Source organism: Alosa sapidissima, chromosome 19 (genome assembly GCF_018492685.1).
Source record: "Alosa sapidissima isolate fAloSap1 chromosome 19, fAloSap1.pri, whole genome shotgun sequence".
Lineage (NCBI taxonomy): Eukaryota > Metazoa > Chordata > Actinopteri > Clupeiformes > Clupeidae > Alosa > Alosa sapidissima.
The window spans coordinates 13,436,909-13,508,997 of NC_055975.1; the positions used below are offsets into that span (position 1 = coordinate 13,436,909).

A 72,089-nucleotide genomic window follows, 5' to 3' on the forward strand; every position below is an offset into this window, starting at 1 on the left:
CTCATCACGTACTGATTCATGAGCATACTGTATGCAGGTTGTTGGACACATACACATGGGGCACACACACACAAACACACACACACACACACACACACACACACACAAACAAACAAGAACTAAATATTATATATTTGCATGCATACAAAAACGCAAATGACATTTTGCATATTTGTATGCATGCATGCCCAAAGACTCACTCAAGAACTGTTCTAGTGTCACACAAATACACTAAGACTCTCACATTCATACTCACACACAGACACAGACTAAATGCAGACACACACACACTCTCAAAGTGAGAGAGACAGAGAGAGCTGCAGGCTGTGTTTGCTGCTTTATACCCATAGTCTCTGTGTGCAGAGCGGAGGGCTCTGAGGTTAAACTCAATCTTTGAGATGTTTTTAAAACATACACGTTGGGAAAATCTCACTGAGCCCCCACCAAAAACTCCCATATCCCATCAGCTCTGAGGGGAAAAGCTCTCCTTACACACACACACACACACACAAACACACACACACACACAAACACACACACACACACACACACACACACACACACACACACATAAACCCATATAGACTGAAATACACAACACATACAGCAAAAAATATGGAAATATCAGCAGCACAAACATAAATCACATATATGAGATTCATACACCATGATGATTTACATACAAGAAAAAGAAGGAAACACACAAGGATATTCAAGACCACAAGCACACACACACACACTCACCAGATATCAGAGCAATGCAACAGCATAACAACACCAGCACACACTCACCCACACACACACACCTCACGCACACAGAAGGCCCAGCAGCAGCCGGATCTTGAGCTCCGGACCTGAGGAGCCTCTGGAGCAGGAGTGTGTGTGTGCTGGAGAAGGGGCTCTTTGTGCGCCGTTGTTGGCTGCTTTCAAAGCAACATTCCCTGGATTCTTGGGGGGTGAGCCGCCCCCTGTTTCCGCTGCTAATGTAATTGTGTTGCAGTGATTTCTTGGTGAATAAGGCACCGGGGGCACTTGGAGGCCCAGCGAAAGGCCTCCCTCCCTGGGCACCCAGGGGGTGGGGGTGGTGGTGGATCTCATGAAGGGTATTGGGGGGTTGGGGTTAGGGCTAGGGATGGAGAGTGGGTGGCCGAGTGATCTGGGGAAAGTATTCAGAAGGTCATGCCATGGAGGCAGTGCACTTAACCTAGATTTAACCCGTATAAGTCAGTGTGAATGCCTTTGAAAGGGAAGTGGTATGAATCGTTCCGAACACATAAAGCGTTGAAAAGAAACACGTTGTCCTCCTTTGTTGGCGGGTGTTTTCTGCTCCGGTTGCCCTGTGTAGGTCGATGGAAACATTGGTGCTTAGCGTGTCTCAGAGCACACAGAATCACACAGCATCTCTCTCCTACAAGGCTGCTTGTAGTTGTAGGAGATGGATGATGCTGGTATCTTCTTACAGTGAAAAAGACAACCTCTGACTGTGTCTCACTGGCTTGACCTCAGACTGACCCCTTGCCCCCTCTTTAAGGACATGGTCATACACCATGAAGATGCATAAACACGACCACTACTTGACCAATGTGCAATACAGAACAGGAGAGGACTTGGAAGCGTCTGACTTACCCAGTGATTCAGCAAACAGGTCATGCATATATGAGGACTGTCTGAGAGCCCAGCAGCTTATTGATAAACTGTCCAAATGAAGTTGAGGAGTTGTCTGGACAGCAGCCACAGCAGCTTGTAGTGTGAGTGACTACCGCATCAGATCCCTTCGAAACAAAAAGAACAAAATGTCTACTCACCCAGTTGCTTGACAACACAACACAATGTGTATCTGATAAAGTACATGTTTGGCAGCAGGGAATACTATTATGCATCAGCATGGAATGGTTATAACATCTTGGACAACTGATTATTTTAGCAGTTGTCCTGTCCATTCTTATTTATCTTTTGGCTTTCGCAAAGTAGGATAGATTTTAGCAGCTGTGGATTTGGGACAGAGAACTATATTTTATATTTAGAAATGTCAATTGGGTAGTGAGTATAGCTGAGTCACAGTAAAATGAGGAGGAACAAATACACCCTACTGTCCCACACTATTTTTATTTGGAACATGGTCATTTTCCTGAGCTCTTCTGAAACAAGGTGCCTCCGTGACAGTGAATAGGCCTTTATACTACAGGTTGCTATCACAGCTAGTGAGGTGAGCAATAGTGCTAAAAAAACATCTCTGAAGTGGGTCAAGTGCCCCTCCAGCATGCCGTGGATAAAAAAGGCTAAGCAGACGAGCTGTCTCACAATCAGTTCCTGGAACATCCCAACTTCACCTGTCCCACTTCACCTGAAGCTGGGCTAACCAATCGGTCACTATCAATTAACCATACAACAAATCAGTGATGTGTCACTATCAGCAGAACTCACCATTAAGCTAGCAGTCAGTCAAACAGCAACAGAGATTTTACTTGCATGAGGTCCATGTATAGTGGCCATGTATATTTATATGCAGTGGGAAGCTGCTTCACCTGGAACTTGTGTGGGTCTGAAGCAATGATGTGGATGAAAGTGGGGGATCGTGGTGTGGGTGGCTTGAGGTTCTACCCTGCAGCTTGAGAGGAGTCCCAGCACTGCGCTGGAAGTGTTGACAGTGTGGTCATCCTGTGGTCATCATTAGTGCCAGGCTGCAGAAACGCCTTAACGAAGCCGTTGGCCCTTTGAGACAGAGGTGTGGGTAGCGCAGCCATATGTCAACCAAGGTGGTAGTAAGCATTGCTCTCTCTGCCTATGTCTCTCTCTCTCTGTCTCTGTCTCTCTCTCTCGTCCAGATGGGACCCCTTCGCACTCGGCCACTACAGCTCAGCTAATTTAGCAGTCGTCAGGGGAACATGAGTGTTGCCCAACAAGAGAGAAGGGAGGGGGAAAAGGTGCTGTTTCTATGGTTACCAATTTCATCTGAAGTGCTTGCTCGTAGCACAGAGTTGTTTTTCTCTTTTCTCTCTCTCTCTCTCTGTCTCTCTCTCTCGCTTTGTCTCTCTCTCTTCTCTGCCTTTCCGACTGCGTGTTTTCTGGGGCTACTGCTCATTGACCACCTACAGACTCACCCGGTGGCAGTAGAAAGCATCTGACGGCAAAGTGGAAAGGGGTGTCAGACATCTTAATGAACAACTCATCTCCCTTTGCTATCACTGTCCTTTTATCTTTCTCTTTTTCTATTTCTTCAACACACATACACACACACACACACACAACATCAAAGGATGCATACAACAAAGGACTGCCTTTTTAGACAGAACTGGATTCTGAGACAAGACATGGAGGGGGGCTGGGGGTTAGGAAGCAAGAGATGGAAAAAGAGAAGAGCAAATGATGGGAGGGGGGGGGGGTTATGAGCATGCAGGTAGGTATGACATATATTCCAGCGCCTGCCCTATATTTGGAGCTTAATCTACTGTAGCGCTGGATTTTTTCCCCCATCCAGGAGTCTACCCGTAATCTCATCACGGGGGAGCAGATGTCCTTCAGGCAGCCAGTCCCACCCTCTCATCTGGGGCAGAGTGGAGCTCAGCAGCCCCCCGATCTCAGCGCTCTCCTCTGGTGAGTGTGCAGGTACAGGAGTCTCTCACTGAGCACTCATACAGTGAGTCTCATACAGTAATCACAAAGATACTTCACAAAGAGTACTTGGCTGAAGGCCTGTATTGGTGGACAAGGACAGCGGTTGAGTTGTTGCAGAGGTTGACCCAACAGACAAAACAATGATGTGGAGTGGAGATGTCCAGCAATGTAACTTGACCGCAAGGCACCTTTGTCCATATTAAAAATGGCATTTAATTTAGCGCTGCTCTAGTTCAACGCTGTCTGTGTGTGATGGTTATTTTTTATTAAAAACTGCAGATTCAGCCCTTGTGCATCATCAATTGCCTCAAGATGACGAATTCCAAAGCAAACAAAACAAATTGCAGCAAAAGGAATGCTCAATCTTTAACCTCACGAAAACCAAACCACAGGCATCTCCGACTCATCGCTTTCAGCAACACGGCCGATGCCAAGGTCAGTAACACAAATCCAAAAATGGAAAACTTAGCCTGGCCAGAACCCCCAGACGTGCCAGTCTCCTCGTGCCAACCGTGGAGCCATGCAAAACTCGGAGGGGGCTGCCAATATTCCGGCAAACGCCAACTGTTGTTCCCTGTATCAGTCTTGCAGAGGTTGTGCCAAACCCCTGCAAAAGTAACCCACAAGTGAGTTCTCTTGGGTGATTTTGCTGCATAGGCCCCTGGCAAGAATAGAAACCAAAAACACACATACCACTGACACATAATGTTCTGCTACACACACATAGTCACATGCAGGGTATGTGGTATGTGTGTGTTCACAGTAATGGGATCCTGCGTTAAAGCACTAATGAAATATGTCACTCACTCTCCGTCTCCACTGTTAAAACCAGCTAGGCGAAACGGATACTGCACTTACATTAATTTCTTTAGGCATCTATCAAATAGACTTATTCACAGGAGAAGTCATAATACATGCTGAACAATAAACGAAGTCCAGGCAACTAGCAATCTGGTGTCTTGCTCCCCCGTTGAACACAGGAGAACTTGGCAGAGCTTTGTCCACACAAGCATATTTAGAAACACACAAACAGGCTAAAAAAAAGGTAGCACTGTAAGACCAAATGGTAGGCTACTCTCCTCTGTGTGTGTGTGTGTGTGTGAATGTGTGAGTGTGTGTGTGTGTGTGTGTGTGTGTGTGTGTTTTGTGCTAAGCACGTCCCCTCTCTGCACCATGGCCCTCTTACAGACGTCTGCTGTGCTGCAGGTCCCACGGCTCGGGCTGACTGTGTGGGAACCCTCTTAACCAGGCCCCGACCACAGGCACTTCCTCTCATGCAGCATCACTTCACATGCACAATACCAGCGGCAGCTCCCCACGTCTGAACGGCATGCTGGGAAAGGTAAGGGGTTTTGTTGGAGGACAAGCCAGAGGAGCTTAGAGAAGGACCCCCACCCTCCAAAACACAGTGCTGTGTTGAATGGCTTAGACAGTGCACCACTGTTAAGGGATGAGACACAAGGACCCCCCCCCCCCCCCCCAATACCCCTACCTCCTGTTGGGATGTGAAGAGAAAACAACAGCCACTTATTATGAGGGGGTGTTGTATGGAGTCAGTGGAGGGTCTTTATTGGGGGTGACTTCATATACATTTAAAAAGGGAAACTACTTCAGAACATAAATAATTGACTTGAGGCTGGAGGCAGAGGCCCTGCATGCTCTCTGGAAGAGGAGCTCTTACCATCTTTTTCCCCTGCTTTCCATGTCTCTCTCTCATTCTTTCTTTCTCTGTTAGGGACCAATAACAGCCAATGAAGCAGACAGTGAATGTCACTCAACTGTCAGTCTTCTTCCCCCCACACAAACACACATCTACACCTGCAGATATTTAGTGCACCAAGCCCCTTTTTGTCTTTGCAGCTAGCTCCCCCACCCCTTGCCCCACCACCTCTGCACATTCCACCGAGCAGAGGTGCAGCTTGAGCCCTCCCCATAGGCTCTCTCAGTAGGCTTGGAGCTGCGCACGAGCGATTGGGTTTCCCTCTCTTGGGCGCTGAAGAATGAACAGTTACTCCCACCATAAAGGCCACATCATGGGAGCACATGATGGGAGGAACGAAGAAATGGATTTATGCCTCACACTCAAAATGAAATAATGATGTGCATAAGAAAAACAAGAAGTGGAGTAGGTTTAGAATTAGCAATAATGCCACCTCCCTTTCTGCAGGTCATGATACAACAAAGACAACATTTTCAGATCTACTTTTTAAGTAAGGTGACCAGTAAAACGTGGGGCTTTAGTTTTTAAAAAGCATGCTATCCAAAAGGGTTGTCTTGTAGCAGCTACAGATTACCCAAAATAACCAAGTAACAGGAAATGAGGTATGAATCAGTTGGGGGTGGGGGTTGGCAGAACTGTCATTACTGAACTGAAGACATAAGGCGTGTTCGACTTGAGGCAGATCTGTGCAGATCTGACTTGATGTGATGCATGCTGGGTTGAACACAATGCATACTGGGATGGACGCAATGCATACTGGTTAGAAATTCTGTCTGACTTCTGTCAGCCGGGGAGGGACTTACCACCGTGACACCATGTCACATGACCTTAAAATATCGCGGGAGTCTTAGCCTGCAGACAGATCTTGCAGTTGCCTTCCACGAGCTGCACGAGATAAAACACGCCCTCATGACGTCAGTTCAAAGACGTGATAGGGCCATTTGGGAGGAATGTCCTCATGACGATTTTGACGGGAGTCTCATGTTGCTTCCTTATGTTGGAATATGCAAAAATAAACAGAAATCAAAGGGATACCTTCTTATACGTGATTTCTGCAACAATGGTAGGCTAGCCTACTGAAAATGTTTGGATATTCTGTTATTTCCTGCTGTTGGTTAAATAGATAGACACACATATAGGGAAAACACTTGATATTGAATTTATGTGCTACAATGCAGGCCTGTTAACTGCATGACAACAGTGGTTTATTTAAACTACATCATAAGAATTAATTTTGTCAGTCATCATGCTCATTTTAATGAGTAAGAATGAAAGTTCTGCTGTGTTTATTGCAAACAAAATTCCGCGATATCTCCCGCGATGTCTCCCGCGAGTCACGTCAGGCAGACTGTAGCCTGTCTGTCCGGGATGAGCTGCCCTCTGTTGTAGCTCCTCCCGGCTAGCCTCTGAAGATCACGTTTACGTAGAAAGCCAGACCAAGTCAGATCTGCCTCAAGTCGAACACGCCTATAGACCTCTCCAGAATAAGTCCCGCCTCCGTAACTTCCGTATCCATCAAACTTCCGGGCGTCGATTGTCTATGGGAAATAACATGGCGTTTCGAAATATCATACCGGTAAAACATCTGTAGGTAGCGAAGTAGAAAAAGCTGGTGGGCAGATTGGCCTACACACTTCTGCCATCTAGTTTCCACTGAATTTTTTGATTGTCGGTATACTACTTAAACGGCACCGACAATCAAAAAATCCAGTGGAAACTAGATGGCAGAAGTGTGTAGGCCAATCTGCCCACCATCTTTTTCTACTTCGCTAGTCACTTAAAGTCACTTAATTGTTCTTAAAAGCCTTTCAAGCGTGTCAATGACGTCACTCATTAGCACAATGCTAGCGTGTTATGGGCAACAACGACCCAACCTGTAAGAAAACAAAAGGACATAAGCAATCGATCATTCAACTTTTGACCTAAAACCCATGTGGAAGTTATACAAACTACAATCAAATCTGAGATTTGTCAACGACAATCAGGTGAAAGAGACAAATTTAGCCGTCTAGCTCCATTGACTCCCATTCATTCTGCACTCATGGCGATCGCCCCCAGTGGAAATCGGGTGGAACTGCTACCAATTCGGTACAATGGGACTTAAGTATAGAGTGGTCAGGCTCTCCGTAGACGGGCTCTAACATAGGCTACACTTAGCTCATCATACTGATAAGTAGGCTCATCAAAATGACATGGCCTAGCACCTGCTTGTCATATGGTGGCACATGTTATTGTTAATTTTATGGGAGTGATGGTAGTTACGAGTTGAAGCTTATGATATAATTGTCGCAGTGTATTAGCATGTACAGAGTAGGGCCTAGCCGACGTAGCGTATGATATGTGACTCACTCCCTACAGCAGACAGTAGTGCTTTCATGTTGAGGGCATGATTAAAAAGGGGAAATGCCATGCTGTCTAAACCAGCAAGAGAGCGAGATCAAATGAACGAGGCCCTTAACAGTGACATGGTGACAGAAGAAAAAAAAAAAACGCATTGCATTGCAGGTGTTCTCGTGGCCTACATTACACACACACACGCACACTATACGAACAACCGCCAGACGGAGACCATACCTGTAGGCTACTTTCCCTGTGAAGGAAGGTAAAGGTGAAAAAAAAACTGTTTTCGTATCACCACTTTGTTACATTCAAGTACATGTATATGTATGTCTAGGGTGCGTGACTGCCTTGAGGTGAAGAAAAGGAAAAGCCTCTACCTTTCCATCCACCCACCCATTGCGCTACACTCGTGTTTCAGGAATGGCATTTATCACCATTTATGTGCTCACACCGCCACCTACTGGCCATTATGCTTACATTTGCATTTTCTTTTCTTTTTTATCCCGCGAGAGCCTATACTATAGCGTCACTCAAATATATTAAGAATCATGATCAAAGTCCAAGATTAATATTGGCACTTTATGTAATTTCTCTCGTACCATCATTTTTCTTTTAGCTTGAGAAAACATCCTTTGGAGATTAGCCAGATGAGTCTGTAGTGCCTACCTATAGCAGTTTTTTCTGACTGGACTGGATGGAGTGCAAGATGACTACTGTTCAATGGAAGCAAGTGCTGGAAAGCTTCTGGGCACAGAGTGGACCATATAGACACCTAGCCCGCCTGTTGCTGAATTGGAACAGGGAAGTGCCTTCTTCATACACAAGATTGTAAAAAGCAACAAAACCCATCTTTGTGATGTGAATCTTGAGACTTTGTGATGCACATATATGTGCCACCATTGATCATATCATAGGGTAACCATGGTGCTGTTCATTCCAGCTGGCCCGAGCCATTATTCAATACTTTAGCTGGACATCATTATATGAATCTGGCATTTTTCATCAAATAAGATCTGGGTGTAGAGTGTCTAGATTGGGCTTTTCGAAAATGAGATAGCCAAATCTCCATCTCTGATGGGGTTAAGATCTGGTACACACCTCTCATAAAAACCACCCTAGTATTATCTGACTCAACAATTCAAAGGGTAAAGGGGAAACTCCTTGACAATTATGAAACTATTACACGGTTAATCAAGCCATCACATGGTTAATCAAGCCATCACATGATTAATCAAACTATCGCATGGTTAATCAAACTATCGCATGGTTAATCTAACTATGCATGGTTAAGCCTTCACAGATGTCATGAGAAGAGGAGTGATATGAGAGGGCATGGGGACAGAGGGTCCCTCTTTAGACCTGGTGACTAATATCTACATTAATATTTGAACACAGACCAGCATATGTCATGAGATTTGTTTTAATGACACTAGTTTGAAAAATAGAACTGGAAATATAATCACTTAAAAAAATCAACAGCTTCCAACCGAGTATTGTTTAAAGTGCAAATATGTAAAAGAGAGAGAAGATAAATGTGTGTGTGTGGGTGTGTTTGTGTGTGTAGTTGATGCTAGAGAGAGAAAGCAAGAGAGAGAAAGAGAGACAGAGAATAAAGACATGCAACACATATTACATTATTAGAAATAAGTATTTCTAATTAAGTTAAATCTCCCAACACATGAGACAGTCAGTGGCCAAGCATGTTGACAGCAGCAGTACAACAGTCAGTAGAGGATGATGACTTCATCGGCATGCAATACCAAGCATGGAGTTGAGACAATCAACTTCTCAATTCACTTCAGATTAGTTTACCCATCCATATTGACTGCATTCCCTCAGTGGGAAGAGCCGTTGATTTTCTGTAAATTAAAACTGAATTGCTTTTTTTTTTGCAGTTTTAATTAATTTCTGTAATTAAAACTGAATTGCATTCACATTAGTGTCAAATCTGAAGAGAAATCCAAAACAATGGTGCATCTGGGACATAAAAGGACAAAAAAAGGAGCAAATAATATTTCCTTATCACTACATCCAGTGTAATCAGCTAGGGCTGAAGGAACCATTGTCACTTAAGCTCTGTGTCTAGGGGGTCTTGTGTGAATGGGACACAATTAGCAAAACCTTCGAACTTGCTTTCCAGAGCACAGCATATCCTCATCTGTGACTCTTTGTGGATCTGCTCCACATGATTTTCTTTTTCTTATTGCATCACAATAGATGTCAGAGAGAGAGAGAGAGAGAGAGAGAGAGAGAGAGAGAGAGAGAGAGAGAGAGAGCTGTAAGCCATCAGACAACAGCCATATCATCTGAGGAGAACATCGGACAACTGACAAGAGGGGGTGAAAAAAAAGACATCAGACAGTAGACCAGATCTTGCATCATGTTGCAATCAATATTACAAATGTTACGCAGTTGTCATTTCCTCACCCAGTGAACAGGAGAACTTAGACATGAAGACATAATGTGAATGATGCAACAAGTACTGGCTGTGTTTAGTCAACTCATAATTTTTTCTTTAGACAAAACACATTCTTTGTCTCCCAAGGCCGCCATGTTGCTGATTGGTGACTGTACTTTATAAACATTTCAGGACTTTCAATGTTCTGCCAGTCCATGAAGCCAAAGTCCTTTTTGCACTTTGACCTAGCATGAGACAGGAGGTTATTACCGGTAGTAATTAATATCATAGACAAAAGATAAACAGAGGAAAAACACTCCAGAACACCACTGGAAGAAAAGAAAAAAGAAAAGGTACATATATTCATATTTGAGCTTAAAGGAGCTTTTTTCTGCTATCTTCTGGAGGCAACAAGCAGCATTACAGTCAATGGCTATTAGAAAGCCTGAAGCCGGAACCCTTTCTTCTTGGGGTAGTGTTGGCATAACACACCTACTGTACATAAAATGGATTCTTTTTTATCATTATTATCATATTTATGCTTTGAAGGAGGACAGGAACTATGGCAACCACTCCGTTGTATGCCGGTATGACTCGCGCACTGGCTGATCCGTCTCTGCTCAAAAGTGTTAGTCAGATGTGGAAGCTACCAGCCCCAATGCTAAAGTAGGCTCTAAGGCTTACTACTACCCCATTACCCACAAACACACCCTTTAGAGAAGCAGTGGGCCACTAAAACACTGGCCGCACAAAATGGCCGCTGGGGCAATGCAAGATGGGAGCTGACCTTTATTGCGATGACAGGGCAGAGGAAGGGGGATGAAGGTGGCAAGTGATCCGTGTGAACGCACCTGTGTGTGTGTGTACACGCGCCCGTGTGTGTGTGTGTGTTTGTGTATATCTTTGTTTTGTGGAGTGGCACTGTCTTTGCTGATGACAGTGGGCTGAGAAGGTCAGTAAGCATGTAGTCTGCAGCTGCAACTCGTCTCGATGGGGCAGGGTGGGACAATAAATCCTTGGTTGGTCAGTCTTCCAGTTTAGTCCCAATTTTCCCAGTCCTCGTCCTCCAACTGCCACAGAGAGAGAGAGAGAGAGAGAGAGAGAGAGAGAGAGAGAGAGAGAGAGAGAGGGGAACAGCATTCAAGGAACTGGATGAGAGTGTGTGTGTGTGTGTGTGAGATGTGTACTTTTGGTTAAAATCATGCCTTTTGAAATATTTCCAAAAATATCACTCAGAAAAGATGAGACTTAAGTGTGAGTGTAGGGATAATGGTAAGCCAATGGGCTCTCACCTCTGCAGTGCCGTCCACCTTAGACAGGGCCATCTGCACCTCCTCCTCTGTCATGTCCAAGTCAAAGTCCTTTTCCCAGTCCTCACTGACATCTGTGCTGGAGCCTAAGACACACACACACACACACACACACACACACAAACGCACACACACTCTTCTGATCACAAACTAAACACTTCAACCTGTAGGTGAAATATGCAATTGTGACCCGATTCACTACCGATGTGTTGCTATGGTAACAGTGTCAGCGTCTCTGGAAAATCAACAACTCAAGTGTTGCGAGTAATGGGATACAGTGTGATGTCCAACATTGCAAAATGAAATATTCTACAAACTGAATTATTGCCACCGCATGTCTGTTAGCAAATACATAGGTAGGGTCAGTTTCAATTTTTGTAGGCTCAGTTTATCGATGCTTGAACTGGAGTATTCTCAGAGACTCAGGAATGTACAAATGTGCCACAGCCCACAGCAATAGAAAAGTGATCATCTCTCTCACCTTTTTTGCCATTGTTGGAGGGTGTGGACTTGCCGCTGTCCGAGTTCAGTTCAAACACTCTCAGGTCCTGTGGTCCGTCCTCTCTGGTGGTCTCCGTCCTGGCCGTGGGCGCTGCCGGGGGCTGCTCCTCTGAGGGTGGCCCATCCCTGACCACCTCCAGCTGGGGAGCACTCTGCCGCTCTCCTCCTGTCTGCTGCTGCTGCTGCTCCTCTGGGCTCTCCTCCACCTCCACCTCCACCTCCACCTCCTCCAGGCTGGCCTCGCTCAGCCTCAGACTCAGCTCCTGGGCCAGGGGCTGTGGAGGGGACGCGGTTGCGGGCATGGGCATGGACACGGGCACGGAGCTGGGCAGGGCCTCCAGCTGGGTGGGCAGGCTGACGCTGTCGCTGCTGAGCGAGGGCGTGACGTCCGAGGCGTGGCCTGGGGAGAAGGCACCCTGACTGGCTGAGGGCGACACGGAGATATGGGGGGCCGTCAGGGCCAGGGGGGTGGAGGAGACGGGGGACAGGGAGGTGCGGGTGGGGTCATCCAGGGGTGGGGTGAAGTCCAGACGAGATGTGGAGGTGGCCCCTAGAAAGTCATCTGAGGAGAAGGAGACAGGGGTAAGAGAGAGGGAGAGAGAGGGAGAGGGGGGGGGGGGCAGGTAAATGAAAAGAAATGAGTGAATGAGTGAGTGACAGAGGGTATGTAGAGAATGAGGGTAACAGAGCAGAGCACAAAAGAGCAAATCCCAGAAAAAAAAGATGAGGGCCAAAGAGAAAAAAGCAATTCACTTCCCCATATCCAGCAAGAATGTCTGCCTTTGTAACCTTTAGCTGTAACCTTTGTGGTGACTTGTTTAGTGCCACTGCAGTCCTTCCTCCCCCTTGACTTACCCTCTTCCTCCTCCTCCCAGCCCAGACTTTCTCGCTCAGAACGGTGAGCTGTCTGCTCCGCTCTCTGCTTCAGCGCCACTCTCCGGGCCTCCTCCTGCAACACACACACACACACACACGTTACTACAGAAAGCCAAAGCAAATGTGTAGAATGTCTATCTACTGTGGGGTTTTTTAAGCCATGATGAAGCATTCACAACTCATTCACTATTTGAAGAGCAGTGCTTTGAAGAGCTATTTGAAAAGCAGTGTTTTGTTGTAACACAGCCTAATCACCACTAGAGGGACTAAAGAGCACTTCATACTCACACTTGACACCAGGGGCTTATGACGCCGGGAGGACAGGAAAGTCACTTAACAATGGAGCACAGGAGAGAGGGCTCAAAACAAAAGTGTCTCTAAGACTGACATGGAGGGGGCACGAGGGGTCAAGCCCTCAGACAGACAGGGTTACCTCTGTAAGGGTTCGCTACACTGTACGACAAAGCAGACATCAGGAGCAGTTCAACTAATCAAACAAAGCTAATCGAACTATGGACAATGGTTTCTCTGTCCATCTTCTGCTATGTTTGGCTGAATGATATGAGACACCAGGTAACCTACAAAACCATTACCTCTAGCCATTTCCCTGTGGCCTGCATGGTGGAAAGAATAATAAGGACTTGTGACTTGGAGAGCAGCTAAAGAGTCTACACAATCTAACCTTTTCATCTCAGGGAAATGTTAAAAGCAACACTATGTAAAATGACAGAACTCAATCTGATGATACACTGACTTATAACAGGGAGAATGGCGGCAGTAATTGCCGCTGTGCACCCGGAAAACCATTTGTCAAGGTACCCCCTTAGCATCGTTTCCCAAAAATAATGACACTAAGGGCATACCCTGTACATTGAGTTTGGCAAGAGGCAAATACCACCTCTTCTGTTATTTTAAAGCTTTAGATGTCTGACCGGTAAGAGTGCAGTACACAATCACTGAAGGGAACTCTCATATTGGACGAGACCATACCTGCTCGAGCTGAAAGACCTTGTAGAAGTACCGCTGCCAGAACTCTGCGTGGGCCACAGCCGCAGGTACCTGGACATGGACAGGGATCACAGGTTATTTCAAAACAACGTCCTGTGCTTCATCACTGCAGAGTACTGCAACAGTTGCAGGCCCAAGTTTTGATACTAAGAGGGCAAGAGCAAAATGAAAAGCACAGCACCCAGGACGCTCTTCTTCACTCAAACCCAGGTTATGGGTGTTTGGTGGGATGACAAAAAGTCACAAACTGGAAACTGGTGCTAACAATGTAATAAAACCCTGCTTGGTTGACATAATATCAAAGCATGTTAGTGAAGATGTCATTCACTGTCATTTTTCATCAACATTTTCTAATGATTTGACAAATTTGTTCAAACGGACTATAGGCCACAGAATGCTCTTCAGGCAGCTCATATATTTCCAGTGGAGCGTCAGTGTACCGGTAACTTCTGTTATATTCTGCTCCTTTTGTGTTCACGGACACTGAATATCTTGTTTATGCCCAACAGGCATAAATCCTTCAGCATCTTAACATGCTCATTTACTAAGTGCAACACCCAAACGTGTCCGTGTAAACAGGGACGCTAAAACAACGCAAAAAACCGTCCAGGAAGTGCCTGGCATAGGGAACTGAAATTGTCCTAACAACTCTCAGAGTGCTATTAGTCAACCGTTACTAGGTCGTCATAATATCATACTGTCAACTGACAATTAAGCTTATCAATTATGATGGAATGACACTCTTATGCTATTGGACCCTGACTGCGTTAATCATTAAGAGAGATGTTTAAATAGCAAAAGATGACACATATTGGAGTGTCATATCTCGTAGTGAAATAAGAATATTCATCAGAGTTTGTATAGATTACCCTCTTACCTAGGCCCTCATGGCAGAGAGCAATTTCAAGCTCTTTAATCTCAAATCTGCAGCTAGGTGAGTGTCATGTCATGCAGCATATAGGTGCTCTACAACCAATTATTTTTGTGAAACTTCGCGAATCTGTAATCTGTAGTAGCGCCCCATATATTGGCCATGTGCTGTCAATATGAACTAACTGGCTTGAATATTCTTATTTGTCCACTACTCTTCATATCCTGAAGAAAATGGACAGATTCTAAGATGGTAAGTTTCTACCAGTGGGCATATCTAAAAGTTGCTATTAATGCCAATGTTCATGAAAAGTGTTCATGAACATTGGCATTAATAGCAACTATTAAAGCGAACAACCTATTTGGGGGTGAAACCACAAGAGCAAGGGGTGCGTGGAGTGTACCATTTTAGTGTAGAGGGCCCGGATAGATGGGCTGTTGACCAGGAGGTCAGAGATCTCTGCTTTCTTATCCTCCAGGCTGAAGCTGCAGAGCCAGGCATCAAACTGCTCTGGAGGGCCTACAGACACACAAGGACCAACGTTTCACTTCACACAGAAAATAACACCTTCTCTCAACACAAACTAAACATGTGCAAGTGTAGTATACAAATACTGAACGATATGCTGCACTAGGTATCAAGCCCAACCATCATAGAGTTACTTATTTTATAACTATTCTATTCAATCTATTCTATATAACGAAATCTATTCAATCACGAGTTGACGACTCGAAGAGGCAGCCTTAGAAAAAAATTCAGGTGAAACGCCTGCAGCTGCAGGCAGAGCACACAACAAAAATAGACATCACTGACACATACCAAACAAAACGGAGCTCAAGAGCACACTGTAAGCGAGGGCTCCAGGGCGAGCGTGTGAATCAGGGTTTGTAATGATGAAAGACGCTGCTGTGCTCCATGTGTATCTGCCTTAAGGGCCTCCAGGCTGTCCAATATCCAGCCACATGAGTACGTGTTAGCAAGAATGGCAAATATCCCTCTCTCCAACTTGCTAGCGGCCTTTTTGTCTTTGCAGTCATCTGCTGCTCATGACTGATTAAACATAGACTTTTATTTTAATACACGCCAATGTAAAACAGATAATTTAGTGCTATTCAGATCCACTGGCAATGAATGCCATTTGGCAAACTGTGGTTATGAGTACAATTTTAATAATGAGTGTTAAGAGTGTTCGCCATTACTTTAGTGAGACATACTAAAATGTTCACAATGAAAGCCTCTGTTGTTATATATATATATGTGTATGTGTGTGTGTGTGTGTGTACTTGGTGACCCTGGCCAGTCCAGGTAAACACTATAAAGATTTCACACTGCAGGGTAAAATGGGCAGCTTTCTTACCATCAGGCTCATTGCAGTATGTAGCCGGATCTGCCTGCAAACTGTAGAGACGTGCCTACAACAGACAGATACATCATTTCTATACACTAGTACTATACACTTAATTTATATATCGTACAGAATATTTTACAAACACACACACACAGGGATTTGCATGGGGCAAACACTTTAAAACTTACATTAAAGAACAACATTTACATGAGCACACATAATAAAACACTCCAGTAGCCTAAGGCACTACAACATCACATGATCTACAGCTGGCTTCCTAACTAACTCCTAATTAAACAGACTAGCAAATATTCTCCTAAAAACGTTGTTTACACCAAACCAACTGGTCCTGCAACTTCATTTTGAAAAGATGGCTGGATAACCCCCACTCTCAGCAACTGCCACTTATCAGCCCCACTGAGCAGCACCATAAATAACTCACCTTGGTGCTGTCATACACCTCTGTTGTGCCTGCAGGCGTAGCCACCAGTGTGATGACATCACAGTCAATGGTTTTGTCTGGTGGAGGTGCAAGGGTGTCGGTGATGACCCCCAGAATGTTGGACAGGCTCTTCTTCACTTTCTCTGAGGTATCTGCAGAGCCTTCCACCTGAGGAAAATTAGCCAACATAATATTATGTCAAGTTGCTGGTCAACAGACTAAGGTCAATTTATGTCCGAACGGGCACGCGAGTGGTAAAATATGACCCAAATCTTAAACGTTAAATCCTCTTCGTAATACCTACAGCTAGTTTGCTTCTGACGGCGTTGGCAGTGGCGACGATAGAGCAAGCAGTGTCATGTTGGACCACGTTGGAGAATTCGGCCAAATCTCGTTTGATAAACTCATATGCTTCAGAGGACTGTAGGAAGAAGCAAACTTGGCTTAGATGATTTGACAGATAGGCTAATGCTGTCAGTCAATCAAGGTTCCCAGACTACACAAATTACTCACAACACATTTGGTTGCAACACGAGGTTAATCTGATCAACGCATTAATGCTTACCTTGTCTTTAACGGCTTGGAAGCTTTGCTGGAGCCAGCCTCCCCACCAACTTCCTTCCCTGGAACCATAAGGCACGATGACGTGGGAGAAATTAACATCGGCTGTCTGTTTTAAACAGCTAGTTAACGCGCTGATGTTCACATTTTGATGGTGCCACATATCTAAATGCTTCTAATATTCTACTGTTTTAAACATTGCTCCTGAAGCTTGCAAACATGACTTGTTTGGCCTGTAGCTAAACAAATGTCGTCGGGTAGCTTCGTTAGCTGCTAGCGACAATGCTAACGTTACAGCGGCCAACTAGCTAGCGAGTTATCCTACTCGCTTGGTGGTTTTGATTTAACTCGTTGGAATCGTATGAACTAATGTCATTATTAATGTAAAAAAAAAAACATTTCAAATATAAATAAGATCATTACTGTTATAAACATGAATCGAGTAATTGAACGCAATATTTCACAAGCAATCTGTCTGATCAGTAACGTTGCTGCAATATTTTTGTAAACAAACCAAGAGGCGACTTCCTACTCCCGACAACCAGACAAACGCAGTTTAATACCATGACACACATTTGCATGTTCCAAACAATTTAAGAGATACATATAAACACTACAAGATGCATAAACCTGTCTTGAATCATGGATAAGTCAAAAGGACACTTTTAAAAACAAAACAAGTATTTGACGACTTAAAACTCACCCTTCAGCCATCTTCAGAGCATGACATCATCAGCGTCTCCGACCCTTGACCCCGGCACATTACAACAAAACAATGTGACAAAAATAAAATGATAACATGTCGGACTTATACGTAATTAGTATAGAAACGTGTATAATTTATCTCGACGTGTTTAATAATAAAAACTAAATTGTTTTCGACAAAAGAACTTTACAACGGACAGATTGGGTACGGTGTCCGAGAAGGATCAAGCGATGCGGTTTTGTCCGTCTCTTCAAGTCGGCCTAGTGCCTAGAATAGATTATAGGGTGCATGAGATCTTGTTGGAGAAATGAGATGTCCTTCACTTTTAAGAGACGTCAATTACTGACGATACTGACTGTGCGCATCACCTCTTAGTCTAGAATAAACAGACACGCAAATTGCAGAGAATATGAACTTACCAAAGCCTACAAATATATGAACATGGATATTCCCACTAATTGACCCTGATAACTAGAATGTTTGATAGTTCTCGAGACATAAATGAATACGTATTATACAATGTGTGAACAAAACAGACATGAACATAAAAAAAAAAAAAAGTTTGCATGGTAGGCTAGTTTATGATAATTCCAGCAAAGATGCTGTCTTGGTCTATCGACTAATTATTATCGCTAATACTGTAAATCCTTACGAAATTTTCGGAAACCGAAAGTTGACAAACGTGGCAGGGAACTTTCCACCTTGACAGCTTGGACCAATGATCGCACAATTCCGACTGAAAACGCATCCTCACGCATCCTCGCGTTTCCTCGCATATCGGCCCTCTCTCCTCGTTCTCATCTCCTCTGGTTGCAATCAAAGAGTATAGAAGTTGAAATTATGGCAATTATATTTGATATTTTCACTGTGTCTCAGGTGCAGCCTTGGTGCCTGCACGTAGGTACCCTGCCCCTTGGGGAGAGTATTTTTTTCCAGTTGCTCTGTTTCACACAATCAGTGATGATTTCTCACATAATGAAATTGACAAGAGGAGTTTATCAGGTAATTAGAATCCCAACTGCTCCATATGGATAAAGCCAAATTAATGTTCTCTGATATACCCAGCTGAGCATCCAAGCACACTATGTGCTTGTCTCTGCATGCGTGGGAGAGTGTTTGTGAGCTCTGACATCCACCTGAGCCCTCTTGTTATATCACAAATGTGTGTGTGTGTGCGTGTGCATGTGCATGCATGTGTGTGAGCGTGTGTTTGTGTGTGTGTGTTGACTACAAGCGGCCAGACCAGCTGGGTGTCACCCTAATCAGTATAGAGAGCAGAAAGCACACAGGGGTCAGAGCGCAGACTTCTGGAAAAAGCCTTCTCCCCTAATTGAACGTCTTCTGAATCCAGACGCTGCACAATATGTGCGTATGCTTGGCAATATGGCTACCCACCCTTAGACCCATCCCACCCTTCAATCCCACTAATTGGGTCTTTCAGTTCACTAATTAACTGCCCTGGCCAGCCCTTTGCTCACCAGTGCTGTGTATTCACGTGTTTTATTGATCAGAACCCTTTTCATTCAATTGGATGCATACATCTCCATTTTGAGCAAAGGAGGCAATCAGCTCATGTGCTGTCTAAAAAGACTGGTGGCTCTTGTATGGATATCCCTGCATGTTGCTTTTAGTGATTTCGCTGTCTTACTAAGCTTGTTAAAATAACTTAGATCAGTGACACTACACATAACAGTGATGTTTTCAGGATTGAGTCTTGACAACCTAAAAAATGGACACATAAAACCTGGAGCCTGAGAGAAAGTGGAATAGAGCATTGTCCAATATTCCAATATGTGGTTTAATGTTCTGCATTTCTCACGAGTAGGTCAATCTGACATTAAAAGTGTGCTCCTACTATAAGTTGTGAGTTACCCTGTATGATATCTGTACTGTTTTTCTAAACATAGATAATGTAAGGCGTCAGGGTTGATCACTTCTTGTTGTCTGTTTTACGTTAAAAACCATTTGCGTCATTGATTAGGGTAGACTGGATGTCTCCTGACTTTGCCACTGTTACTGATTATCTATCCTTTGCTTTTCCTTGTCTAGTTAGAGCAGCTGATGTATCTTTTGGTGAAGTCATGCTGTCTCTCCCTTGATGTGAATCATTGTAAATAAAATTCCTTTCCGGATTTTCCCTACCATTGGTCTGACTGGGTCTTCATTCATCTGTGGTATCAAAATTACCATCAAGCCTCCTGACCTCCTCCCTGCAATATATAGTTTGGCAAAACTGTGTCCTTGTTGTTCAAATCTTAGATGCATATCCATCACTCAAGGGCACAATCACACACTCACACAAAAAATGCATCCTCCCCACAGCCACCCCACCCGTCCCCACCCCATTCCCAGCCCACAGTGCCCTTGCTGCGGGTTTCACGCCATCTGCTCCCAATCAGAAAACAGCAGCTTTGCACAAGTCACTGTCTCTAATTATCCACCAGAGAGCAGCGGCGGTGCAGCCCCCTGCTAATCCCCTCAATGTGTTCCGTTTCCCATTCCCACCTGTGCCTAAGAGGGAGAAGGGCCCTGGGCGGGCCTGGGTGTGGTGGTGGTGGTGGTGTTGGGGCTGCTCAGTGTCAGGGGACAGCAGGGACCAGGTGACCCAGGGAGGGAGCTCCCTTCTCTGGGCAGGCTGGCAGCTGCCTCCCCCCACTGGGGCCTTCCCCAGCTGACGGGGCTGGAGGCTTGACAGGGCGCTCTTTAGTGTGTCAATAGGCCCATAAATTAGCGGCTAAGCGCCTTTGTGCCCGGGCCGGGGAGTGTCAGCCTGGCCTGTCGGACGCGGCCTGCTGGCGGCTTGTTAGCGTGATGAAATGCCGGGTGAAGGGGGCATGTGTGTGAGACACAAGGGCCAGTCCACACACCCCCACCCTGCTCTTTGTGCTCCCCTGTGCTCCCTATTGTCCCCCGCCATTCAGGGAGAAGAGAGGAGTGTGGGGGCGAGGAGGTGAGGAGAAGCACCTCTTCATTTTCTCCTCTGATCTTTAGCATCATCACTCAGCAGATCTCTCAAGGACAAGTGTGAGCTTTACACGGCCCGACGAGACCAGGGATCAGGCCATCAAGTGCATGTGCTCTCATCGTACATCAGACTTTCAGAGCAAGTGTGCATAATGTTTGTGCATTAGGGCAATTCCATGGAAAATTACATTTTTTGTAACATCCATAACGCCAATAAAATGTGATGGTATGGTATGATGTGAATGATTACATGAAATTTGAGCATTTGCTATTTTTTAAGAATGTAAATGAGAAAAAAGGAACAAAAAATGAATTTTATCATTCACATCATACAAATGCCAAGGCATTTCACTGGCGTTATGGATGTGACTAAAAAGTGGAATTGCCCATTATGTGCATGTACTTGTGATCTGAGTGTACAAGCATGTGTTTTGAGTGTAAAACATGGCTTTAAATGGAGATTGCTTCTGCAATATGCAGCTTTTGTCTCTTTAGTTGCCTGATTATCTAGGTTTGCATTTATCAGTGTATTTATTAGGTTAGATACTTTCAAGACTATTTACTGTTTCTTACTGTTTCTATGTGGACTTAGCAGTCATCCGCCAGGTCCAGCACTTTTACATATTAGGTGTTGATTTACCGTAGCCTCTTTATGAGACACTCACGATTACGTTGCTTTACGCACACTTTTTAAACAAACCTCTCCAAACAAACCTTTGTCTTGTGCTGCAATGTCCCCGCTAGCCTTCCTGCGGAGCTGCAGGGCCAGATGAATGGAGTGGGAACAAAGCCGCCATGTCCCCCGCGTCATTAATCACACGAGTTAAGGGCTAAGCATGTCCTGAGCTTTACAGGACGTTGATAAATCCTACGTCGGCCGCGTAAAAGGAGAGTCTGCATCCCCTGCGTGGGCAGCACAATGCTGACGCGCCAACCTGCCGGCAGCCGAGGCATAAACACACACACACTCACACATACACACACATATGCACACACACACACTCACACATATACACATATGCACACACACACACACACAAACACACTCTCACACATGCATACACACACATGCACAAACGTGCGTAAAAACACATATCCACCCACTCACACACATATATATATTCATACATGTAAACTCAGATAAGACACACCAGGGAGCAAGAGAGTAATGGAAATATAAACTTTAGGGAAGCATAGAGTTGGAAGCCTCCTGTTCTAGAAAGGCCAAGAAATCACTGCAACCTTCTCCTCAAACATACTTTTATACATTATCCACATACACACATAAACTCCCTCACTACTCTCAAACACATGTGCACACACAGACACACACACACACACACACACACACACACACACACACACACACACACAGGGCTAGTTAGCAGCTGACTCCCCTGTCTTCCTCTCCACCCTGCTGTTCTATAGAGCGTCGCTGCTAAAGACTCAGTGTAGCCACAAGGCCTCCTGGAGCGTGCGTGTCAGACACATCTCTCTTTATCCACCGCCATGTGCTCCTCACGCACACCAACTGTGTGGAGCTGCTGACAATATGTATTCAAAGGAGGCAGATTTAGGCTTTTTTATTGTGAATGGGCTAAGGTCTTTCAAGATCTTAGAATATCTGATGAACTTTTAGGGCACAGGCTCAGAAACACCATCTATTTTCTCCCAGTTATTTGTTAGATTTAGCCAAAGGGTAATGAAAAGAAAGCTTTTTGTGTGTTTTAATTAAAACATAAATGAAACAGACAGAGAGAGAGAGAGAGTACTTTTTAGGAAGTGTTTAATTTAAGAAACTAGAATCTGAACAAGCACAACTTTTTTCCCTTTCACAACCATTCGCTTTTGAAATACAAACAACAAGATAAATTAATAGCAGCCACTCACTGTCTTGTGGGAAGTTAAAAACCAATTTGTGCTTTTCAGCTGTCCATTAAAGCCAACAGATCTTATTTTCCCAAATACTTACAAAACAATTCTTGTTCCATAGAAAAATAGCAGCGAAATATTTCACCAAAAAAGTTATTTTTATGCTATACACATTATGTACAAGAGTTTGTCACCTCTCCACCAAAGATCTCCACAATCAGGCATTTCTTATGATGCACAAGTCTCTTCTCTCAGTTGGACTACAGTCACGCCCAGGCAGAGTTCACTTGCCCATGGTGAGGCTATGCAGACTGGCAGAGGAGACAGGCAGAGGCTGGCAGAGCGAGCAGGGGCAGGGCATGCCGGGGAAATGCCTGTAGGAGGAGGCCAGGTGCAGCGGGTCCTTCAGCAGGCTGGGCAGGGCCGACGTGTGGAAACCCAGGTACCCGGCCGAGGGGGGCGAGTGTGGAGCCTGACCGGGTATGGCCGCGGGGTGATGGAGGTTGGAGGCGGTGGCGGCAGCAAGCGCAGCGGAGCTGCCCCCGAATGAGTGCAGCGACTGGGCCAGGGGCAGCAGTGAGAGCGGGGTGGACACCGGATGATGGGGTGGAGGTGGTGCAGCTGCTGTCTGTGCCTGGTGGGCAATTCGACGTGCAGCGTGGCCTTGAGCACCCCCACCACCATACACATCCCCCACCAGCTTCTTCATCTCCTCCAGGGAGCTGGACAGCATGAGGATGTAGTTCCTGGCCAGCATCAGTGTGGAGATCTTGGACAGCTTGCGGACGGAGGGGCCCTGGGCGTAAGGCATGACCTCCCGCAGCCCGTCCATGGCCGAGTTCAGGTCATGCATGCGCTTGCGCTCGCGGCTGTTCACCTTCAGCCGCAGATCCTGCAGGTCGTCCCCGGACAGGTTGGCCCGGCTGCGGCCCTTGGCCCCGGTGTTGTGCTCCTCCGTGGCCCCAGAGCTCCTCTCCATCCTGGGTTGGGAGTCGCGACTGCTCCCTTCCTTGCGGCAGTACTCCTGGAACATCTGGTTGGAGAAGAAACTGCCCATGGATGAGCCCACCACCAGCTCTGGTGAGGAGGAACGGCTGCCGATGGAACCACTGTCAGAATCCATCTCAGTAAAGGATGAAAAAAACAAAATTGACGAAGAAAGAGCAAGCTACAAAACTTTTTTCAGCAATCTGAAGAAATACCAAAAGAACACCCAAAAAATGCAGTATCAGCAAAGGGTCTCTGATGGGAAAAAAGCTAAATGAAGCTCTGGAAGCCAAAAGAGTTCAAATCAGGATCCAGAGTGAGGAGAAGTTTCTAGAAGTCTTGAATGCTCTCCTCCACAAACGCAGAGATATACACACAGGCTCTCTCTCACACTTTCTCTGTCCTGTGATGTCTGCTGTGATGTGACGTCTGCTCGGCTGTCTGAGTGAAGTGTCCTGTCCCGAGCCTCCTGGGGGCCCTTTTATACCTCCGGGCCCCACAAAGGAACAATGAGACGCATAATGACACATTTAGAGATGCAGCCAATTGCAGAGGGGACACACTTTCCTCCCCCCCAAAACAGACCTCCACCCCACCCCCCTCCCCTCAGCGCCAAACCCAGTAACACACCCCTGCTAATCCCCTGCCCCCCCCCCCCACCCCTCGGATCAGCACACATTAACCAGCCCAGGCCTGTATTCACACACATGTGTAAAAGACCAAAGCTACACAGCAAACACTAATTAACCCATGCACAGAGCGGGAGTATCACGTGTGTGCGAAGACATAAATCCAAAACAGACTGCGATGTGATCTACACAGTGTCAAATGGGTGTAGATTATTAGCTAATTAGCTTAGATGTTGCCACTGAGAAACGTCAAGAATTTGAGGATGATTATTGATATTAATAGCAGGGGGAGTTAATCATCGAAGTCTATACTTAGCAAGTATTTTCATTTCATGTGCTGATTGTTGATTTGTGCGGTTTCACAGTTTACTGACAGTAGCACTTTGTGTGGTGAGGGTGTGACTGTTTATTGAAGCTCATTATGCAGGGGGGCTTTCACTGTCATTTTTCACTGGTGCTTATGCAGTTTTTCATAGACATTGTGGTTAAAACGTTGAGCGCTGAGTCTTTCACACACACAGTTTAATGTTTTCAGTTTAAAAATATATTGTTTGTGAATCATACTCAATACGTTAGGTTTGTGAGAAAACTCAGATTCACAAAAGGTATTTTAGTCAAAGGTTCATCTTCTTAAATCCTTGTATTCTTTAGAGGACTTTTCACACAATAAGCTTATTTTACAAATCTCAGATCCAAAAGGTTTTGATAGAAGTCCAGGTAGCTATTCTCCTCTTGAATGATCTCACTAAATGTTCTAGTTTGCCTGCTCACAGACATAAGCTTTCAAACATCTGACTATAGTATATACACTCTATATTAGTGAATAGCGTGAGCATCACAAATGAATGCAATCTGAGATGCTCCAACAGAACTCCACAGACCTTCACTCAACCTTAAACACTTGACATGCCACATTGACAGGGTACCTTGAAAACACCACTTTTCCTGAAAGAGTGAATGTGACGCACTCTCCCGTCTCCTGCTGGAGCTCTCCAGGTGCCGTTTCAACTCGCTTTTAATGGCAAACCAGCAGCCATTTAATCAGTGTTGGAGTCAGCTGGGGGCAAAGCCCATACCGGCCGGGTCCCACCGAGTCCGTGAGCTCTCCCCTACGGTGGCAGGCCAGGGGAGGGAGTGGGGAGGAGGGAGTTAAAGAGACACTAAAGAGCCACCGGGGGCTTTGTGGTCTTCCCTGTCGAGGCCGTAAAGAGCCTGTCCGCCTGCAACTTTCTCAGGTCGTCCTGGTTGGGTGCGCGGGTTGCCCGAGGCCTTCCAGTGCACCGCAGGGATTGTAAAGCTTCTTTATAAGACCTTTACATTACCATAACTACAACACTTACTCTCTCTCTCTCTCTCTCTGTGTCTGTGTGTGGTTCATTCAGTCAAGTGCTGATCATTCACGTAAATGCACACACTCATGCACACAATTGCAGACTCTCTCTCTTTAACACATACACACACACACACACACACACACCAGTGTCTCTCTGTCACTGTTCACTTTCTCACATACAAGCAGGCTCTTGGAAGGTCTTGGACAAGCCAGCTTACTCTCAAACTTTACTGTATTTAGGGATTCTTTTAAATTAGACCTTGTATTTCCAAAATGACACAGTAGCAAGTGATGTGTGTGTGCAACTGTGCATGTCTGCAGAAGCATGAAAGATGGAGAGTGAATGAGAGAAAGAGACTTAAATGCTGTGAAAGTTACAGTCTGCTGCTCATTCCCTTTAAGTGGCGTTCAAGTGGGATCATTGATATTTGAGTGGCACTTTGACAAAACCGCTTCACATGCTCCTTTTAAATCCACCCAGTATCCTTAAGACTCACAATCTTCTACCCTCTCTGTCCTCAGTCCTTCTCTCTTTCTCTGTGACACACACACACACGCACACACACACACACACACACACACACACATGTATCCCATGCCAGAAGGTGAGAGGGGAAGCTGTGGAGGGGCTGCCCTAGCAGGTGAGCTCTTGAGTGGGGAGGGGGCTGCGCTGCTCACTGGTCTCCTCTGGACCTCTGGGCTCCTGCCTCTCTGTTTCCTCCATCCTGCTCGGCTCTTGACAACATATGGATTTTCCCATCGTTAGGCCAGCAGCCAACATGGCCTCCGCATTCACATTCAATCTGCCCTAATTGGGTCTCACTTTAATTAAGGGTGGCGGGACGCACAGCTTCCCGTAACACACTCCTTTTAGTCACGCAGATTAACTGAGCTGATGCGGCCGGCTCGCCAGCCATCATGGCCAGTTTGCTAACAGATGATGCCCAGGCCCTATGCATGGAGCCCAATTAATGATATTAATAAAAACACCTCTCTGAATTTTACAGACAAATAACTGCCATTAACAGGAACAGAGAGCGAGAGAGTGAGAGAGATAAACTTGAATGAAGTGGGCATGACTGGCTAATTTAGAAAGGTAATTTGACATTACTGAAACAAGACAATTATCTGATTGCCATTTAATCAAGTTGAGTCAAATTGTATGTTGAATAAATTATATTTTCACTTATATTTATTATTTTTACATTAGACATGACATATACTAGAAGTGATGTTTCAACTAGAAGTGATGCTTAAAAACTCATGCAAAAGTGATGCTTGAGTCTTCAACATTTTTTGCTGATGCACAAGATGTGCAGAATAGGCGTAAACAACTGTCTGGAACAAACAACTGGAACACGTTCAAGTAATGGTAAATATATGGAATATTCTTTCGGGATTTCTTGAGGAGAAGCACAGATATAATTAAATTATTTTCAAGATGTTGCATCCCAATGATGTATCTGACTTTGAGATGAGGCTCCATATTTAATATCCAAATAGGTTTAGGTTATGTGTGTGTGTATGTGAGAGAGAGAGAGTCTGTGTGTGTGGTGTGTGTGTGTGTGTGGTGTGTGTGTGTGTGTGTGTGTGTGTGTGTGTGTGTGTGTTAATCTCACTGCCCTCACTAATGCATAAATGCGAGAAGCTGAGTTCTCTAAGACAACTGTTTCATTCTCATTCATGTGTTTGCGCAGGCTGTGGGGCCACACAGACTGAGAGAGACACACAGGAGGGAGCTTATCCACCCCTCTGTCCATCCTCATGGATGAAAGAGTATCCCTTTACTCCTCCGCACTCTCCGCTCTGTTAATCCCTCCATCTTTAACCCTCTGTTCAGATGTTTAACTCTCTCTCTCTCCTCCCTCTCTCTCTTGCCTCTGTCTTCTCTTGGTGAAGAGCCTCCTTGTTTATTCAGGACCACTTCTGGAGGTCTGCTCGGGGCATTAGGGAGCCCCTCAGCCTGTGCGGAGGGTGCGGGTGCCGTCAAAGTGCTCAGGTGACCAGAAAATGAGCGCATTATCACAGCCGTATGCTTGTAGCCTCAGAGGATCACTGGGGGATTAAATGCTGGGAGGGGGCCGAGCTGGTGGGCAAACACACACACACACACACTCTCTCTCTCTCTCTCTCTCTCTCTCTCTCTCTCTCTCTCCCATTTGTCTCTAAGTTGTCATGCACACTACATCTGCAAATACATGGATGCACAATACAAACATCATACAGACTTTATAGAGATGTGAACATACTGTACTCACAACATTCATGGACCATGGACAGTCCATACACACACAAGGGCACACACACACACACACACACACACACACACACACATACACACGCACACACACACAATGGCTTTCGTAGGATCAGAGGAAGATCCTCTTCAAAGCATCTCCAGTAACCCCAATGATCCGACACTAACAACAGCCTTACAGGCAGGTGAGGGCCCTAAGTAGGGCTGAGCAAACATCATCACTATGTAGAGCTGCTTTAAGAACCCTTCAAAAATTCATGTGTTTGGCTTTTTCTTAAGCCTCTCACTCCATACACTGACCACCAACTAAAAACACTTCTTAACCTCTGAACACAAACACTGACCACAGTGTAGAAGAAAATCCTCAAAGCGTTCCTGCACTCTTTTGCCACATTAGTAAAAATAATCTGATGGTAATCTAGTGTGATGTGGAACATTTTGAAGTGTGTGATACTGAACAGATATAAATATATAGGATAGCACTCAAAATAGCAATGCAGCTCTTTTGGCTTTTGCACACTAAAATCTTTAATTTGGTATGCGTTTTGTTTTTTTATCTGTCAAAAACAAATGCTGCAGTAGAAAAATGTATTCACTGACACTATAAAAACACAGAGAATCAAACCTGTTTTAAAAACATTTTTCAAATAAATTTGATTGACACTACATGAGGTTGTACTTATTTTTGTAATACAATTTTGTGTAATACAATACAACTCCAGTGTGGAAAGGGCTTTAGTCTCACCAATTCTTATCTGTATGAAAAGCCAAATAAGCAGGTATTCTGCACTACTGGTCTGTTACACATTTATGCCCTCATTCTACATTTCCAATAAATGTCAGAAATGTCTATGAATTGCCTGCCAGAACTTTTTGTGTCCTCAGAGGGTTGAGCGAGCTTTGTAACAGTGGCAGGTGCCCCTGAAAGGACACCACTACACAAAAAGTTATCCCTGTTGTGTGAGAAAACAGTTAAGGCTCCTCAAGAGCAAGTCCTTTTATGTGAATATGTGTCTGTCTGTGTGTGTGTGTGTGTGTGTGTGTGTGTGTGTGTGTGTGTGTGTGTGTGTGTGTGTGTGTGTGTGTGCAGCACAATGAACACACCCCCCCCACACACACACACACACACACACATACACACTCCCCATAACACACTAAAACCCCCACCATGATTTATTAACTTTTACCGAGCTGCAACACAATGGCTTTATCTAAACAACAAAATAACAAGCCCTCTTAGGGATGCCCCTGGGCCCTTTATGACCGTCACTAAAGTTCAATAACTTTCTCTGAGCTGAGCCGCAGTCCCCCTCGCCTCTCACTGGGGCTGCTGGGGAGAGGAGAGAGAGGGCAGCCTCTGCCAGGAGAGAGAGGGAAAGAGAGAGAGAGGGGGAGAGGGAGGGAAGAGAGGGATAAAGAGAATAGGAAGGGAGGGGGGGAGCCGGTTAAAGTGGTGCTGAAAAGTGTGTCAGCAGGCCGTCTGTTATATGGGCCTGACTCATGCTGTCCTAACACCATAAATTACAGCTCAACTAGCAGCGAGGCACACACATTAACACACACACACACACACACACACACACACACACACACACACACACACACACACACACATACACACTCATATTTGCTCATATATTTAAAAAAAAAAACACAGTCTGTGAGACACATACAAACACACACGCTCACATATGCTGGCATACTGCTCTCACTCACAACTGCACATGATCGTGCAACAACACCCATACTAAAGCACCAAGCAGCAAGTCACGTGGAGCCCCATCTGTATTTACAGAGAGACCGGCAGAGACTGAGGGCAAGGGAGTGAGGGAGATGCAGAGGCCGGCCTTGGAAGTGAGGAGAGAGAGAGGGAAAAGATAAATAGATAGAGAGGGAGAGTCGGAGGGAGAGAGAGAGAAATGGAGGGAGTATGAGGGAGGAAGGGGAATAATATCAAGTGACCTTGGGTTTTATTGCCAGGCAAAATTTGAGATCTCGCCTTCCCAAGCAAACAAACCCATAAACGTTCATCACTCTCTCAGAATCATGGATGCAGACACTTACTCACACACAGACACACACACACACACACACACACACACACACACACACACACACACACACACTTACAGCCATGCTCTTCTCTCTGAGTTACACACACTCTCCCTCTCTGTGCCATTGTGCGGGTCACACTTTTTGAGCAGTTGGCTGCTCGCTGGTGCGTGCTGATGGCTTTGTGTCCTCCTGTCCACACACTTCTGTCGCTCTCTGTCCCCCTCCGCCGCCACCCCCCCGCCCCTCCCTGGCCTTGTCTGATAACCAGCCGACCTGCCATCCAATAATAATCTCCCCGTCCATCGCCAAGGCACGACACACCGCTTTTCATTGGGGTCCATTGTTTACTGCCCTGTTGCCTCATGCTTGTGCTCCCCTACCATGGCAACCGCACCCCCCACCCCACCCCACCCGGCCCATCTGTGGAGGGGTTCGCCATGTGTCCGTCGGCCCGGTCGCTAGTGGCAACAGCCACTGTATCTACAGGCGCCGCAGGGCCCTGGCGGCTCGCTTTTGTTCGTCAGGACAGTGTGCTGGTGCCATCATCGTTGACCCTTGGGGTCGCGCAGAACAAAAGCCACAGCGTAGGTGGCCACTGTACTCCTCTCACTCGGCAATAATTAACGGGGAAATAGTGAGAGGGTGTGTGTGTGTGTGTGTTGGGGAGGGGGCGGGGGTGAGCTACTGCCTCTTCACCCACACACAGACACACACACAAACACTCATACACACACTTACACAAAACACTCATACACAAGCGCTCGTGCGTGCTGTTCTGTGGAGTGGGGTCTGCTGTCAGCCATCAATGCATTGGTGGGATCAGATGTGTTAGTGCCACTCAATTGAGCCCATGGACTGGATGCCATGAAGGACTTTGGCTAATAAAAGGCCATTAACTTACGTGCGCATGAAGTGCCTTCTTCACCAAGTAGATGAGAGAGATATAATCCATTTAAAATGTAATTGATCTATTTTAAACATACTAAATGAAGACAGCACTCTGCTCGCATGTCCTCAGTACTCCTAGACAACGGGACTGAACCCACTGTGTCCATCTTCTGTCACTCCAAAACAGACTCTCACTGGAATCCCAACAGACCTCATAACAAGGCAAAGGCAATCATGGTGTGCGTGTGCGATTCAAGTGATGCATTGAATTGAATGTAAATGGGCTCAGGTCTTTCAAAATGAGTCACATATGCACCCAGACAGGACTCAGGTGGGTCTGACTTCGGCCCATTATAGCTCTGGCCACACGAAAATGGGTTGAATCCTAATGAAGAGATCAGCGCTTGTGTCTTTTGTGTGCCGGTCTCCAAATGCACAAAGCAGACTGACACAGTGTCCGGCAGCACAAGAATGTCACAGATGGCCACGGATGATGTGGGGGACACACTTGGTTAAGGAGCGCTAAGTATTATTGTGTCGGCCCCGGCACTTTACATACACATCACACACACAGACACACACACACACACACACAACAACATGGACACACACACACACACACACTCACAGGGAGAGTTCAGTTCACTGTGACAGTTTGACAATAGGAAGGGCCTGACCTCCTCTTTTCTTCTCCTCCTGTTGTTTAACTAGTGGAACTGGAGTTACAGGGAGAGGGAGGAGTTGGCCCTGTCCCACAGTCCCAGGGGCCAAGCGGAGGCCCCAAACTGGACTGGTCCAATCAGCAGCAGCCATCAGCAGAGTGGGTCAGCTGTTTATGTGTGTGACCACAGTGCAATATCATACACACACACACACACACACACACACACACACACACACACACACACACACACACACACACACACACACACACGTACACACACACACACACACACATGTACACACACACACACACACTCACACACACACACTCACACACACTTTCAATTTCATAACTGAGTTTGCTGTCTTATTGTCAATCTCTTAAATGTTGTAATCTTGGCCTACTCCTAACTATAAGCATCTTCTTCCTCATGACTCAAGGTTTTCTTTATTATGATCATGTTCATCTTCATTATATTATCATTGCAGTCCAAAAATATGTGAACTGAATAAGTGAACTGAATTTGGTCCCCTTACAAGCGAAATTACTCAGAGACGTTTGTATAAGTCCTAGAGTAGTATTAGTGTGTCTAATCTAAATGTGTGTGGATCACCCTTTTGTTGTTTTTACACACACACACACACACACACACACACACACTTCTCTAGAGACTGAGGTAATTATCGCAGTGTTCAAATGAAATCAATATATCTGACATGCAATATGTTAAGCTCCACCCTAATGGCTTGCACATGTCAATTGTCTGCTAGTCGACCGATATGGTGATGCACTGACTTTGAGAAAGTCACTGAGGGATTTTTGTTGTGTGTGTGTGTGTGATTTTACAAAACAATTCCAGAACTTTCTCCGCTCTGATCTTTATTTCTGAGAGACCACTGAGACCAGTTCCTGTGGTCCCATTGAGGCTGAGAGAACAGGCCCTGCTGAGGGCAGAGTTAAATATCAATACACATTTATGACGCCCTGTAAAACATGCAACACACTGACCTTACAGCCCATCTGGAGTATGAAGAGAAAGAGCAGGAAAGAGAAAGAACAAGAAAGAAAGACGGAAAGAGAGAGAGAGAGAGAGAGGGATGGAGGATGAGGGAGAGAGAGAGAGAGTTACTTGATCACATGCTGCATGGTGTTCCAAAAGAGAGATGAACAAATGATGTGTAAGGGGATGTGTCTAGTAAAGCTCTCCCATATGAGCCCATAACTCTGGATGTGATAATTGGATGAGCCTGATGAGAAGTGTGAAGCAGTGTGTAAAAGCCATGCCTTGTTTTATAGCATGTGTTGTCATAAGGGTAGCTTTATGAAACATGTTGCCATTGATAAGTTTTCAGACATATATGGAGCTGGTCTGTGTGCTGATTTTACAAGTGCATTCCCGGCTACATTAATTGTTTTAGTGCTTAATTGCCTTGACACCTTTAAATGAAAAATAAAGTCAAATAAAAACATTCCAAAGCACTTTCTCAGTCCCTCACTCTCTTACTCAGCATATTTCTTTTCTCACATCGCATACATCCAGCCCTACATACTAAACACCACCACAGTGACAGCCAGCAGGCCCCCGTGGTGTGAGAAATGCCATCATATTATCTCAATGCAGCATCCAGCAGGCAGGCAGGACGGGGGGCTCTGCTGAGCTTCTGGCGTCCAAACCCCTCTGCCATGCGGGGGTCCGTAGGCCCGTCAGTGGGGGGGGGGGGGGGGGGGGGGCAGCGGCTGGTTAACCATTGCGCGGTCCTGCTGCCTACACATCATTGTCTAGTTATCCCCGACAGGATGCCTGCTTTGGCATCGCCTCGGTAACAAAAGTGTCCGACACCGGCCTGTAAAAGGGCCCAGTGGTGACGTACGGGAGCAGGCCTGGCAGGCACAGACCGTCGTTAAGCCCAAACAGGACAGATTGGGCAGCACAGTCCACCCCCAGACCCCCACTTTCACTTTTCATAGACATTTTACACACACACACACACACACACACACACACACACACACACACACTCACTTGCTGTGCTGTGACACTGACAAACAGTTCATGTCTCTCAAAGGAGTGACAAACAGGCAGGCACTCATTTCCACAATGTGGGCGAGGGCTGGGACAAAGGCGAGGCAATCCAATTAGGGCCTGGACTCCATACTCCAGCGCCTGGGCCCGCTCCTAGCTCTGCCCCCCTCCCTCACACATAACGCCCCCACCCCCAGTAACCCCCACCCCACCCCACCCCACCCACCCCTCACCACCAACACACACATACACAACACGCCAGGAGGGGGCAAAAGTAGAGATGTCATAAAACAACTCTCCTTAATTGCTACCCCATAAAATTAGCATTTGCAAGCGCATTAGATTTCCTCTCCCATTGCCCAGCCATTGTCTGTGTGTTTGACCCCTCCACTTCAGCAGTATACTTTCAATTTTGGTGTATCCCTCCTCTCTCGGGAGTTTTATGGGAAGAAGGAGGGAGAAATAAAAAAAAAAGGGAAAACTGTGGAGAAGTGCATTTCTACTCCCCCGGTGTGTGAGAGGGTTCAGCTGAGCCCCGAGGCCTGTTCCTGAGCAGGAAGAGATGCTATTACCAACACAATCCACCTCACCAGGAAACTCAACGGACACACACAACAGGTGCAGATAAGGTGCAAGTGGGTTTGACAGATAAACTGTGCCATTTCTTTGCTGGCATTCTTGGTAATATTAGTATTCAGACCAGGGTTTAACGCATATTGTGTAAACACACAAGTACACACACACACACACACACACACACACACACACACACATACACACACACACACACACACACACACACACACACACAGTGGCAGTAGATGAAAATGAAAGAGACTTTAAAGAGTCATTCATACCAAGAACTATAACAATAATATAACAATATAACAGTATCACTAATATGAATAACAACGTCCACACATAAATTCTGACGATAACATCATGAAGAATGTTTTCAGAGCGATTCTGAGAATTATAAAAAGCTGTCAGCCAATCAGAATCCATTACATTTTAGACAACACATTCATCAACATGCCAAGAGACTTTCGTTGTTGTTGGTAAGTGTGGATGCTCATATCGACACTATATGCTCATATAGTTACAGTTATCTTTAAAGTTATCGTTCCTAGTGTCCTTAAAGGAAGACTCCTCATTATCTCCTCAGTCCTCTCAAACACAGCATGACTCCACCAAAGTACAGAACTGAAACTATCATCCCTCTCACAAGAGCAGGATTTTGAGAAAAGAAACACTTTCTTGAGGTTTTTTCAACCAACAGAAGCAAAAAACTTTTTCCCTCTGATGTCCGTCCGCACAGAGTTTCGAGCAAACTCCTTGTCATTTGAATAACAAGCCTGTCATCCTTCATGCCCATAATAAGTCTTAATCCGGCGTGGAGAATGATCATCATCCTTGAGGATGGACCCCTGTGGAGAATGAGAGGACTAAGACTGGAGGAGCCTATAAGAGGGACTCATTTAGTTAGTTAATGAACTTTTTTTTTCTCCATTGCATTTCTTTTCACTTTTCTATTTTTGCAAGTTTTTACTGCAACTATCATTAAATGTGTCCTCTATCAGAGACGTTTCTGGAGGGTGTAGGGGAGTATGCAAGAGGATAAAGGCTCTGGGTTTGATTAATAAATGCTAAATCACTTAAATGAAGAGAAGAGGATAGAAAATAAGACAAGAGAAGAAAAGAGAAGACACAAAAGGAAAGTGATGAGGAGAGATACTGTAGATGAAATTCCTCTGAAGTGCCCCATGCACTGCAAATGCATGTAGTAAAAGCAATTCATTTATCAAAGTGAAACTCATCATACTTGTGCTACCCTCATTAACAGCAAACAGCTTAATGACTTATACTAACTGAAGGGAAACAGGATAGATGGTGGGATAAGCTTGCAGTATAGGGGGAGGGGCGGGCTAAAGCGAGTGTCATTGATATTCGCATATTTTGGGAAAGTTTGGGGTTAAGGAGAGGGAAACGTGTTTTAAGCCTTTGTCATGCATCACTGACCCCCCCCCCCCCCCCCCCCCCCCCCCCCCGCCTGGTCTCTTCTCCCCACTGCTCTTTGATGGTGCTGGGTTTAGGACGTCGCTGGGGTCTACATCAAGGGGGGAGGCCCTGGTACCTCCACTTTGGGGGACCCCAGGAGAGGGGGTACCGCTTTTGTCCCCAAAGAAAATGAACGTGGCACTAGGCGGGCCAGCGGCGAGAACGTGTGTGAGAGAGGGGACGGCGACCCAGGAGGGCCACTTGGAGATCAGAGAGAGGTCAGAGCAAACACGACGAGAAGAAACTGGCCAGGTAGGGCTCTGTTTGATCAGGGTCGAGTCTTACCTCCTGAGCTGGGCTGGATTGAGCTAAGCTTCACAGGCAGCAGGTCTCAACTGAACAGTGCATGAAGGTCAGGTATGACCTTCTATGGAGAATAAAGAAATAATGGAATATTTAACATACAGTATTCAGCATTCAGTCACTTATTTCAGTGAGCAGAAAGTGCACAGCAATTCTTTAGGATAACATGAGATTATAGTTGTTTCAGTTTGTCAGTGTTTCAGAATACTTTTTTCTGATACTGAATCCCTGTCTATGTTAATGTGGGAGACACTAGTAATACCATATTAGGAATACTAAATATTATTTTTTTTAAAACACACATACACTTTGACCTGCTAATCTGTGCAAAGGTCACCTCTTTACTTTACCTTACACTAGGTCACATTAGTCTTGGGGGAGATTTATGTTCACCATACTTACCAAAACTCATTGGCTGACTTTTGAGCTGCCTTGAGCTTACAGTAGGCCCTATATGCCAGTGCATGAGGCAGATACCCCTTAAGGCTGGAATTAATATCTGCAACACTGCAGGTAGTGGAACTGGACAAACTTGTTGCTTTTATAAACACTTCTCTATGAGTTTATTTACCAAATGAGCCACAGGAACATATTTTAGCCCTATTGTTTGAAGTTTAGCACCAGTTAGAACATTTCCATTGAACTTGGTTATTAATGGGTTTTGTTATTATGACGATTTGTTATGTTAAAATGATTTAGTCTATTACTATTATTCATATTTGTATGTTGGTTACATGCCTCCTTTGAATTTTTCTGATAATGTTTATTGTTATTATTGTACTTTACTTTGGACAAAAGCATCTGCCAAGAACCATAACCATAACTTCCCTGTAAATTGATTTATCTTTGTTATTAGATTATGACATTTTCTGCATAGGAATATGTTGTGATGTGACTGTATGCAGTAGCAACTGCTGCTGACTACCTGGACGTAGTATACTGTATGTGCTATGTTAGATCTCCAGTCTGTCCATTCTCTACCACTTCCTGCTCCCTCTGTGTGTCCTGCCCTTTCTCAGACCTCCTCAGCTTTCCTGTTTTAACAGAGCATGCTCGCTTTCCATTCCTCTGCAGCCTTCACCATCACGTCTCATACACACTTCACTGTCAGAAAAGCTAACATCATCGCTTGCCGACAGGCGGAAAGAACACGGTGGCGTCTCCAGGCTGCTGCCTCTCTCCCCGCTGGACGTCCTGTCAGTCTCCACGGCCCTCCTCAGGGATCTGGACCACTGCTGCGGCTGCGGCTGCTGGTTCTGCTGCTGCTGCTGTGTGTGTGTATGATATGCATAATGCAGGCCGGGTGCTGTAAGGGGCTGTCTGTGGGGAGCTGGCTGCTGAGGGCAGGGGCTGTTGTGTAACACGGGCAAAGAAGCAGGAGACGCCTGGCGCAGGTGGGGACGGACGTAAAGGGCAGCACACAGACTTGCACTCTATTTCAAGGCTCAGGAAACAGCTGGGAGGGAAAGGGGTAGGAGGGTAAAGTCTGGGTGTGTAGAACAGAGATGGAACTAAGGCCGAAGGATGAGGTGTGTGTGTGTGTGTGTGTGTGTGTGTGTGACTGGCGGGCTGTATAGCAGATCCATTGTCAGAATGCATACCTTCTCTTCTCCCTGTTTAAATATGTTCCCATGTAATAGCTGCTATACCTGTGACATCCACCAGAGGGTACTCTTGACCACTTTGCTCCACAGCATTCTGTGGATGGCCTCTAAGGCAAGCCACATATTACTTCCATAAAGCGATGAATGGCATGGCATGGAAAACATCATCCTAGAATAATGAAATGATACAAAGATAGGAAAAAAGGAGAGTATGCCAGGGGAACTGGCAAATTCATGAATGCAGATTGTGTCCTTGTTTCTCACCAGCGATCAACTGATTAACTTTATTGACATCCATTCATTAGCCAAATGATCTTAATCAAGGATGCAATGTGTGCAATTACTCACAGCTGTATGTCAGCCTATTCCTGGTGTGTGTGTGTGTGTGTGTGTGTGTGTGTGTGTGTGTGTGTGAGTGAGAGTGTGAGAGAGAGAGAAAGAGCATTTCGTATTGGAACAAAAACACATTTTACATCTTTTTGTTTCCTCGGGCACATATGAAAATGGATCAGATTAAGAGCTTAAAGTCTTACAAACTGCACACACAGACACACACACACACAAACACACACACACACACACACAAACGCACACACACACATACACACACACATACTGAGAGAGAGAGAGAGAGGAGAAAGGGCGAGAGAAGAAATAATCCATATGTGTAAAGCTGCCTTCCTTTGGAAAACGAGGTGTTGATGCTGCTGGATCCTCTTTGCCTTCTCCTCCCTCTTGCAGGGAAGTAATTGAATTCATCTCTGCATTTATCCGCTCTGTCAGAAATCAGGAGTAGACACAGAGTAGGCTTGGCAAGGAGGAGGAGCAGAGGAGATGCCTAGAGCAGTCAGTGTGTGTGGAGGACGAGTGGGTCCCATAACTCTTTGCACACCGTGGACCAAGATGGAACAGAAGGAAGCATTCATGTCCCACTAATACATTTATATATTTAACAGCATCCATACTTTCATCTACAAGGTTCCTCATGAACTCCATGATATCATTGGCTTTTCACATCGAATGAATTCAGTTATTGTCCAATAAATCTGTTGTCATGGTGTTCTGGTGTGAGAAGATCTAACCATGATTGTCTGTGTTTGTGTGTGTGTGTGTGTGTGTGTGTGTGTGTGTGTGTGACCTCTGTGAGGTGGAAGAGAGACCTCCAGAAGCAGCCTGTGGAGCTCAACTTCACTATATAAGCAGAAAAAAGGTAAGCGGGGAAAGCTATCCCCAGGACAGTGGAAACTTATCCTGCATGTGGTTTATTACTGTCAATCTTTTTTCATTTCAAAATGTCTTTTAGGATGCATATACACATATGGACTGTGAGTATGAATTCCCTTTTGCATCACACAACAATACATACATACACACACCTACAATCGCATACACACACACAATGGACACATTTAGCATAACACTGAGATGGAAAAGAATTAGGAAGTCTGGTTTGCTATGAAACCCTGTGAGTCATAGGGATCTCACCAAAGCCACAGAGTAATCCAGCACTGAGCCTTCACAACTGCTCTGGGGCCTGAGAAGGACTTCACAGAGAGGCAGAGGAGGCAGAAGAGTTCAAAGCCTGCCTTCCAGCTGTTCTCAGTCAGAGCACGCTCTCCTGTTGGACGTCAGCACTGGCCTTTGCCTAAAACTTTGTTTTGATTGCGTTGCTTCTTTTTCACTCTCACCCCCCCCCTTCAACATTTGTACTACAATATATTCCTTTTACAGTCATTTCAACATCTCTACTATATTCCTTTTACAGTCATTTCAGATGATGAATAATTGAATTCCTGTCCTTGTCCTCCTTGAGCAGCTCCTTGTCTCCAGCTGTAGTTGCAATAAAACTTACGTAAGCATTTGTGTGCTTGTGTGGATGTGTGTATATGCATGGGCGCCTTTATGCATATGTGTATATGTGTATATGCATGGGTGCCTTATATGTGTATGTGTATGTATATGTGTATGTGTATGTGTATGTATGGGCGGCTTTATGTATTACTAAGTGTGTATATGCATGGGTGCCTTATATGTGTATGTGTATGTGTATGTGTATGTGTATGTGTATGTATGGGCGGCTTTATGTATTACTAAGTGTGTATATGCATGGGTGCCTTTATGTATGTGTGTATATGTGTACAGTATATGTGTGTGTGTATGTATAGGCGCCTTTATGCATGTATGTGTGTGTGTGTGTGTGTGTGTGTGTGTGTGTGTGTGTGTGTGTGTGTGTGTGTGTGTGTGTATGCATGGGTGCCTTTTTGTATATGTGTATATGTGTGTGTTTACAGTATGCATGGGAGCCTTTTTGTATATGTGTATATGTGTGTGTATATGCATGGGCGGCTTTATGTATCACATAGGTGCACATAGCCGTAAGTTTGCGTGCATACACCACGGAATCCTGAAGTGAACCCCAAACTTTGCCAAACAGAGTGTGTGTCAGTGCCACTCCTCTTGGCCTTGCCTGTCAGCCCGGGTGTTGCATGGATGAAATAACTGCAACGAACCGTCTTTTTTCCCCCTGAAGGTCTCCTCTGTCTGCCTGATCATGTATTTACCGTCTTTCCTGTGCGCGTCGGCTCCTCATCAATATTTACGGCCCCTCCTGTCTGCACCTCTGCCTCTGCCGTTCTCCTCTGATGATCCTCAAACCCCAGGTCCTGACTCCTGGTCCTGGCGAATACAGATCACCTCGCCCCTATGTGCCAGCCCTGGCTTCCATAAGACTGTGTGGAGAAAGGTAGCGTACTGAACATCTGCACACACCTACATATGCACAAACATATCCCACAATGCATCAGGGTTGACACGACTCACCTCGGCTCAGAGAATACAGGATGTAATATTGTTTGGATTTTGAATTATTCATTCAAATAAGCCACGTGCAGGTTTAACATTTCAGCTTGTTGACCTTAACAAAGAGGCACTGCAATTCCAAAACAAAGACTTCACAACAGTACTGTGATGGGGTCAGATGTATGATGACAGCATCGTGTCCATGCTACACACAACTATTTAGTAGCCTGTATACTATGCAGAACCCCACCTCTTTCTGCTGACCACACCTTGCAAAGGCCTAAACAAGAGGCACAGGCTCTGCAATCAAGTTTAATCTACCTCAGGCTAGTGTATTATGGAGACATCCATCCCTGTGATGGCCACTCATCAAGTCCATTGGCACGTCCACTGCTGTCACAGCCCATCCACGACTGGGCGACACCAAAACTTCTCCGCAGTTTAGCACAAGGTCACATTCCTACGCACACAAACATTACGTAAGAAGGAAAGCATTTGAGACCTGTTACTAATTCATGACCAAACTCCAGAGCACCAAAAATGACTGAAGCATTAAACGAAGCCGGTAAGAAGGAGGGAAGGAGAGATTCTGAGATGAGGATGGAGTAAGATGAGGGCAGGAGGAATGTTTTGGGTGGTGGGGGACGAGGTTGTCCCTGGGTAAAGGGATAAGGTAAGGTAATAGTAACAAGGTGTTCTTCTGACTCTTTAATGATGCACAGAGCGCCTTTGGAACAGTGGGGGGCTCCCTATGGAAATGAAAGGAGAGAGGGAGGGGGAGTGAGAGAAGGGAGAGACAGAGAGAAGGGAGAAGGAAGGAAAGAAAGATAGATACAGAAAGAGAGGAAGGCATAAACGAAGACACAATTGGAACATTAAAGGGTATAGGGAAATTATGATTATGACTAAAGAAAGGAAAGAAAAAAAGAGAAAGAGAATCCAGGCAGGTGAAAGGTCAAATCAGAGACAAACAATGAAAGGCAATAGACACAGGAAAAGAGACAAGAGACACAGGAAAAATACAAGAAAGAGACATAAATGAAGTTCAAAAGAAAAATATACAGGTGATAGGTTGCAATGAGAGACCAGCAAATACAACTGAGAGAAAAGATGAGGGAAAAAAGAAAAAGTAAACTGAAAAAGCAACTCTGGAGAGAGAGAGAGAGAGAGAGAGAGAGAGAGAGAGAGAGAAAGAGAGAAAGAACACATGTGATGAGACCACATGAGGTTTGAAGTGAACATGAAACATCCCAGAATATTCTGGATAATTCTGAAAGTCAGCACACATATCGAGTAAGCAACCTAAACTGCATACTGTAGGTTACCGACACTCTCACCATGCAGAGAATAGTGATCACGCTGTGCTGAAGTTTACATCAATAGTGAAAGCAATCTTAAAATCCATTACCTTCTCCTGTGCTCTGTGCTGCAGGTTAGCCCTGGGCCAGTGGATTATTAAACCCAATAAAACAGCTCTTTTATAGCCTGGAGTATAGAGAAGCACTCCTATCCAATGAAATGACTGGGCGCTGAGGCTATCAAAGGAGAAGGACTATGGGTAGGCCACTGGGAATGGTCACTGGGGGGCACTACGGTGTAGTCAAAACAGTGGATGAGTTGGTCATGCAAATCCTTACAGTGGCAAAAAGGAGACATGACCACAACCAGCTGTAACATTGTACATGTTTATTTTCTGTAAGTGCACAGTGATTATGGACATTCATCAGGGCATAGACAGTATTTGATCCATAATGCATCATCTTGGCTACAGCGCTTGGTGGTTTCAAGGTTAGTTGAAGATGCAGTAAGCTGAAGTAAACTGTTGATGATGCAATGCGGTGAAACTGAATGACTTCATGTGTCCGAAGCCATTTACATCTTTAAAACCACAGACTAACATGAGGACTGTGAATAGTGGCTGGTTCACTGTTTTAACTTGTGTTATTATGAGTGCTCTCGAGCTGGAGCTGGGCTTATATTTGGCTCAATATCTTCCTAGTTTGGTTGCCACTGATGAAGCTCTTTGGAAGCCAGTGTGAATTTCACATGCCGATCCATTCTTTTCTCGGTCAGCTCCTCACCTGATTTAAAATGGAATCGAACATGTAATGACCAAACGGGATTGGATTTGAATATGCCTTCGAGGAGCATTGCAAGTCAATAACACATAGTGCGGGTGTTAACAATTATTCTGATGCTGTGAAAGAAGCTGCAAGATGGTCCAATTTTTCCCACGCAGCAAGATTCTCATCATTTGAGTGTTTGAGTGCTATCCAAGTACACTTGTGTACATATTCAATTATGAAACAATCACTCCATTTTAATTTAATTACATTTTTATGCCACACTTACCAACATGCAGTGAAATACTTACTAAAACTGTCTGTGGCATAAAGATAAAATATATGCAAAGCAGAAATGACCAAATATAGAAAAAGAAACATATAGAAATACAGTACAAGATATGCATCAGTGTAGCATAAAATATATCCTTGTATTTGGAGTAAAGTGCATTTTTGTGCTAAATGAATGAGCTGTGCAACATCAGGCTGAGGCAGTTGTAGAGAAACTGCCAATATACAGTATAGCCTATAGTAAATATTTATGGATGCAGGGTACTTTGAGTGTATTATTTAGGTGGTGCTGGGTGCTTTCGATTATGCAGTAAAAGTTCCTTGGCATCTCTGAGGGCAGATTAAGCATGTAAGGTAGTAAAGATGCTGCTGGATTTTCTTCACCAGTGTGTTGATGTGACAGGAACATGACAGGCCCTGCATGGTGTACTCTGTCCAATCTCTCCACTGGATTCCTGATGCACCAAAGGGTGTGGTAACTTCTTTCCTGCTTCATGCTGATATTCAGAAGGAAGTTGTTCTCTTGGCACCAGGCTTTTAATCCTCCTTCTCCAAGAGAGTCTTCTTGTCATTATCACAGATTAGGCCAGCCACAACAGTGTTGTACGCAAACCTGACAATGATAGAGTTGGAAGTAGCCACACGGTCACAGGTGTCCAGTGAGTTCAGTAGGGGGCCCAGAACAGAACCATGCGGGACTCCAGTGCTGAGGTACAGAAAATAAATATATTGAAATATGTTTTAAGTGTCAAAAATATATTTTTTGAATATTTACATATATTTCAAAAATATATTTTTGTTGTATATGGGGTGAGGGAGGGTTAGACATTAACCCCTACCCATACTGTTTATGCCTTTCAGGAAGTTGGAGACCCATTGATGATGTTTGAAGGGAATTACAGTGTTAAAACACTGACAAAGTGTATAATGGTGTTACTGGCAGTGGTGGAATGTAACGAAGTACAAATACTTCGTTACTGCACTTAAGTAAATATTCCACGTATTTGTACTTTACTTAAGTAGAATTTATAGTGCATACTTTTGACTTTTACTTCGTTACATTTTACAGCAATTATCTGTACTTTTACTCCGCTACATTTTTACAACACCATCGTTCCTTTTTATGATACATTTTATGATCAGATATTTTTTCTCTCTGACAAACACGTTTGTTTTACCAGGGGGCGGGGTTGCTACCACATGTTCTGGAGCGCTACGTGCCCAGCTTCTAAATCTTTGAAACATAAGCTTCTAGTCTAGACCAGGCAAAGCGTGAGCTTGTAGCCATCTGCATTCGGTAGGCTATATTCACCAGACCCATGGCTACACTGGACATGCAACTGTGTTCTGTGCCTTTCTCTGTCTGTTATCTGCAGCGTTAGGGCCTCCTCTCCGATGAGATTGCTATCCGCAGATCAGCGAAGTTACAGGCTATGCCCATGCTTCTGTCACACGTCTGATCATTTGCGGCACAAATAAACGGTAGACTATTATAGAACCGCTGGCCAAAAAAAAAACGTAGCATTTTCCAGATTAGAAAATATTTCTTAATTGTGTGTGATCAAATAAAGAGGCATAGCCTACAATTGGGGGGGGGGGGGGGGGGGGATAGAAATGTGAGCGCTCATTCAATGTCTATGATGTGCGTCTGCGCAAGTGAAACTGAACCTAATCATAAAGACACCTTTCTCAGCAACTTTTCTGTTCAATCAGCAGAATTGGCATTACGATCCACCCGACGTTTCCCTGGTCTACCCCGTTAAACTTCAGGCTCTCGTGTTTTCCTGAATGATATACTCAGCAGACCACCCTAGTAGATAACCAGAATTACAGTCTCTAGAATTGTAGGTCAGAATGTAAACTGGGCCACAGATGGTAAGCACAATTGCATTAGCTTAAAACTATCTAGTCGAATATTGCCTAACCTAAAACTAGCTTAATTAAAATGCCACAGCCCATACTATTTTTTCTTTTAGAATATAGATATTAAGAGAATAAATCATTATGCAAATACTTTTACTTTTAATACTTAAAGTACATTTAAAAGCAGGTACTTTTTACTTTTACTTAAGTAGGGTTGTCATTGTGGTACTTTTACTTTTACTAAAGTAAATATTTCTCTGTGTATTTGTACTTTACTTAAGTACTGAGGTTCAGTACTTCCTCCACCACTGGTTACTGGTTCATAGTGAATTGTGCACAACAAACCTCAACAATTACACTATCTACATACTACAAAGTACCTGTACAACAATAACATGCAACTCATGGGGGAATGGGTACAGCATACTGGCCTGTGAACCTGCAAAGTACTTCACCAGAGTAATTTTATTATCCTGTTTAGCAGGGGGAGAGGGGGCTACCTTAATGCACATAAAGCTCAAATATATACAGTATATTACACCAGTGGTTCACTGGTTTTCGTCTGATTTTATGTGCTAATGTTCTGTCCTGTGTGCCCTATCCGGGAGGTTTTGAGTGTGAATGTTTTTTTTTAGTTCCTGGTCTTTGATTTGGGCTTCTCTAGGCGGTTTACGGAATCTTATTTCTAATCATTAAATTTAATCTCTCATAATTATGGTAATACATGTTGTTAATGTTTTTCATACTGTATAGTTAGTTATAGAGGTTAAATACTTTCTCAATAGGCCTGTGATAAGGAACTAGAACTACCTGGCCAAGTATAGTGTCTGGTGGCAAGTTAGGGGTTAGTGACATTTAGAGGGTTCCCATTGGCCACAAGATGACTGATATCACAAGTCATCACTCCCATTTGTGCCTGGCATCTTTCTAGAAACAAGGATTGTAAGAGTCAGAGTTGACAAATGACTCTGATCACGAGAAAGTTTGATGTCCAGTTTTAGACCTCCACAAACAAATCCTCCCATCAATCAAACCAGACATCAAACCTCTAAGAATCTCTCTTTCCCTCTGTTTGTCTATTTATCTATCTCTTTCTTCCTCTCTATCAGCTCTCTATCTCCACTCTCACTCTTGCTCCCAAAGGGCTCTCCATTTCTCTCTTCCCTCCCGTGCAACGAACATCCCTGGGAGAGACTTACGAGGGGCTTAGCATTCTCTGGCCTCTCTCTCTCTCTCTCTCTCTCTCTCTCTCTCTCTCTCTCTCTCTCTCTCTCTCTCTCTCTCTCTCTCCAGGGCTTTGCAACAGCAGGCCCATAAACATCCAGATCGTTTCCCCATAAAGAAGGCTCCTGCCGCCCCCTAAACGTGCGGCCTCACACCGTTTTATGACCTTGTTAAACATCAACATTATTTATTCCCCCTAAAGCATGGTATGGTAAGAAACCCACTGCCCCCCCACCCCCCACCCCCAAACCTCTCCCTCCACTGCCCACCCCCACAGTTCCCTAGAGGCCAGGTGGGGGATTAGTGTCACAGGTACACACATGGATATTGATAGTCTCCATGGTTACAAGGTAGTTCGCTTGAGAAGTGCTGGACTCATTTATTTGTGTTATTTGGATGTGTTTCTGTGTGTGTGCGTGTGGGTGAGGGCTCTCACATTTGTGAAATGAAAGTTGAACACGCCCCAGGGAGTAATAACAGGAAATGCTGAAAAGATTTGTACAGATGATCTATAGTGACTATATTGGCTTTTCAATTCAACATTATTCAGCCAAACCAAACCAAACCAAACACACATACCGTACTCACACACTCACTCACTCTCTCTTTCTCACACACACATGCACACACACACTCTCTCTATCAACCACAAAAACTCTCACACATACACACTGCGCTGTCTGATGAAAGATCTCCATAAGCGCTGCATAACGCAGCATGGCAGCTAGAGAAAACCTGAAACTTGCTCATCGATGATGCGAAGAGAAGAGAGAGGAAAGTCTCCAGAGACGGCCGGTCCGTCTGGACGACCAGATGAGGGCGTCTTTCAAAGCCACAGCTGCCGGCAGAGGAACAAACACTTAGCAGCGCTCTTTGAACATCTCCTGCTCTTCCTCAGAAGGGTGTCAGATACCAGACAATCTGCCCATGAGCAACCAAATGCTCCACACTCCAACACCAGTTTTCTGTACTCAGTTCATCAAAAGCTTAGAGAGATAAAAGAAAGAGGACTTTTTTTTTTTTTTTGAAAGAGGCAGATTTATCAGCACTGTCTTAGCAACTTGTAACCCTACGTTTGAACATGCTGGCATGGGGGTCGTGCTTAAAAAGACTCCAGCAAAGAGAGAGAGGGAGATAAAAAGGGACTTGAGCAGCGATTTGAGAATTTGGACAGATGGGCCTCGCCTTCTGCTGCTTTTGTCGGCGTAGCAACATTTTCGCTCGTGAGAGAGGAAGTGGGTGCCGTGGAAACCGGCTCTCGGAGAGCAGAGAGCCTTCTGGGAAGACATGGGGTGTACAATGCAACCATTGTAATGACAGGTGGTCTGGAGCATCAGAGAGAGGGGAGAATAAATACAGAAACCAAACATGGAAACAAATTAAGAAAATCTTCAGGTCTATTAGCAGGGTCCATTTTATGTGTACATTATGTGTACATATGTACATGTAACGGCTGCTGAGGTGCCGTCCCGTTATATGGAATAAATGGACGAGGTAGAGGCAAAGAACTCCCTAACGCGCAGCTCAGAGGCGTTTCCTCCGCCGAGACCATTATTTCCGTATTACCCGACACCTCGAAGGCCGTTATCCCGCTTATCACCCGGTTGCCACAATAGGCAATAATCATGCCTTTATAGCACGCAAAGGAAACAAGTGATTCCGTTTAAAAAGAAGCCGATTTGTTGTACAACTTTCTTTGGCCCTTTTGACAGTGATAGTGGTGGACATTTAGCTTGTTTGTGAAGTCTGCTTTCAGACTCAACCGTCGTCCTACTATGGTTGTTACCATTCATAAGCATTGATATGGAATGGTGATTAAACTTTTACTACAGTACTTCATAGGTGTCCTGTTATTCAGAATTAATAGCTACCCACCAGCCAATCAGAAAAGAATATTTCTTCTCTCCGGGAGATAAGATTAAATAAAGTATCTATAAAGGCACATTAAGGATGGAAATCCTGAATTCAATGGTTTTGCTTTTTACACCCACCACAAGCTAAACACACGTGAGTCTAAAATCATAACAGTATGGTCCAAGAAAACAAGTTCCTTTGAAGAAGCATGAGGTATAATTGATGAAAAGTGCTCTTCACACTTATTATTACTCACACAAACTGAGTGTCCCTACAAAGCCCTCAAAGGACCTGCTCTTCCACGGCAGGTACCCAGAACCAATCGCCACTCGTGGGCAGCCAGCTTGAACTTCAGCGGCATGTTAATGTGGCTTTCATACTAAAAGCTGCCAAGGGCTCTGTGACCTGTACTCAGCAGCACCTTGTGCAGAACAGGCATACCAGTGCTCTGGGATGCTGCACCCTCCAGGCCTCAGTGTCATACTCACGCTCATGTGGACTCACAATTTAATTGTACTTATAGAGCGCCAAAACATTACACATGTCTCATGGCACTTTACAGAGTGTTAGACAATCAGAGAAAAGAAAAGAAAAGAAAAAAAGAAGGCCCATGGGTAACAGAGGCGAGGAAAAACTACCTAGAATTGGAGATACATATAGGAAGAAACCTCGAGCAGATCCACGACTCAAGGGCCTGACCCATCTGCCTAGGGTCAGATACAGGACAGTATGCATAAGTACAAGTACATATTGAACGTACATGTTGTGTGTATCTGAAATGTATTTTAACTATGTTTGTACTGAGCTTATTGTAAATGTATTGAAAATGGAAAGCACTTCTCTGAAGAAATCTATTTTCAGTTTTATGTTTGATGAATGTTTTATTTCTGATCGATATCCATCCCTAGTCATTTGACAAGATGTTGAAATTATGTCTGATTTCTAATCACAGGAGGGCAGAAAGGGTAGCATGAAAAATGCTCTCCAGCTGTGAAGTTAGATCCCACCTGAGGCTCATCTCAAACACCGAAAGATAAGAAGTAGTGAACTGACAACCATGAGGGCCAAGAGAAGTGGCATGCTATTCCATCCCAGTGATTCAACCCTGCACAAAATAATCCCCCGTGCTCAATCTGTATTGTAGTGGGGTACCTGTGCCGTGACTGACACCGGCCAGAAACCGGGACAGAATATTTGCTTTCAAGTGCGGTTAAGCTCAATCCACGAGGCGGGCAGCTTCCAGAGCAACAGACTGAAAGACTGCACAACCATGATCAAAGCTGCTGGAACAGGATCAACAGAAAGCCATTTCTTTCCTTTTTGTTCTTTTCACCCTTCGTTCCTATAAGCTGTCTTCAAATCCACTCAGTGACGTGAGAGAAAGGGAGAGAGAAAGAAAGAGAAAGAAAGACAGCGAGAGAGAGAGAGAGAGGGGGGAGAGAGAGAGAGAGAGAGAGAGAGAGAGAGCAGATTTTCTGCCCTTCACAATGCCCTGAATATTTCATCAAAAACCCACAGCAATTAACAGACAGGCAATAATATTCATTCTTCTCCCAAGCCAAGACTTATCCCGCTCTCCCTCCATCCCTCTCTTTCTCTTTTCCTTCCTTCCTCTCTGTCCTCCACTCTCTCACCCCATCTCCACACAGCCCCTTCGCCTCCATTCATTTTCAGAAACGACTGAGCAGGCTGGGAAGATAAGACCCATTCCCTCCCAGCTACCCACACCTCACCACACCACAGCCACCTCTGCCTCCCCCCGAACCCTGCAACCCTTCCTAAAGTGCTTGTCTCACCTTGAACAGGAAGTACACTCGGCGAGAGATTGCGTATAACCACGCCAGGGCCAGGAAGCGCTGAGACCTTCCGGAAAGTGCAAGAGAGAGAGAGAGTGCGAGAGAGAGAGAGAGCGAGAGAGAGAGAGAGAGAGAGGAGGGCTTATAAACGGGCACATATTAAAATTTCATCCTCCGAGTTTCCTGCCACCCTCCAGCGCTGAGCCAAATTGCATGTTAAAGAGGAGGTGCAGGGAGAGGAGGGGCGGGTGGGGGTGGGTGAGGAGGGGTGGGTGGATTGTGGGGGTGGGTGGGGTTGGATGAGGAAGGGTGGGTGGGTGGAGCGGGTAGGTGGGGGTTGGTGGGTGAATCAGACGTGTGTGCAACGGGCTGGAGAAGAACTGCGGGAGAGACCATGGCAAATTTAACAGCTGCTTCTAAAAACTTGATGCTCCCTGGCAGACGCCGGCACTAAAAGCCTCACCGATTTAGCCGGAGGACGGGGCTGAATATAGCTTAATATTTTGGTGTGGTTCCCTGAATTGTGTGCGTGACACACCCTGAACACACTTTCACTTAACCTCGAGAGGGACAGTAAAAATATGACATAACAAGAGTCTCAACTTACAGTGTCCCTAAAAAGTCCATAAAATATTCATGAATCTATTTTTATTTCAGGTGCCAGCATTCTTTGGCATACCGCAGAAGTATAGTGTAACCTGTTTTCCAGGCTATTGTCTATACAGATGTTGTGCATCATTATAATAGAGGTGATGGTACTTACAATTTGTACATGTGCGAGGGCTCTGGAACCTGCCCAGAATAAAGATGCTCTGAGGGTAACGAAGAAGTCTCTGAGCTTCGTGTCTGAGGCCACCTGCCGTCTGCATCATTTAGTGTACAATTCAAATTCTTATATTACATCTCTGTGCTTGTGTCTCTGTTCTTTTTTTTCCAGCTGAAGCTGCATTGTATTGATTTTAATGTAGGGATAGACTGTGCCTGACGCATCCAAAAAGTAAAAGTAAACGTATTATATTTCTGTCAGTCAGTCATACATTATATAATACATAGAATACTGAGTGCAGAATTGTCAGCATTTAGGAGGAAATATGAGTGTAAGAATATTCTAGTTAGACTGCACTAATTGATAATGTAGGGTTTCACAAATAAGGTGGGTGGTGCAGAATATGTATGTATGTTTATTTTCTGTTTGTGTGTGTGTGTGTGTGTGTGTGTGTGTGTGTGTGTGTGTGTGTGTGTGTGTGTGTGTGAGAGAGAGAGAGAGAGTGTGTGTGAGTGTGTATGTGAGTGAGTGAGTGAGTGAGTGAGTGTGTGTGTGTGTGTGTGTGTGTGTGTGTGTGTGTGTGTGTGTGTGTCCATGTCATGTCCATAACACATCACATGCAATCTACAGACGAGGTGAAAGGCCACACTCTTCCCAGCATGCCTCTGCACTCCCGCTCAAAGGCCACCAGCTCACCTCCTCCCTCTCCTCTACAATCACCACTGACCTGAGGGCTGTCAACCGGAGATCACTGGCCTAGTCGTTATGGCAGCATACATCATCCCTCCATACCGGCGTGAAGAGATGACATCAACTTATCGACTGACCTCTGTGGCAGATAATAGACATACAGAAACTCTGTGAGAGACATTACACTGACCGCACTGGTGCATAGGAAGAAGTAAGTTAAGAGTTCAACTTTACACCGATTCCTCAAGTACAACACTCAAATGGCTGTCACAGTATGTTTACATGACATATGTTCTACAGCAGTGTTCCTCAAAGTGTGGTCCGGGGACCACTGGTGGTCCGCGAGCAGACGTGGTAAAATATAATTTAGATGAGTTGTTTGCAATATTGAACCAACTTGTATGTAAAACCCAGGGGATTGGCCTGACACACAAGATATGTATGTGTTCATTTTTCAAGTTAACAGAACTGAAGTTGTAATTCAGAATATTATGGATAGCAGTCACCAACTAAATGCTCAGGTGAAGTACAAAACTGATTTCCATTTCAACATAACATTATATTTTTAGATTGAAGGGCAAATTCTGACACCACATGGCTTATTTACTCTGGTGGGACAGACATGAAGTGTGTGCATGACCCCAATACCACATGGCTAATGGCTCAGAGCACAGAGCATGGGGCTGAAGGACCCTGATGAAAGACCCTGACACACACAGCTGACACATTTAGTATCACACAGAGATGCACATAAACACAGTCACTGATTACACACACACACACACACACACACACACACACACACACACACACACACACACACACACACACAAACTTAAGAGGTATGTGTTAATAGCAGTTATAGGTGTGACAGGTGAGGGTCAATGAAATAGGGTCAATTTAATCATCCTGACAACAGCACCATCCCAACCACCTTCACAGGAGCACTCTTACTCACCTGCAAAGCAACAGATGAGATTACATCCATGTATAATGCACATGTTTAATGCCTGTGCACACACACACACACACAGAGATGGGGTGGGGGGCTCTTGCTGACAAAACTGCAGTATTATACCTACAAATGGAAAATGAGAATGCTGAGAATGGAACACACCTACAATAGACACCCCAAAACACACACAGACCTACAGTACTTACTGCACAGGATCACCCCTCCATACATGCATAGCCCGTGAGAGAGAGAGAGAGAGAGAGAGAGAGAGAGAGAGACGTATAACGCCTTGTGAATAAACTAATTCACAAGTTCATACAATTTATTGACATTATAGGGATGGCCACACCCACACAGACACCTTTACAAGATCTTACATACATACATTACAAGATAGATACATACAGTTTCTTAAACTACAATGGACATGACACACACACATACACACACTTGCAGGCACCCACACGCACACGCACGCGCGAACACACACACACACACACTTGCGTGGTGCATACACATGACGTGCATACACACTCAAAACACAGCTATGATGGTAAAAAGGAGAATCATAAATGATCAGACAAGTGCTCTCTTTGAGCAAGCACTTTCACTAAAGTCAAGTCAACTGTCAGACTCTGAAGACTTATTTGATCACTTTAATGCAAAAATGGCAAACATTATGGATGACATTGCTCCATTACAATTCAAGAAAGTTAAGGACAAACAGAAAGCACCATGGAGGCAAAATCCAGCAGTTAAACTTCTAAAAAGAGAGTGTAGGAAGACTGAAAGAAAATGGCGTAAATACAAACTTCAGATCCACTATGAAATCCATAAAGAGATGCTCCGCACATATAACTCTGAAATATGCAAAGCAAGACAGTCTTTCTTTTCTAACATTATCAATAGAAGTTCAAATAACACTCGTATTCTATTTTCAACTGTTGATAAGTTAACAAATCCCCCCTCACAATTAGCGCCTGAACTTCTCTCAACTAATAAATGCAATGAGTTTTCATCTTTTTTTAAAGGTAAAATTTACAAAATCAGACTCAACATATCTGCTCAATTACAAATTCAACAACCTGAACTTCCAGCAACAAACAGAGGGAAACTAAACTTGATGTCAGAGTTCAGCTTGATAGACTACGAAACACTTGAAAAAACGGTACAGAATCTCAGCCCTTCCACATGTGTCTTAGACACTCTGCCTACCAATTTCTTCAAAACTGTTTTTCACCTCATAGCGGCGGATGTCCTTCAAATTGTAAATGTATCATTGCTGTCTGGCACTTTTCCTAAGTCACTGAAAACAGCTGTTGTAAAGCCACTTCTCAAGAAGAATAACCTGGATGCCTCCATGCTAAACAATTACAGGCCCATATCCAATCTACCTTTTATTGGCAAAATTATTGAAAAAGTAGTCTTTAATCAATTAACCACCTTCCTAACATCAAATGGGTATTTTGATTACTTTCAGTCTGGTTTTCGGGCAAATCACAGCACTGAAACAGCTCTCATTAAAGTTTCCAATGACATACGCCTCAACACAGATTCAGGTAAAACATCAGTCCTAGTGCTACTGGACCTTAGTGCAGCATTTGACACTGTTGATCACAATATTTTACTACACAGACTAGAACACTGGGTTGGATTTACAGGCATAGTTATCAGCTGGCTAAAATCATATCTACAAGAAAGGAGCTTCTTTGTTGCCATCGGAAACTGTACCTCAACACCAACGTCCTTGACCTGTGGTGTTCCCCAGGGGTCGATCTTGGGGCCACTATTATTCAACCTCTATATGCTCCCACTTGGACAAATCATTCAAAATAATTTGATTTCATATCATAGCTATGCAGATGACACACAAATTTACTTAGCTCTATCACCAAACAACTATGGTCCTCTTGAATCTATGTGTCAGTGTATAGAACAAATCAACACCTGGATGTCTCAAAATTTTCTTCAGCTGAACAAAGAAAAAACTGAAGTAATTATATTTGGTAAAAATGAGGAAAGACTTAGGGTTGCCACTCTCCTTGACACAAAAGGGTTGAAGGCAAAGGATACTGTTAAAAACCTTGGTGTATTAATTGACAGTGATCTAAATTTCAACAGCCACATGAAAGCGATAACTAAATCAGCTTTTTACCACCTCAAAAATATTGTCAAACTCAGAGGGCTGATGTCAAAACATGACTTAGAAAAACTCATTCATGCATTTATCTCCAGCAGGGTTGATTACTGCAATGGACTGTTCACAGGCCTTCCTAAAAAGACTATTAAACAGCTTCAGGTGATACAAAATGCAGCAGCTAGGACTCTAACAAAAACTAAAAGAACTGACCACATTACTCCAATTCTTAAGTCCTTGCACTGGCTTCCAGTAAGTCACAGAATTGACTTTAAAGCACTATTGCTTGTTTATAAATCAGTAAATGGAGCAGGACCTAAATACTTGTCAGACATGCTTCAGCAGTACACACCTTCTCGTCCTCTCAGGTCCCAGGTGAAAAACCTGCTAGTAAAACCTACAGTTAGAACTAAACATGGTGAAGCAGCTTTTAGCTGCTATGCGGCTCAGCTGTGGAACCAACTTTCGGATGACATTAAAAAGGCCCCAACTGTAGCCAGTTTTAAATCTAGACTTAAGACCAAACTGTTCTCAGACGCTTTCTGCTAACTGTGCCGAGTTACAAATTCTGAATCTGCCTCGATAATTATTCTACTTTGTCTTTTATTACTTTTTTTACTACTTTTGCCTTTGTTTTTGCTTACTAATTATTCTTTATTTTTAAATGATTTTACCTTGTGTTTTATGTTTTCTTTTTATTATGATCTTTACCTTTTAACTATTCTTTGACTATATTGCCCTTCTATGCTTTTATTTGTTATTATCGTTTGGTTTTGTTTATGTAAAGCACATTGAATGACCTCTGTGTGTGAAATGTGCTATATAAATAAACTTGACTTGACTTGACTTGACATGCACATACACCACACACACACCAAATACCAATCAGCATTTGACTTCATTTTACTTCATTTTAATCCCGGCAAGGGTACCTACACATATATACATATACATAGTAGAAAACATTCAAGCAGAACAAATACCTTAATCCATTAATACTCACTTTAATACATGTGGATCCAGTCATCCATCATTATTAAAGGCAAACAAACACACTCAAGAACAAGCCTGGGATACAATAACTCACTCACTCACTCACTCACTCACTCACTCACTCAGTCTCATACACACACACACACACACACACACACACACACATACACACACACACACATAGGAGTGGGAGCCTTGTGATTTGTGGCATAGAGAAAGAGCGAGAAACACACACACATACAATCACACACGCACACACACACACAAACTTAAGAAGTATGTGTAAATTAGTAGTTATAGGTGTGACAGGTGAGGGTCAGTGAAATAGGGTCAATTTAATCATCCTGACAACAGCACCATCCCAACCACCTTCACAGGAGCACTCTTTCTCACCTGCACATGTTTAATGCCTGCGCACACACACACACACACACACACACACACACACACACAAAGTGCTTTCAGATATAACCTCCGGAGTATATACGGAGGTTTGTCAAACGGAGGTCCTACCCTTCGGATGATTCAGATATGATGCTAACCTGCGGACCTTATACTGACCTTATACGGACCTATGTGTGAACGACATACACGCACATTACAGAATCTCCGTGTGATTGGCGAGTGAGGGGTGGGGGCTTGTAGAGTTCACAAGAGGCAAGATATGACGCAGAATATATGCGGCCGCTGTCACAGCTGCTGTTTGTTTACAAAGTGTATGCATTATGTAGGCTAAAGAAGAAAAATCTATTGTGCGTAGGCTAATACTTGAAGTAGTCACGTAAGTGTGCACTTGAAATTGACCTACAGTATTTGTATGTGTGCTTCGAATAAACACATTATCTGTTTTCAATGTTATATAGCAGAATTACTTGGCTATGGAACCCCAAATCTGGTTTGCTTGGAGAGAGCATGCACAAACTTTATGGTACCAGCCAATTCAGTAGGCTAACTGAAGATTTTAAGGCCATCATATACAACGTTTTTAAGCAACAAACAAAATACTAACATAACAGTGAAGTGGTTTGTTTTTTCATGGTTTATTTTTCCAAAAGCATCCTCTCCCCATGTGTCTATTGCATTTACGCAAGGAGCTTGGAACAAAGTTGGGTTATCTTCATTTTCATTTTCTCTAGGCATATTTATGCTCAACAAATATCAGCTCAGCAGTGAGGTCATGAGAAGGCTATCAATGAACAGAAAACCGACCGTGTTGGCAAACAATTTATTAAATACTCCTGTTATTGTTGTCAACGACGTCGCTGTAGGCTACTGCCTTTTCAGCGCCTTCTGCTTATGATGATTCGGTCTTTTGAATTAGTTTGGCCTTGCGATGCAGTTGTAGACTACATCAACGTGTCTCTTGCTGTTCCCTTCATGTGTTCTATCACAATACTGTCTGCCCTCATGGACAGTAGCTCCGTGATGCATCTTTCCAGGTCGGAGATTTTCTGGACAGCACTATGCCACGCCATCATAACACTGGCATTTAAGTCAGATTTAACCACATGGACGCACGAAAGAAACGTCACCGACACGCCCTTTCACTAGGTGTGAATTTTAACCACATGTTCTACGCTTCGTTCAGACACAGAACATTTACATAATGTCCAGAGGAAATACTAGGGGGGGAGTAGTAGAACAACCGGCTAAATTCGGACTTCCATATGACCGGTTATGTCGTTCAGATATACGGCCCCACCGTTTAACATCGGCAGAACCTCCGGTCTTACACGTATGTCTGAAAGCGCACACACACACAGAGATGGGGAGGGTGGGGGGCTCTTGCTAACAAAACTGCTTTAATTCACCTGCAAATTGAAAATACGAATGCTGAGAATGGAACACACCTACAAAAGACACCACCAAACACACACACACACACACACACACACACACACACACACACACACACACACACATGGGAGTGGGATCCCTGTGATGTGTGTTGTTAGAGTGTATGATGTTTCTACTGAGCTGGGCTGAGCAGCTGTTTGCTGCAGCTCAGAGCTACTGATGCTGCTGGGGAAAGGAGGAGGAGGAGGAGGGGATGGAGGAGGGGATGGAGAGAAGCCATCCACAGCAAGACCTCAAGAGCATAGGAGACGGGCGCGCACACATACGCACACAGACACAGAGACACACACACACACACACACACACACACACAAACACACAAACACACACACACATAAACACACACACACACACACACACACACACACACACACACACACACACACACACACACAAACACACACACACATAAACACACACACACACACACACTCTTTCTCTCTCTCTCTGGGCCAGATGTACGTACATTTGCGAACGTAGCGTTATCAGCGTCATGGACACACCACAGATTGCGAACGCTGTCAGACCCAAGTGTCCGTCGTATTTATAAATCGTTCAATCCTTAGTGTAAACTGCGCCTTTCTCTGCTTTTCTCCGCCCATAAACGCAATTTATGAACGTCCACAACTGAATGGCAGCGCCTACATACAAGCGCAGTTGAATGAAGTTAACTGATGACAACATTCATAATGAAATAATACCATACATGATAAGATGTAAACAAGCAGGGAGATAATGAAGATCAGTAGTTCTACTCAAATTACTTGTGCACGTAGGTTAAGGAAGATTGGTCAAATCTAGCAAGTAGAAAAGTTTAAGTGAATGACGTGAAAGTGAAAGTAAGACATTCGAAAGGCCAACGAAAGCTGAGGTTGCTTTTGGTAGTAGGCTACAAATACTTTCGCCACAAAAACTGGTGCTCTAAATAGCGATTCTGTTATCTTTGAAAGGTTCTCTTATTGACGCATTGAACTGCAATTTGGATTAATACCTGCTTTTACAAGGCGGAAGTATTTAGGCACAGAATAGACGTGCGCTTTCAGGAGCAGTCTTTGTACATACCGCGGAATAAATAATTAGGCGCTCTTTACTCTTCCCCTCCCATCTTTTTACGCTAAACTCCCACTTTCCCCTGGATCCTGGACAAACGCAATCTGCCACTTTCAGCTCCCGCGACAGGCAGTTTGCGCGTTTACATCATTGCGGCCTGTTTGTGCATACCTCGCAATGATTTTACATGCACATTGCGAAACAAATACGCCTGAAGTGGGCGCAAAAGCGTTAGTACATCTGGCCCTCTGTCTCTATCTCTCTCTCTCTCTCTCTCTCTCTCTCTCTCTCTCTCTCTCTCTCTCTCTCTCTCTCTCTCACACACACACACACACACACACACACACACACACACACACCAGTGAAACTAAATAGACATAAACAGACACCTTTACAAGATTTTCTAATTATAGTGCAGTATTGACAGTATTACAGTATTTAAAAAGTAGACATGAAATACACACACACCCTCAGTCAGACAGACAGACACACACACACACATACACATACACACACACACACACACACACACACACATTACTGACAAACCTCTCTAGTTCCTCACCTCTTTTTCAACAGTGTAAGGGGGCAAAAGCTCCCCACAGCAAAGGAGCGCACGACTCCAGCAGACATGGCACAGACCTGCATCAGCACTCCTGAGACACTCCTCCACACAGATCTGCAGGGACCACAGACGAACTGAGTCACTCTGACAGGAGACGCCTCACTTGAGATGCAGGCAGGCAGGCAGGAGTTGCTGCTGCATAACCCCCGCAAGACAGCAGCATGATAGTCAACCAGAGATAAGCACATTTGTTTTTCGTGGAAATGTTTTGCACTGTTGTGTTCCTGGGAAAGAAAAACAAGACAATAACAACAGTGACAGTGATTCGATCTGAGGTGACAAAGACAAATTCAAAGAGAGATGTGTATGAGCCCACAAACACTGCAGAGCATAGAGGAGGGGTGAGGATTAGTGATGAGTAGTTTGGTGGCACAGGTTAAAGGATTGCTTCGAATTCTGTTGAAGGCCAAGGATTTTGACACATACAAAAGCAATCATCACATGACATTTCACTCCTAACAATAGTCTTGCATTACTAATGCACTGATCCAACGTGGACCCACCTTAAACTCTTCTTTGTTTGTTATTCACTTAATATAAATATCTTTCTTTAAAATGTAATCTCTCACCAGCCTGTTTAGTTGTGGCTTTGGTACAGGGTCATAACAGTAAAACAGAAGCACAAGAGAGGGCAGTTTTAATGGTGTATCAAGCCTATTGGAATAATTGGTAGGGGTATAAAGGTATTGGTACTGAACTGTTTAGGTACAGGACGTTAAGTTCAACAGAGATGTGTACCAAATGTACCAAATGCAGTCTTCTAACAGTAATCAACAGTAGGCTAATTGCTAAATTTGAGTTCCTACACATATTAATATAACCTTTTCAAAATACTATTTTTGTTGTTGTGTATCAGCAACATTGTCAGCTAATTTCAGGCTTACAGTACCTACTTGCTCACCGTACCAAAAATTCACCAAACTGAGGTACACACCGAACCGTGATTTGTGTACCGTTACACCAATAACATTGGCCACCTGTCTGCTGGTACAATCAATCATGTTATTGGGATAATCAGCATTCCACTCACCTGAAATCACACAAGTCAAGAAAACAGTATTACCTAGATCTAGAGGAACTACTGAAATGGCTATAAATTATGAACACTTCTTCATCAATATTACTTCCAGAGACCTTGGCGTATTTGGCACTGTTTTTTTCCCACTAGTGTACCCATCAATACAACCATATACAGCTCTGGAAAAAATTAAGAGACCACTACACATTTTCTGATGTCATCCTATGGTTGCTGAGTGATTTTGCAGGAAGTCGTGTTTATTTGTGTTTATGTTTACATTTATTAGCTTTTGTGCAAAACACCATACATTTTATTTTAACCAAGGACCAAACGAAACATACCAGAGCTCCTCCCTACCTTCAGCATTCCCAGAGAAATACCTGGCAGAACTTTTTGTTTTTGTTAGGTTTTTATCCAGCTTTTGGAGCCTATGGGCTGCCTACAGAGACCGAATTTTTTTTACAGTGTATTCATGGAATGGGCAGCTAGCGGTCGTGAGGAGATGATTGCTGAATGTGACAAAAAATGTTATGGACTTGAAATATACCTCAAACAAAATAATGAACTCTTACAACTCATTACATTGGATGATGGCCTGTCTCAAGAGATGAAACCTAATAGTATTATGGCCATCACAGTTTACAGTACCTCCATGGCTAACGATAACAAAGTGGTCTAATGAGCATTCCCGACCTCCTCAATGTGCAAATTTGCTGTTATGAAAAACAATGAACTGACCGGGAGAGAGTTCTTTGTAACAGTCTATTATAGCAAATTTCTCCTGTGGGCCAACATCCCCTACACATACATACACACACAGGTTAGACACACTGCCCTGATCACTCCCTGGGGTTTTGTGTGGGCACTGTTCAGCTCACTGCAGCATTAGTGCTGAAACCCAAACCGGTCAATGAGTGGGCAATTATGAGATATGGACACACACACACACATACAATTACACACACATGCACAGAGACACACACACACAAACATGAGCACATTCTGATGAACATTTAATTACAAAATGCCTACCCCAGAGGATGCTGGGTACTGTGGGAGGGTGGAAGGTCCTGTAGGAGTATTGATGATTTCTTTCATGGACCGGTAGTCGTGCAAACAAAAACACCAGCAAAGAAAAACACACACACACACACACACACACACTCACACACACACACACACACACACACACGCACACACATATATTTACATATTTCTCTCCTCCAAACTCTCATACATACAATGCACACCTACAGTATTCTCTCTTCCTATATCTGTACACAATGCACCACCCTATATTATGCACTTTCTAGAAAACACACACACACGCACACCATACGCGGAGTTAGTGGGGGGGGGGGGGGGCACTGCCCCCTCTGGTGGAAACGGGTAATTGCATTGTGAAATACGTCTGGCATGACCAGATATTTTAAAAACTATTTAAATAACACAAAACAACAATATAAGGAACAGGCTGCGGCTGATGATAGGAGCAGCCAGGTATTCTTCTCTTATGATCCTTCACATCGAAAGCGACATTACGGCCAACCTGACGAGGCATGCAGGACGCAAAAAAACGAAAATTACTGTTGCACTAGTATGGACATCTTGCCGTGCCAACGTTGCAATAAAGGTTGCCTAAATGCCATGTATATAAATGTCCTGTCCGCTTACTAGCCTAATTGATTTTGCGTTGTGTGTAGTTTTGGACTTTTTATTCTACTTTGTTTAAACAGTAAAGTGGCGAAGCCTTGTTCACCTGTTTGGAACTGGCTGGTGAATGTGACGTGTGTAGGCCTGGCTAGATACACCATGACCCATTTTGTGCATCTAGGCCTACTGATCGCTGTGGATTACTTTTTTTGTGTCATTGGATTACAGCAAAATATGAATATTTTTTTCTTAACATGTCTTAACGTAATGGCGTGATTGCGCTTCGTTTCTGCGTTTGGAGAGGCATCAGACTATAGGTGAACACTACCATTAATTCTTGGAGTTCTCGCTATGATTTAGGTCTGCCCTGCACTCAATAGCCTACAGTTTGGAGTTTACTTACTTTGCCTTTGTAGAATCGAATTTGAGTTTTCAATGACTCGGTCTCCTTAAGCTAAGCATAGGTACATGAACCGATGCATCTTGTTATTTAAAACTCCACTCTGCTAGGTGGCTCGCATGCCAGCAGCACTCTTGAGGCGTTGGAGGTAACATTCCACAAGCACAGCACTAGGCTATATAGTTCGTTTTTAATATCAAACAGAAATGTCAAGATGGCAACAGGTGATTACATTCTTTAATTGACAAAATATGATTGTACAAAATATTCAATCAATGTGGTGCAAATGAGGCTAGAGGCGATGGATTAATTTCTCAAAAATGAGCAGCAACCAGACTCTATGGGCTAAGTCCCAAATGTTTTCAACTCCTAGGCGACACTGTCTATTGCGTTTCAAGACAACCGTGCTGCATTGGATTTCATAAGGACGAATTGTTAAATTGTTACAATGTAATTATATATATCTTTATTTAGCATGTTTGTTTTCTCCATATGTGCTCATACTGTGTTCCTCAAGTGGTAGGCCAGGTCTCAACAGCTAGGCTACAATTATTTATTTATTTTTTTGTCTGCCCCCCCTGGCTCGAATGCCAAACTCCGCCTATGATGCACACACACACACACACAGACACACACACAACCACACAGACACACACACACAGACACACACACACACATAGACAAACACACACACAGAGTACATACAGCCACACCCTCCCACGACCAGCAGCACCCGCATACATACATCTTCCCACAGAGCCCTGACCCTGCATCAGAATATCATATATTACCAGTGCTGGGATGGGATTCCTGACATGAAGGCTGTGAGCCGTCTGATAAGTCCCTGCATGTGGAGCCTGCAGCCCTGTGTGCCACCGGCCCCCATAAACGAGGAGCCGAGTGAGCTGATTAAATTAAGGGTCCAGGTGAGGGGAGTGTGACATCCATCCATCAGCTGCTACTGAAAGACCACTCTCTCCATCCCCATGTGGAAGAGAGGACACAGGGAAAGGATGGGAAAGAGAGAGGGGGCAGGGGTGGGGGTGGGGGTGGGGGGGCAAGGAAGAGGGAGAGTGTTGGCAATTTACAGCTATGTCCTGCATGGGGCCTTGCTTGTGGTGCATGTGTTTAGATACAGTCTATGGTTTAGATCACCTTAATTCTGTCTGAGACAGCACAGACATACAGATAAAGAAAATTACTTTATTACCGTACTTATGAAATGTGCAGGCCTGTTTTTTTTTTTTTTTTTTTTTAAGGAAACACATTCAATATAAATCATAGCAAAAAGCAGACTTCTGAATATCGGTTGCTGTGTAACGCTAACTAGTTTAGTTGGAACATCTAAATGTTAATCCACAAATAGGCTACACAATTTCCCTTGCAAACACATGTTCTATAAATCCACATTATCGAGAACAGCTGAGATAAGCTTAGCAAGCTATTATCTTGATAATAATCTTTCACATTTCCCAGCTACATACATAAAACTTCCTTGTATTTTAACATGAAATAATCTTTACTCCTATACATCCCAAATTAACAGCCGAGGGCATGCCACACTGCCATAGCTTGTTGAATTAGGCTACCATCTGAATACAAAGGGTTATCCATGTAAAATTGTGCATGTCTTAAGCAGAACAATATATGCATACATATCTAAATATTAATGTCATTTGGAGCACTTACCTGAATAGCTTTGATGTCTCAAAATCTGCCTGGAGCCAAACAGTCCTTTCACATCCGACAACCGAAAATAGAAGGTCTAGGTTGAGCAAGAAAATCAAGAAATTGCAAAACAACGCTTTGTTTTCAGGAAAAAAATATCTTGCCATTTTATTCTTGCAATTCTCCATGATTCCTTTAGTAAAATACATAACCATTATTGATAAAAAAAAAATAAAAAAAAACATTTTTAGCAAATCTCCATGCATGCGAGATTAATGTTTTACAGAGACATGCTAGGGCTAAACTCATAAGCACGAGAGAGAGAATTTCATTATTTGTGTATCAGTTTATGAGCATGTTTTGAGAAGTCTCTAACAGATTTCACAACACTGAAATTATGTAAATTGTGGAGAAGTCCTGGAAGACTTCTAAGTATAAATACTCTTTTGAACCTGTGAGAGAAATTTGGTCTCTGCATTTATCCCAATCCGTGACCGTGAATTAGTGAAACACACTTAGCAGATGTAGGCCCTACATACATTTGCAAACGTAGCGTTATCAGCGCTACGTTTGCAAATGTATGTAGGGCCTATGGACAAACCGCAGATTGCAAACCCTGTCAGACCCAAGTTTCCGTCATAATTATCAAACTAGTGTAAACTGCGCCTTTCTCCGCCCATAAACGCAATTTATGAACGTCCACAACTGAAAGGCAGAGCCTAAACAAGCGCAGTTGAATGAAGTGATGACAACATTAAAAAGAAGCAAACGTTTAGGGATCATGAAATTATACCATACATGATAAGATGTCAACAAGCAGGGAGATAATGAAGATCCGTAGTTTTACTCAAAGTACTTGTGCACGGCTATGGAAAATTGGTCAAATCTAGCAAGTAGGAAAGTTTAAGTGAATGACGTGAAAGTGAAAGTAAGACATTCAAAAGGCCAACGAAAGTTAAGTTTGCTTTTGATAGTACTATACTTACAAAACTGGTGCTCTAAATAGCGATTCTGTTGTCTTTGAAAGATTCTCTTATTGACGCATTGAACTGCAATTTGAATCAACACCTGCTTTTACAAGGCGGAAGTATTTAGGCGCAGAATAGACGTGCGCTTTCAGGAGCAGTATACCGCGGAATACATAATTAAGCGCTCTTTACGCTTCCCATCCCATCTTTTTACGTTAAACTCCCACTTTCCCCTGGATCCTCCCATGAATGCATGCATGACACGAAAAACGCAATTAGCCATGTTCAGTTCCGGCGACAGGCATTTTGCGCTTTTACATCATTGCAGCCTGTTTGTACATACAGTAGGCCTACCTCGCAATGATTTTATGAAACAAATACGCCTGAAGTGGGCGCAAACGCGTTAGTAGCCTACATCTGGCCCACAATGAGGTGAAACACACACTATTACCGGCGCAGTGAGCTGCCTGCTACAACAACGGCGCTCGGGGAGCAGTGAGGGGTTGTGCCTTGCTCAAGGGCACTTCAGCCATTCCTACTGGTCGGGGTTGGAACCGGCAACCCTCCGATTACAAGTCCGAAGCGCTAACCAGTAGCCCATAGATAGCTTGAACTACACTCTAATGTGATTTCAGTTTCATGTCACATGTACCTACAGTACGTGCTGAGAATAGAAACACATTGTAAGGCCAGTGAGCCATTGTAGCTTGTGCACGTTGCTTGACTATTCTTTTTTATGCTCTTGTTTTTGATCGAATTTCCAGTGCTACATACGTCACTGCTGAATCTGATCATTCTATCAAGATGAAAAACATACAATTCTACCTGGAACCTGAAAACCATGGAAACAACCAAACATTCCATCATTTCATTGCATCCTTTCTTGAAAAGCGACTGGCAAGAACTTTTTTGGCTCAATTTTCGACAATATATTCATCAAATACGACCTACCTACGACCCTCGTGTGATTAAAAGGTGAGCGTTTTTTTACCATAACACAATGGGCTACAAAAAATATGAAGTTTCTAGGTACCTACCTACACATGTTTTTTAAACATTGAACTGAAAACGATGGGGGTCGAATGCGAATAGAATGGAAATGTCCTTTCAGTAGGCTAGTCCTTTACGCAATAGGGAAACAATCCTACAGAATCAATCCGGTTCACTTTCACACTTTTAAACAGAACTGATTAAATGCTTTATCCTACATTAGAAATTCATAAAGAAGGAATGTAGCTCACTATACCGAAAATATGAAGGCTAAGCTAACGCTCTAAAGCAGCTTTCAATTTATTTCACTTTAAGACAGTAGGGTTAAATAGCCTACCCATTTCTTATTGTAGAAACCCGAGTGTTATGTCTGAGGAGATGAACAAGCTGACGTCGTCCGTGGAGAGACCAAAGGATGGCGAAGATTTCAGACTCATTATTGAGCAGGCTCTTTCGAAGATCCAGGCGTGCCTGGGGAATGATGGGACTGTGACTGAAGTGAAAACCCCCGTGACCGTCAGCAGCAATAACCTCCAGGCTGATATTGATGTAGCCATATTGAACATCAGAAGACAAGTAGAGTCACTCTTGACTTCTGGAAAGATGGAAGAGGAGGACAAGACCTCTAAGGTGGAGGAGACCTCCGTGAAGATGGAGGAAGAGGACAGGGCATCTGCCAAGATAGAGGAGGAGAACAGTGCTTCTGTCAAGATAGAGGAGAACAGGGCTTCTGTTAAGATAGAGGAGAACAGGGCTTCTGTTAAGATAGAGGAGGAAACCTCCGTGAAGATGGAGGAGAAGGAGGACAGGGCTTCTGTCAAAATGGAGACCTCCGTGAAGATGGAGGAGGAGGACAGGGCATCTGTCAAGATAGAGCAGGAGAACAGTGCTTCTGTTAAGATAGAGGAGGAAACCTCTGTGAAGATGGATGAGGATTACAGGGCTTCTGTCAAAATGGAGACCTCCGTGAAGATGGAGGAGGACAGGGCCTCTACCAAGGTGGAGGAGATCTCCATGAAGATGGAGTTACAGGAGGCCTCTGTGATGATCGATCAGGTGGCCAACGCCTTTGAGGTGGAGATCTGTGGGAAAATGGGGGAGGAGGAGGAGGTGAAGGAGCTTCTGGGGTATTTCACTGCTCTTGAGGGGGACCGGAGGAACCTCCAAAATCTCCTGCGTGAGCGTAGGGAAGAGTATAAGATGCAGCTGAAGGCTCTGGAGAGGGAGAGGATCCAGGAGCAAGTGGAGAGGGACAGACAGATGAAGGAGAGTGAGGAGACCCTACTGTCTGCTCTGAAGTCTGTAGCTATTGGCAAAGAAAAACTCATGGCAGACCTGAGGAACCAGTCTGGCAAACAGGTGAAACATTTGTATTCTTATTCAGGCTACTGATAGCACTAGTTAACAGCAGCCTTGGACTGGACTGGAAAGTTGATATTGGATTTTATCCTCCAGAGTTTGACATTCCTACTCAGACCTGTCTCTGCAGTCAGGGGAAACCAACCCAAGAAATGGTGGAGTTTTAAGAAACAGAAGGCCTCCACTGACGCTGCTCTCCAGGTACTTTTAGTTAGTGTTTCCCACAAATGTTCTGTTTTCTTTGGTCCCAAGTTAATTTGTCTTCATTTGTCTTGTGGCATGAAGGGCTAAACACTACACAACAGTCTACACTTGTGTAACTAAATTACAATGTCTCTAAACTATTATAACATTTACATGTCTGGGTGTTTTATCCATCAGAGTGCCACACAGCTGGGAGGAGGTGATGGGAACCCACCTGTGGTGAGCCAGGAAAGGCCATCCAGGAAATGGTGGAGTTTCAAAAAACACCAGGCTACTGCTGATGTTGCTCTCCAGGTACCTTTCTCTGTGTTTTCCAGGGCTGCTTTGGAGTCTGTGATTTGTTATTAAGTCTGCATCTTGTGACCTTAGTAAACTGCATTTTTTTCATTTACTTTTTCTTGACTGATTCTCTGAAGTCTTTATTGGCTGTTCTTGATTTTCCTCAGGAGGTTCCCACCAGCAGTGCCTCTGAAGATGCCAAAGAGGCAGATCTGCAGAAGGTCAAAAAGCTGGAGGAGCGGGTCAGAAAGGCTGAATTCAAGAAACAACAGAAAGCCGCTGAGAAGGCTGCAGAGGCCGAAAAGAAGGAAAAGAAGGCAGAGGAGAAGAGACAAAAGAAAGAGGGAAAGAAAGCGGAGAAAAAGGATAAGAGAGTGAAGGACAACAATCTGACAGATCATCCCAGACCGAGTGGTGTGAGCAACGCTGGACTGGACCAGTGAGGAACCACCGGCCCTCTTTGCTGGCCTGTGCTACTTCAGGAGAAGAGTGACCACTACAGATACCCCCTGCTCTGTCCATCATGTGAAAGAGGATCACATTACATTTTATTTTTCTATTACATTAAATTAACATTTAGTACATTATTAGAACATGGTTTATGCTTTTTCTGGACAGTCAGATTTGCCTCAGACTCAAGTTATTCAAGATGTGTAGATAAGTCTGAATCTTAAAAGTTAAGTGCAATCCATAAAATTATAATTTCTAATGAAATTGGACTAAGTAAAATGCACTTATATGAATGAACTGTATTTTTTTTTGTGTGAATGTACTGTGTACACATGTGTATATATCCTGATATACTCCATATTTGGACATTTAATCCACATATAACATATATTTGTATGTATATTTTATCGGAGTGTCTATTTACACCCCTGGTACGAATAGCCTTGGCCACACAGCTAAGCTATTCATACCCTGTGACAACAACAAAAAGACGTTGCTCACGTGCACAAAAAACATGGTGGACATTTGTTTTTCGTCAGCAGAAAGTGAAGAATTCTGAAAGGTTTCGGCACTATATCTCTGGAGAGAAGGCGCGCAATTTGAACAAGAAATCGGTTCTCAAACGGAAGTTTTGATTGCAACAATTAGCTAGTTCATGCACCAGGGTGTAAATGGCATGCAGTACTATGAACACCAGGGTACGAATAGCATCCACTTCTAACTGTACATTGATGCAAACAGCATACCTTATTCAGAGTGTCTATTACACAGCTGAGCTATTCACACCCTGTTACGTAACAACAAAAAAAACATGTTGCTTGTTTTAAAAAAATATATATATTATTACATTGTGTGATCAATATGCCAGAATAAATACACAGGGGTGCAAATAGCATACACTGATATTTGTACCAGACGGGATACTAATAGAACACATTGCTGTGTGCACCGGGGTATGAATAGCATACATTAATATTTGTACCAGACGGGGTACTAATAGAACACATTGCTGTGTGCACCGGGGTATGAATAGCATACATTAATATTTGTACCAGACGGGGTACTAATAGAACACATTGCTGTGTGCACCGGGGTACGAATAGCATACATTGATATTTGTACCAGACGGGGTACTAATAGGACACATTGCTGTGTGCACCGGGGTTAGAATAGAATTCACTTCTTATTGCACCAGGGTGTGAATAGCATACACTGCTAATTGTACCAGGGGTGCAAATAGCCTTACTCGTATTTTATTGGAGAATGTATAAAAAAATACATTCATGTTGTCATCATTATCATTTACCTTCTCTTTTACAAGAATTACTCCTGTATCTAAAACAACTCAAACTCATGTCCCCTATCAAACTGCACTTTAGACTGGTATTTGTATTAAATGAGAGTTCTCACAGCTCAGCTTTTACATTCAGGTGAAACCTAATTAATTAAAAGGGAAGTTGTGATACAGAAGTATTTTGGCATATTAATCTTTTAATATAATGATTCTGCTTGAAATATAATGGATAAAAGTGAAAACTAGACAAAATCCTTTCAATAGTAAGTAATCCATTGATGCACAGATACTTTCCTCTTCTGAACAAACACCAATAGACAACGAATCTTTTGAAGTGCCTGATTCGTAATGGCATTATTTCCACAGTTCCAGAGCTACTGAAAGACCACTCTCTCCATCCCCATGTGGAAGAGAGGACACAGGGAAAGGATGGGAAAGAGAGAGGGGGCAGGGGTGGGGGGGGGGCAAGGAAGAGGGAGAGTGTTGGCAATTGACAGCTATGTCCTGCATGGGGCCTTGCTTGTGGTGCATGTGTTTAGATACAGTCTATGGTTTAGATCACCTTAATTCTGTCTGAGACAGCACAGACATACAGATAAAGAAAATTACTTTATTACCGTACTTATGAAATGTGCAGGCCTGTTTTTTTTAAGGAAACACATTCAATATAAATCATAGCAAAAAGCAGACTTCTGAATATCGGTTGCTGTGTAACGCTAACTAGTTTAGGAAAATATGAAGGCTAAGCTAACGCTCTAAAGCAGCTTTCAATTTATTTCACTTTAAGACAGTAGGGTTAAATAGCCTACCCATTTCTTATTGTAGAAACCCGAGTGTTATGTCTGAGGAGATGAACAAGCTGACGTCGTCCGTGGAGAGACCAAAGGATGGCGAAGATTTCAGACTCATTATTGAGCAGGCTCTTTCGAAGATCCAGGCGTGCCTGGGGAATGATGGGACTGTGACTGAAGTGAAAACCCCCGTGACCGTCAGCAGCAATAACCTCCAGGCTGATATTGATGTAGCCATATTGAACATCAGAAGACAAGTAGAGTCACTCTTGACTTCTGGAAAGATGGAAGAGGAGGACAAGACCTCTAAGATGGAGGAGACCTCCGTGAAGATGGAGGAAGAGGACAGGGTATCTGCCAAGATAGAGGAGGAGAACAGGGCATCTGCCAAGATAGAGGAGGAAACCTCCGTGAAGATGGAGGAGAAGGAGGACAGGGCTTCTGTCAAAATGGAGACCTCCGTGAAGATGGAGGAGGAGGACAGGGCATCTGCCAAGATAGAGGAGAAGGAGAACAGTTCTTCTGTCAAGATAGAGCAGGAGAACAGGGCTTCTGTTAAGATAGAGGAGGAAACCTCTGTGAAGATGGATGAGGATTACAGGGCTTCTGTCAAAATGGAGACCTCCGTGAAGATGGAGGAGGACAGGGCCTCTACCAAGGTGGAGGAGATCTCCATGAAGATGGAGTTACAGGAGGCCTCTGTGATGATCGATCAGGTGGCCAACGCCTTTGAGGTGGAGATCTGTGGGAAAATGGGGGAGGAGGAGGAGGTGAAGGAGCTTCTGGGGTATTTCACTGCTCTTGAGGGGGACCGGAGGAACCTCCAAAATCTCCTGCGTGAGCGTAGGGAAGAGTATAAGATGCAGCTGAAGGCTCTGGAGAGGGAGAGGATCCAGGAGCAAGTGGAGAGGGACAGACAGATGAAGGAGAGTGAGGAGACCCTACTGTCTGCTCTGAAGTCTGTAGCTATTGGCAAAGAAAAACTCATGGCAGACCTGAGGAACCAGTCTGGCAAACAGGTGAAACATTTGTATTCTTATTCAGGCTACTGATAGCACTAGCTAACAGCAGCCTTCGACTGGACTGGAAAGTTGATATTGGATTTTATTTTGTATTTTATCCTCCAGAGTTTGACATTCCTACTCAGACCTGTCTCTGCAGTCAGGGGAAACCAACCCAAGAAATGGTGGAGTTTTAAGAAACAGAAGGCCTCCACTGACGCTGCTCTCCAGGTACTTTTAGTTAGTGTTTCCCACAAATGTTCTGTTTTCTTTGGTCCCAAGTTAATTTGTCTTCATTTGTCTTGTGGCATGAAGGGCTAAACACTACACAACAGTTACACTTGAATGTGTAACTAAATTACAATGTCTCTAAACTATTATAACATTTACATGTCTGGATGTTTTATCCATCAGAGTGCCACACAGCTGGGAGGAGGTGATGGGAACCCACCTGTGGTGAGCCAGGAAAGGCCATCCAGGAAATGGTGGAGTTTCAAAAAACGCCAGGCTACTGCTGATGTTGCTCTCCAGGTTCCTTTCTCTGTGTTTTCCAGGGCTGCTTTGGAGTCTGTGATTTTTTATTAAGTCTGCATCTTGTGACCTTAGTAAACTGCATTTTTTTTCATTTACTTTTTCTTGACTGATTCTCTGAAGTCTTATTGGCTGTTCTTGATTTTCCTCAGGAGGTTCCCACCAGCAGTGCCTCTGAAGATGCCAAAGAGGCAGATCTGCAGAAGGTCAAAAAGCTGGAGGAGCGGGTCAGAAAGGCTGAATTCAAGAAACAACAGAAAGCCGCTGAGAAGGCTGCAGAGGCCGAAAAGAAGGAAAAGAAGGCAGAGGAGAAGAGACAAAAGAAAGAGGGAAAGAAAGCGGAGAAAAAGGGTAAGAGAGTGAAGGACAACAATCTGACAGATCATGCCGGACCGAGTGGTGTGAGCAACACTGGACTGGACCAGTGAGGAACCACCGGCCCTCTTTGCTGGCCTATGCTACTTCAGGAGAAGAGTGACCACTACAGATACCCCCTGCTCTGTCCATCATGTGAAAGAGGATCACATTACATTTTATTTTTCTATTACATTAAATTAACATTTAGTACATTATTAGAACATGGTTTATGCTTTTTCTGGACAGTCAGATTTGCCTCAGACTCAAGTTATTCAAGATGTGTAGATAAGTCTGAATCTTAAAAGTTAAGTGCAATCCATAAAATTATCATTTCTAATGAATATATGAATGAACTGTATTTTTTTTTGTATGAATGTACTGTGTACACATATGTATATATCCTGATATACTCCATATTTGGACATTTAATCCACATATAACATATTTTTGTATGTATATTTTATCGGAGTGTCTATTTACACCCCTGGTACGAATAGCCTTGGCCACACAGCTGAGCTATTCATACCCTGTGACAACAACAAAAAGACGTTGCTCACGTGCACAAAAAACATGGTGGACATTTGTTTTTCGTCAGCAGAAAGTGAAGAATTCTGAAAGGTTTCGGCACTATATCTGTTCAGATTAAGTTTTAGATTGAAAAGTTGTGTTTTATTTTCATAATCTTGGTTCAGTGAACACATACAACCGTCAGTTTGTTAGTTAACAGAAATTTCGTGAATATGATAACCTGACCCTAGCCAGATGAATTTCGCTCCGCCTAGCTCCACTCATCCATCTGGAACCGGTCTATTGAAGTGTTGCTTCAGAAG

At 44.1% G+C, this 72,089-nt stretch overlaps 4 protein-coding genes and 1 long non-coding RNA gene across 9 annotated transcripts; 2 read left to right on the forward strand and 3 right to left on the reverse strand.

Moving 5' to 3' along the window:
* Positions 1–9,079: 9,079 nt before the first annotated feature.
* On the reverse strand, positions 9,080–17,743 carry bsdc1 (BSD domain containing 1). Its single transcript, XM_042072549.1, has 11 exons — positions 17,694–17,743; positions 16,995–17,052; positions 16,734–16,850; positions 16,430–16,597; positions 15,997–16,051; positions 15,043–15,158; positions 13,751–13,819; positions 12,740–12,833; positions 11,865–12,446; positions 11,366–11,469; positions 9,080–11,143 (listed from the first exon to the last, which is right to left on the reverse strand). Exons 1-11 carry the CDS (start codon positions 17,702–17,704, stop codon positions 11,111–11,113), a joined length of 1,407 nt encoding a protein of 468 aa, XP_041928483.1. The 5' UTR covers positions 17,705–17,743; the 3' UTR covers positions 9,080–11,110.
* A 4,988-nt stretch (positions 17,744–22,731) lies between these two features.
* Positions 22,732–23,806, reverse strand: olig4 (oligodendrocyte transcription factor 4). The gene has a single exon (XM_042072793.1). It carries the CDS (start codon positions 23,653–23,655, stop codon positions 22,816–22,818), a length of 840 nt encoding a protein of 279 aa, XP_041928727.1. The 5' UTR covers positions 23,656–23,806; the 3' UTR covers positions 22,732–22,815.
* A 14,819-nt stretch (positions 23,807–38,625) lies between these two features.
* LOC121693228 lies at positions 38,626–49,322 on the reverse strand. The gene is made up of 4 exons (XR_006025436.1): positions 49,224–49,322; positions 40,454–40,592; positions 39,895–40,062; positions 38,626–39,163 (listed from the first exon to the last, which is right to left on the reverse strand). It is a non-coding gene; the product is annotated as an uncharacterized LOC121693228 (long non-coding RNA).
* A 15,480-nt stretch (positions 49,323–64,802) lies between these two features.
* LOC121693257 (uncharacterized protein PFB0765w-like) lies at positions 64,803–67,425 on the forward strand. Of its 3 annotated transcripts, none has more exons than XM_042072577.1 (6): positions 64,803–64,978; positions 65,347–65,842; positions 65,972–66,352; positions 66,449–66,553; positions 66,734–66,850; positions 67,003–67,425. In XM_042072577.1, exons 1-6 carry the CDS (start codon positions 64,845–64,847, stop codon positions 67,276–67,278), a joined length of 1,509 nt encoding a protein of 502 aa, XP_041928511.1. In that variant the 5' UTR covers positions 64,803–64,844; the 3' UTR covers positions 67,279–67,425. The 3 variants fall into 3 exon arrangements, with proteins under 3 accessions (XP_041928511.1, XP_041928510.1, XP_041928509.1); XM_042072576.1 differs by having other exon boundaries at positions 65,347–65,674; positions 65,705–66,352; XM_042072575.1 differs by having other exon boundaries at positions 65,347–66,352.
* Positions 67,426–69,408: 1,983 nt separating this feature from the next.
* On the forward strand, positions 69,409–71,530 carry LOC121693324 (remodeling and spacing factor 1-like). Of its 3 annotated transcripts, XM_042072682.1 has the most exons (5): positions 69,409–69,846; positions 70,009–70,389; positions 70,498–70,602; positions 70,786–70,902; positions 71,055–71,530. In XM_042072682.1, exons 1-5 carry the CDS (start codon positions 69,418–69,420, stop codon positions 71,328–71,330), a joined length of 1,308 nt encoding a protein of 435 aa, XP_041928616.1. In that variant the 5' UTR covers positions 69,409–69,417; the 3' UTR covers positions 71,331–71,530. The 3 variants fall into 3 exon arrangements, with proteins under 3 accessions (XP_041928616.1, XP_041928614.1, XP_041928615.1); XM_042072680.1 differs by having other exon boundaries at positions 69,409–70,389; XM_042072681.1 differs by having other exon boundaries at positions 69,409–70,389; positions 70,786–70,827.
* Positions 71,531–72,089: the final 559 nt, after the last annotated feature.

Bases quoted from the DNA above. Each gene is read 5' to 3' on its own strand.
- olig4 (XM_042072793.1), bottom strand. From the start codon at position 23,655: ATGGATTCTGACAGTGGTTCCATCGGCAGCCGTTCCTCCTCACCAGAG.
- bsdc1 (XM_042072549.1), bottom strand. The intron at 12,447-12,739 runs GTAAGTCAAGGG...CCTTCTCCTCAG, and splicing joins CTGGGAGGAGGAGGAAGAGG to ATGACTTTCTAGGGGCCACC. The intron at 11,470-11,864 runs GTGAGAGAGATG...TGTGTGTCTTAG, and splicing joins CTCCAACAATGGCAAAAAAG to GCTCCAGCACAGATGTCAGT.
- LOC121693257 (XM_042072575.1), top strand. From the start codon at position 64,845: ATGGAAACAACCAAACATTCCATCATTTCATTGCATCCTTTCTTGAAA. The intron at 66,353-66,448 runs GTGAAACATTTG...TTTATCCTCCAG, and splicing joins GGAACCAGTCTGGCAAACAG to AGTTTGACATTCCTACTCAG. The intron at 66,554-66,733 runs GTACTTTTAGTT...TTTATCCATCAG, and splicing joins CCACTGACGCTGCTCTCCAG to AGTGCCACACAGCTGGGAGG.
- LOC121693324 (XM_042072680.1), top strand. From the start codon at position 69,418: ATGTCTGAGGAGATGAACAAGCTGACGTCGTCCGTGGAGAGACCAAAG. The intron at 70,390-70,497 runs GTGAAACATTTG...TTTATCCTCCAG, and splicing joins GGAACCAGTCTGGCAAACAG to AGTTTGACATTCCTACTCAG. The intron at 70,903-71,054 runs GTTCCTTTCTCT...GATTTTCCTCAG, and splicing joins CTGCTGATGTTGCTCTCCAG to GAGGTTCCCACCAGCAGTGC.